At 38.1% G+C, this 58,023-nt stretch overlaps 3 protein-coding genes across 6 annotated transcripts; all 3 read left to right on the top strand.

Annotated features, from left to right (window-relative positions):
• The first annotated feature begins 766 nt into the window (after window positions 1-766).
• Window positions 767-30,127, top strand: map4k6 (mitogen-activated protein kinase kinase kinase kinase 6). Its single transcript, XM_066645668.1, has 32 exons — window positions 767-1,166; window positions 5,784-5,841; window positions 8,389-8,479; window positions 8,598-8,662; window positions 10,768-10,823; window positions 11,920-11,967; window positions 12,246-12,288; window positions 12,395-12,467; window positions 12,728-12,859; window positions 15,045-15,107; window positions 15,201-15,282; window positions 16,175-16,285; window positions 16,494-16,572; window positions 18,677-18,738; window positions 19,391-19,437; window positions 19,555-19,593; window positions 19,819-19,852; window positions 20,177-20,483; window positions 21,072-21,187; window positions 22,187-22,225; window positions 22,344-22,428; window positions 22,515-22,594; window positions 22,801-22,861; window positions 22,964-23,087; window positions 23,194-23,252; window positions 24,564-24,667; window positions 24,814-24,979; window positions 25,376-25,444; window positions 25,690-25,776; window positions 27,507-27,577; window positions 27,657-27,712; window positions 28,652-30,127. The coding sequence occupies exons 1-32, from the start codon at window positions 1,074-1,076 to the stop codon at window positions 28,737-28,739; spliced, it is 2,688 nt and encodes an 895-aa protein (XP_066501765.1). The 5' UTR covers window positions 767-1,073; the 3' UTR covers window positions 28,740-30,127.
• A 579-nt stretch (window positions 30,128-30,706) lies between these two features.
• On the top strand, window positions 30,707-31,929 carry zgc:110222 (uncharacterized protein LOC550336 homolog). Its single transcript, XM_066646591.1, has 2 exons — window positions 30,707-31,230; window positions 31,518-31,929. The coding sequence occupies exons 1-2, from the start codon at window positions 30,972-30,974 to the stop codon at window positions 31,739-31,741; spliced, it is 483 nt and encodes a 160-aa protein (XP_066502688.1). The 5' UTR covers window positions 30,707-30,971; the 3' UTR covers window positions 31,742-31,929.
• A 2,917-nt stretch (window positions 31,930-34,846) lies between these two features.
• On the top strand, window positions 34,847-57,453 carry mtmr1b (myotubularin related protein 1b). Of its 4 annotated transcripts, XM_066645890.1 has the most exons (16): window positions 34,847-35,068; window positions 37,689-37,794; window positions 41,490-41,555; window positions 44,743-44,818; window positions 48,042-48,136; window positions 49,113-49,220; window positions 49,371-49,472; window positions 49,726-49,809; window positions 50,525-50,674; window positions 51,697-51,885; window positions 53,078-53,263; window positions 53,519-53,725; window positions 54,534-54,626; window positions 54,775-54,888; window positions 55,223-55,399; window positions 56,239-57,453. In XM_066645890.1, exons 1-16 carry the CDS (start codon window positions 34,944-34,946, stop codon window positions 56,386-56,388), a joined length of 2,028 nt encoding a protein of 675 aa, XP_066501987.1. In that variant the 5' UTR covers window positions 34,847-34,943; the 3' UTR covers window positions 56,389-57,453. The 4 variants fall into 4 exon arrangements, with proteins under 4 accessions (XP_066501987.1, XP_066501988.1, XP_066501989.1 ...); XM_066645891.1 differs by lacking the exon at window positions 41,490-41,555; XM_066645892.1 differs by lacking the exons at window positions 34,847-35,068; window positions 37,689-37,794; window positions 41,490-41,555 and adding an exon at window positions 41,566-44,010.
• Window positions 57,454-58,023: the final 570 nt, after the last annotated feature.

The raw sequence follows: 58,023 nt of genomic DNA, 5'->3' as shown, positions 1-58,023 counted from the left end.
GCACAGGCTTAGTTCTGTTGGAAATACAGCAGTATCCTCATTTTGGTTTGTGCTTTTAAATGTTTGGAGTTCTCTCTGCTTTAAAAAAAATCCAGATTAATCTGCCATAAGCAGAGAGAGAGAGAGAGAGAGAGAGAGAGAGACTACCATATCAGACAGAGACAATAGTTTTCTTCTGAATTTATTCTTCTGAAGTTTATTACTTTCGTGAGCATTGCCTTTAAAAGAACACTATGTCAATTTTTTACCTTAAAGTTACAGCTTCAAATTCACTGCAATGCTCCACTGGCCTGTAATACACGAAGAACATCTGTGATTTCTACTCTGGGCTCAGCACTGCAGGAACTGCACTATGTATCTTTTGGAGGGAGTACAGTTCTGTACAAAAGAATTACAGTAAAGGGTGCCCCAAGAGCAAACAAACTTTTTAAGCTAATTTACAGAAAACTATTGCTGAAATGCTGAAATGAAAAAGGCAGATGTCACTAAAAGTGACTCACTTTTTTTATAGTAACTATAGATTTTTACATGTACATATTAATATACATGGCAGATATGCAGGATGATGTAAGGCAAAATGGTAGCAACATAGTACAAAAATAGATCCATATAAAATCATAGGGGTGGTTTTGAATGCAAAAATAAGACCATATTTGTGATTTAAACCTCACAACTGTCACTGTCACCACAAGGGGATCTCAGCAGGTTTCTCTGTCATTTTCTAGTGCAAGTCTTTGTTTACAAACCAGCCACTCTACAGTGTAGGTCTAGTGAACTGTTAGCAGACTTGCTCTTTAAGTAATAATAATGTATTGCTACATTTCACAGGGCTTTTCATACTTGGTGAAATAGTGGTTTGTAGAGCTTGAGCTGAGGACACAGCGGACAGGAGAGAGCGCTCAGAGCTCACTTCATTTTCTTACTGCTGCAGTTCACAGACACTGAGGAAGTGGCGATAACAGCCGCAACAAACGACATCGGCTTCCGAGCCGAGAGCATCCGCGTGTGGTGTGTGTGACAGAACAGTGAGTGTGTGAGTGTGAGAGTGAATGTGGGTGTGAGGAGTAGCTGCTATGGATGCCATCGGGGTTTTACATACGAATCCTCTGGACGACTACGAGCTCCTACACCGCATCGGGAGCGGCACATACGGGGACGTGTTCAAGGTGAGCATATGGTTCCAGACACGAGGGCTTGTCTGCATCCAGACTCTGAAAAGTGCTACCTGTTTCACATTTCAAAACCCATCGCCGTGTCATATCGAAAACCGGGTCCTTTCTGGGGGCTGTCCGACTCATTTCATGTGCACAGACCGTTGTGCTGTGAGCTGCAGACTTCAAGGTGACAGTTTTTTGGCGCTATGGTTAATTGTTTACAAGTTGGGCATTCAAAATGGACGGGCCGTTCCGAGCCTCTTCAGCGGGTGGCGGCTGGTGCTTAAACCGTGGAAAGGTTTTGGGAATTAGCTCCACTATGGTCACCAGATTTATTTCAGAGCTAGTGTGCATACTAACTGCTAGACCACAGGAAAACCCGATTGCGACACATTGTGCCTGAAGTCGTTCACCCCCTGTGATGTGGTGGTCTCTGCGAATGGCTGTTCACAAGGCACAGATTCATACAATCTGTTATTTCGGCGATATTAAAGTTTACATGTGTCAGCAACGTACACATCTCTATTTTAAACAGAAATATAAAGGTTCTGCTTAATGGAGGGGAATGGTGAGGGGGGGCACAGGTGAGGGTCGGTACAACAGACTGAAGGGTTAGTCACAGTCACAAGTAAAATTGTGCAGAATCTTTTATTATATATAAAATAACTGATTTTGGAGGGTTCTAAACTAAATACATGTGTTGTTTACAAACACATACTGTATGCAATAATTAAATTGTGTGTGTATTTAAAATTCAGTTAAAAAATACCCCTATACTTGAATTTGTTTTCAAAAATACAATTTAAACATCTGCTCATTTGATTAGGTGTTAGGTTTCAGAGTAGGCCCTGTTATATTACATCAACTGTTGTTCAAAATGAATTCTCTTTCCACTGCTTATCGTTTTTAAGCAGTTATCTTTACCATGACTGGTATGTCATCACACTCATTTATATAGTTACTTTTTTGTTACCATGGCATTTGAACAGTTCCCATGTAGAAACAATACTGTATCACACCATTGCAGTTTAATTATGAAAACTTAAAAGAGTGATTTTTTAAGGCAGTTTTCTCAATACCACTATGTCTCTGTTGTCCTAATGCATGTCTGGTTATAACAGTATCTGCTAAATTACTGTAAAACAGAAACATATACTACTATAAATCATTGTCTAGTACAGAGATAAAGAAGAAACTGTCTGTTTTGATGTTATACAGTGTATGATATGCTGTATGATTTAAGTCATGTGCAACAGGAAAACCAAACGAGACCAGATAGGGTGCTGACAGGGGAAATGTGAGACCCACAGCAATTTGGCAAAGACAAACACACACATTCCCATCTACATTTCAGTGACCTCCAGCTTTTTCACAGCTTACATATTTCGTACATGTTTGACAGTCCATACAAGCTTACTGCGCTGTTGCTTTTCAGAATATTCAGATGTTTTCAGGAAGACTTGGGTTCTGTGCTCGCTGATGTTGCCAAACATGGTATCTCACCATGTTTTGATTTCACACAGAGAAAGATGTCACAGGATGCGATTTCATCGAGCAGGAAAGAAAACAGGAAATGAGTAGTGCTGCTATGTTTTTTTTTCTCTCTATTTCACCTTTCCAGCGCTTCACCATTTAGTGAGTGCTATCACCATGGTTACTAGCTGGCAGCTTCTACACCCCCCCCCCCCCCTTCCCAAAAAAAACACACACGCGCGCGCTTAATGACCAGTAGATGAGGCAGGAGCTGATGTATGTGCTGAAGCAATATCTGCATTCTCATCATCTGTAGTTTGAGATGTATTAGTCCTTTATGAAGTGCTGAAGGAAAAATAATTTGATTCCCACAAAGCAGGTATGATTTTGGTGGTGGATCATTCTCAGCACTGTCTACAGAACCAACATGACATGGACGGTACATGGGCACAGAGTTTAAAAACTCCAGCATTTGATTCTTCCCAGTATATCAGCCCACACTAATCTGTTCATCAGTATAAAGGGACCACCAAATAACCACTGTTCCCATATAAGAACAAACATATATATGCATAATGTGTTGTTATTTACAGTTAATACATTTAATGTTTTAATAACACAATATAGTATAGTGTTATTAAATTATATATATATTTTTAAATATATCTAGCTCAGGTTTTTGTATACAATAATGGCTTTTTAGCTGGTGGCCTATTATACACAGAACTGGGATCCAGAGGCTGTCTAATTCAAACTGTAAAAACATGAGCTGTAACGGTTTGTATAGACAGTTAACAGTTAGTGCCTGGTACAGTTGTACCGATGCAACACAATACCATGCTACTACTGTGTGACTGCTCTACTGAGAATTCAGAGATAAAATCTAGTGAGTGGCAAGCCCCTGCTTGCTTTTTTTTCTTTTTTATCACAGCACATGATAGAGGAGGGTTGATATATTTTGCAGCAATAGATCAATCTACAAAGTGCACCTATATTGTAGGTATATAGAATCTGATAGAACCTGATAGGCATTGCCAGTACAGTGCAAGTATTCCTAATGTATGGTAATTCCCAAGTTAAAGCTTTAACAATTTTAAACGTGACTGCATCATCACTAAACCTATTTTTTTAGAACGTCCAAAATTTTTACCACACAGATGGTAATGAATAAAAAAAATAAAAAAATATATTTTTTCTGTCATCTATTTTGAGAAATTTCCAGCATCATCTGTTTGACCATAACAGTTTTGATCTGATCATTCACATTCCCTGATTGCTTTTCTCTAAGCCACTATAACCACGATGGCTTACAATGATACTTTTCATTCATTCATGCATTCATTCATTCATTGTCTGTAACCGCTTATCAAGTTCAGGGTCACGGTGAGTCAGGAGCCTACCTGAGTGACACACATTCACTCACACACTCACCCCTGTGGACACTTTTGAGTCGCCAATCCACCTACCAACGTGTGTTTATGGACCGTGGGAGGAAATCCGAGCACCCGGAGGAAACCCACGTGGACAAGGGGAGAACACACCAAACTCCTCACAGACTGTCACCCAAAGTGGGCCTCAAACCCCCAATTCCAGATCCCTGGAGCTGTGTGAAAGTGACACTACCAGCTGCACCACCGTACTTTTCAATAAAGTTTAAAAAAGAAAAAAAATCCTGCAAACTAATTAGCATTTTAAGACTTGAACTTGATCTATTCATAGTCTGTAACCACTTATCCAGTTCAGGGTCGCGTTGGGTCTGGAGCCTACCCAGAATTACTGGGCACTTGGAGGGGACACACCTTGGAAGGGGTGCCAGTCCTTCACAGGGCAACACACAGATACATCTTTGGATGCTTTTTGAGTCGCCAATCCACCTATCAACAGAGCACCCGGAGGAAACCCATGCGGACACAGGGAGAACACACCCGGAGCAGGACTCAAACCCACAACCTCCAGGTCCCTAGAGCTGTGTGACAGCGACACTACCTGCTGCACCACCGTGCCACCCATGAACTTGAATTTGTTTTAGAAATAGAAAATAAAATGGTGATACCCTTATTTTTATTAGCATAGAGTGGTTTCAATATGTTTTCCTCTATATGACCTGGAATACATGCCTGAATTTTAAACTTTTTAACAAATTTTGTGGGTCATAGCTGTAGTTTGTTAATTTGCTATGAAGTAAATCTCACGATTTTTGCCAGCTATAGTAACCTCTTTGTCAATAACATTAACAACCAGTTACAAATTGATTTCATTGTGTTTAGCAGGGGTAGATGAAGAATGTGCCAAGCATGTGATGCGCTTGTTGTGTTAAGCATTATGATGCAAACATGCATAGTCATTCATCATCAAGGACGGGTTTAGTCTGTATACCCACAGCGTACAGCAGTAATCTACATTTACAACAATTTGTTTGACACAAAGGTAATATTAAGGTGGCAAAACGTTTCTTCCTCTTCATGTGCACATGTCTACTTCATTCCGCTTTTACACATCAGTGAAGTTCTCAGTTCTGCTGTCACCAACCACAGACACTGAGCTGAAAAAATAAAAAAAAGAATTATTGTTTGGTAGCACTGACTGAGCCATGCCCTTATGTGTATGACACTGTGTGTGTGTGTATATAAATTACAGGCTGCAGTTCGTCAGTTACCTTTTCACCCTCTTCAATGGTCAGCACCCCCACTGGTGGTGGATTATTCTCCATGCTGCAGCGACACTTATGTGGTGGTGATGTGTTAGTGTGTGTTGCACAGCTATGAGTGGATCAGACACAGCAGTGCTGCTGGGGTTTTGTGGCTGTTTAATAGTATTAAGCTGCAAGAACATAAGTGAGGTCAGGTACTGAAGTTGGATGATTAGTTTTGGATTGCAAACCATTCAATCTCATCCTAAATGTGTTGGGATCCTGAGAACACACGCGCACTGCTTCATGGATCAAGGTTAAGGGGGTTTTTAACCCTCTAATCAACACTCGGCATTGATCATGACTTCAATTTCTAGAGTAGGGAACACAATAAAATGTCTGTGCTAAATTCACTCAATTTAACTTGTCATAGTGCAGTGGTGTTTCATTTAGAATGATTGAAAGCATAAGTCCATGTTAGCATTATTTGCCTGAATCACAATTTCTTTGTTTTGTTTTGTTTGTAGGCACGTAACATCAAGACATCAGTCATCTCAGCCATCAAAGTGGTGAAACTGGACCCTGGTAGGTCATAATCATGTCTAGCTGGTAATACCTATTGTCTGGAGTTGAATCTGTGTAATGGGTCTGTCACCTTTTAATGTGTTGACTCAGTTCAGATTTGAAAGGAAATGATTCGTCATCATGAAATCCTCATTGCCCAAACAATTTAAACTGTCATATTAGTTGAATCCTCATCTTTTAAATAAGTGGTCACAGGGATTTGACAAATCTTTTAACCATATTATGACAAAACAATTAATTTATTCTCTTCTTTGGCTTGATGAGCTTTTGTTCATTAGTTATATGTCAGCTAGATCACAATGTTTATATATATATATATATATATAGGGTTCGAGTCCCGCTCCGGGTGACTGTCTGTGAGGAGTTGGTGTGTTCTCCCCATGTCCGTGTGTGTAGGTTTCCTCCGGGTGCTCCGGTTTCCTCCCACAGTCCAAAAACACACATTGGTAGGGGGATTGGCGACTCAAAAGTGTCCACAGTTGTGAGTGTGTGTCACCCTGTGAAGTACTGGCACCCCATCCAGGGTGTGTTCCTGCCTTGCGCCCAGTAATTCCGGGTGGGCTCCGGACCCGACGTGACCCTGAATTGGATAAGCGGTTACAAACAATGAATGAATGAATGAAAACATCTATCATAAAACAAGTTCGATGCATAAAATATTGTGCATGCATATAAGTAGCAAATGTAAACAATTACACAAAAAATACCCTTAAAGTTTCAAAGCAAATAAAGAATCAAAATCAACATAGATAGCTGTGCTTAGTCAGTGTAGTCTGTCTGCTTGGGTTAGAGCTCATCCGAGTTCTCCTCGTGACATTTTTAATGTTTCTCGTACTCAACTAGATGCTTCTGCTTGAGGTGGTGAATCAGACTAGGCGAGTTGTGTTTCCCTCTTTTGTTGTTATAGGATTCTTGAATATCCTACATATTAGTCTGGTTTGTTGTATCAGCTATTTTGCAACCAAACCACCTCTACAGTACTATTTTGTTGGAGGTTGTACAATGACAAATAATTACACATTAAATTGTTAATATATGGATTAAAAAAAAAATTAATATGATCAGGAATGATAAGATATGTGCACAATCCTAATGTCGACATTTATATTTTTAATATTTTCCCAGTTGCACACCACACAGATTCACTGATGAAGGGTTGGTTTCGCTCTCTGCATTTTTCTCCTTTGCTCTTAAACTGTTCAACCCCATATCATCAGGCCACAAAGCTTTTGGCAGTTTTTTGACTTTACACAAACTGGAATTGCTATAACGCAGATAATTACGTGATATTTGATACAGAGAAGAAAACCAACCAGACGTTGTTACTTCGCAAATTCAGAACACCACACTTCTGTTGCATGGGAACTGTTTAAAAACCTAAACATGCATTTAGTTGTCATTTTACAGTGCACAACAAAATGTGGCTTCTGCATTTAACCCATCCGTGACTGTGAAAACCATAATCACACACACCCACACCCACACCCAAGTACATTTGGAGCAGTGACCACACACACAGAGCAGTGGGCAGTAATCCCCAGTACCCGGGGAGCTGTTGGGGGTTGGAGGAGTGCTTTTCTTTCACTCCCCCTGCCCTCAATTTTTCTGCTGGTGGTGGGGCACCTTCCTGCCCACTTCTTTAAACATTAGGCCATGGCTGCCCAATTCTACATTAATTTCTATCTAGTGGTGCTACAGGAGAGAAACCCCAATAAAAAGCCTGGCTTAGGGTGGGGGTTATAGCCAAAACACATCAAGAAACTTTGTGTTACAGCATTTTCAATGCATACTGTATTTTATTAAATTGATGAAGTTGTACTATACCTCAATCTGATAATAGAAGAAAAGCTTTTTTAAACTTTAATCTTGAAGTCATTTTAAACGATTACTTTGCTGTATATTTGTTGCCATTTTGTGTTAATTGGTATTGGATTAATACGTTTAAACTGATTGATTTATTCAAGAATATAACTTTTTATTAAATAAGTAAAGAAAATCCGACCTAAAATATTTTAGTGCCGGCACCTTTATTTGTGCACTACATAGGGTGGAAGGAGACATTTGAGCCTCAGCTTCCTGTCTTCATTCCAAAGGTGAAGGTTCTGCAAGCATTTCTTCATTTCAAATGTACACGTCTTCATTCCGCATCTGCATGTTCTGCAAGCATAGCTACTTTCCAAAAGAGCGTGTCAATAGACAGGAATGATAGCCCTAGTTAATACAACTATCATTAGGAAATGCATATAATAATTATTTATGTATAATGGTAAGGAAAATATTGGTAGCCTGTGACAACCTGAAAATGTATTCATAAATGGCATGCTCTCCTGCTTTTGCCATTTTGCCATTTGTTGTGATAATGTCAGATATGTTTTGATGCTGAATCATTTATGCCTGCATCTGGTCCTCAGATCAAGCTGCTAATCCTAGTTGAGCTAAATCAGTGTTTGCAGGCCTGTGTCTGAAACAAAACATTACAAAGCCATAAGCAGCCCTCCAGAGGTCAGATTACAGATTTGGCTGACTCTCCGCCTGTCTGCTTTGCAGGGGACGACATTTCAAGCATTCAGCAGGAGATAACAATGATGAAGGATTGTACACATAAAAACATTGTGGCCTATTTCGGCAGCTACCTCAGGTTTGTTCGTCAGCCATCTATAGTCTTTAAAGACAAATCAAAGCGTTGCATGATCTTCCAGTCATTGTTTAAAGTAATGCTCATGATGATGTTATGATCATACCTCCAATTTCTGCAGAAACAACAAGTTATGGATTTGCATGGAGTTCTGTGGAGGAGGGTCATTGCAAGACATCTACCATGGTAAAGATCACTGTTCCCTGTTGTTTTGCAGACAAGTTTTATTTGATAGAATGCACCATTTTATAATTCAAAATATTGTTAAAACATACTAAAATAAAGAAGCATCAGTCTTGCATCTATTCAGCCATCAGCTACTTAAGTTTAGGCTTAAGTACTTCTACTATTGTTTATGCATGTAAATAATAAAGTTATAGTTTATTAGAAGCACTAATCAGAAAAGTAATTTGTAATGTAGTATCTAACAGTAAAGGGGCAGTTGAGCCAAACTGTAGCATTCCATGTGTTACTTTTCATGTTATGCCATGTTCTGTAGCACAGCATTTTCGTCAGCTGCTTTGCATTGCCAGAATTTACACATTTATACATTTATTTAATGGGTTGTTATCCTAGGCACTGATCTTATAAATACCACAGAGCTCAGATGAGTGTATCTCCTCCCTCAGTTGTTGAATAAAGTCTTTTCTCTGTAAAAACACAATTTTACTGAGGAAAAAAAAGTACAGTATCAATGCCAAAGGCTAAGGTGAACCTGGTTTTAATTTCATGTCCAGTGTTTTATCCTTCAGTTAGAATTTCTAATACATATCATTGTTTTTGTTCATTTTTATTTATTACATGATTTGAACACAGCAGCACTGTGAAAAATTCATGATGAATGCACCAATAGAAATGATCCTACTTACTTTTAAAAGACTTACTTTTTAACATTGACTTCCACTGAAAGTTAAGATTTGTTTTTGTTCTTTTCCTATAAAGCAATTTTAGATGTGGGCGATATTGCCCTAAAATTATATTACAATATTTCAGGGTATTTCTGTGATAACAGTATTGTTGGTGATATGACAAAATACTGAAAAATGAATTTCAAGAACAATTTTTTGCAACAAAATAAGGGTTACATTTTTGTTTTAGTATAAATCCAACTACTCAGTAGAAAAAATTTGTAAAACATTTGGTTATTTTGTACACAATAGTCTGATTTTGTATTAAAATAATGTAACAAATAAATCTACCACAAAACTAAAGTGCAGAAAATAATAATGAATGCAAATGAATAGCAAACGTAAACTGTTTGCTATTCATAAATAACTACAAATCAGAATATTTTTATTATCACAATATTCATTTATACTTATAGTTTTATGAATTCTATTAATATTATTGTGACAAATACGTGGTCCAATGTAGCACAAGATACATGTTTTTGCAATGTATCATGCAAGCTATTCACAGTTTGATTGAAAAAACGTTTGACCTTTGACAAAAAAAAACAATATACTAGCTTAAACCTGAGGACTACTTTGGGCATTAGAAAGTTGTTTTCCTAGTACTAGGAACTGGCAGCTGACATATACAGCCAACTCCCTAAATATCACACCCCAAGCAGTTTCTCTCAAAAGCTCCTCCTATCTTCTATATGATAACATTACCTTTCTCTATACCAGTGCAGCTGTCATCTTTTTCTGTATCAACAGTACCTTTTTAAGGGTCTCATAGACTGCTCAGGTGCAGATAAAATAATTATCTGTCTAGTTAAAAGAGAGGAGGCAACAGGATGGGAGTGTCCATCACACTGGATACCACCCATCCGGTTGTGACCTTAAACAGTTGACAAAGGGTACAATTTTTTTAAAAATGTCATCCAAACTATTAATCTTCAAAAAAATAAAAAAAACAATTCCTGTAATAGGTGTGTGTTCTTCAAAGTTTATATGTAGGTGGCCAAGTTTAAAGTCCTCCATATTTGTGTTCAGCTCATTCACCAAACATAAATTAGGTCCAGTCTTATCACTGAAGATTTGATGCTCACCAGTCTATATCACGCAGAAGGAAACATTGCTTTCGTTCATTCCTTCATTGTCTTTAACCACTTATTGCTTTTATTCCTTGTTAAATAAAAGGTGTTTTTTATTCATATATTCATAATTTTTAAATTTACATATATATAAAGGGCCTGTTATATCTAAAATATTTTGTTACCATTACAATTCCTTGTGTTAATAACATTGGTTTGTGCATCGTCTGGACATTTGCTCATTTTTAAGAAGATTAAAATTGTGTGCGTTTATCTGTGGCTCTAAATGAGGCCATTATTGTGTTCACAGTGACTGGCCCCTTGAAAGAGAAACAGATAGCATATGTAAGCAGGGAAACACTTCAGGTAAGGACATCTTACATCTGTTAAAACACACAAACAGAATACTTTGTTAAATGTAACTTTGATGCACAAAGTAACAGGCCACAGCAGAAGGTAAAGGTTCAGTGACGCATTCTTTTTAATCTTTATTTGTAGCTTAACTGGCTTACATATCTTTCACCCTATTATGGGAATGCAAGTTCAGATGTTACTGATACAGTAGACTTTTTTTTGGCGTGGAAAAAAAAAGCACAAGTTATAGACACAGGACTGGACAGGGTCATTTCCTGTAGAAATGTTCAGCTGTTTGTGTGAGCAGCAGATAGAAAAAAATGTTATGACACTTCTCTGAGAAGAAGAGCGTGCTTACTTTCACACTTTGGGTGATTTAGAGAACGGCAGCAAGGACTACATTTTGAAAAATAGTTGGACAAATATGAATTATGTCTGCTGTCAGTATCTGGCATTTGTATTAAACAGACTTTTTGGCGGTTTAAATACTTGAAATATTTACAATTAAAGGCTGAGGTAATGATTTGAGTTCAAATGATGTGGGCTGTTATTAAGGTATGTATATATAGGTATGTATTAAAGCACATGAAATTTTATATATTTTTATATGTTTATGTAGTCACCTTTAACTACAGCAAATAGCTTTTTAATTGCATGAAAGAAACCATTCTTCTTTACTGGAAAAGTGATCATTTAATCCTCTCACATCAAAATTGCACCGTGACCCTGAATTGGAAAAGCGGTTGCAGATAATGAATGAATGAATGAACATCAAATTTGGGAGAAGGTAAAATCCCACAAGGCTGGATCTGGGCTGTAGGGTGGTGGATTATGTCTTGGAATCCACAGTCTGTGTTACTCAGGAAGGTTTAGTTTTCGTATTGATTGCAATAGAAATATAAAAACAAACTCAACAGATATCTTCTTTATTTACCCTCAGAAAGTGTCACTTCCTAGAGCCATTATAAAAAGACCTACAGGATTAGTAGATAATATCCATACTGAGAACTTACATAATGCCCCTCATAGAGTGATGTATAATAGTAATGCGATTTTTCAGCAGTAGGTATATGATAGGATTATTATATGCCTATTCCTTCTTTTACAGGGGCTGCATCATCTACACGAGACTGGCAAAATGCACAGAGACATAAAAGTAAGCAAATATAAAAGAAAAACATACCAGTTATTGAAATTATTATAAAGTATTGTGTCTACTCTGAATGTCAGCATAAAAATTAGTCCATTATTGCTAGTCCTTAGTGCTATCTATGTCCCAGCTGCAAGTATTTTCTGAGGGGCAATTTCACAAATGACCGAACCCCTTTAGACTGCAATTTTGTGTGTGTGTCTGTGTATGTATGATTGAATGAGTAAGCATCAGCCTCATCTGATAGCGTGTCTGCACTCATTGTGTCATTTTGGTGTTCACAGGGCGCCAACATTCTTCTGACAGAGCGGGGAGATGTCAAACTAGGTCAGTTGGGGCTTACCTCTGTCTCAGACAACTCCCCCCATTACAGACACCAACTCATACCCTTCTTAAATCTCACTCCTCCTTTTCTCTGCCTTCTGTCCCTCAGCTGATTTTGGAGTGGCAGCTGAGATAAATGCATCAGTTGCTAAGAGAAAGTCTTTCATTGGGACGCCGTACTGGTGAGTGGTCAGAAAGACAGAGCCACAAGTTGAAAACTGCTTCCTAAAAGAGTGGTTTGATCTATGAAGTCCACTCTGGAGAAAAGCCAAAGACAAATAAGTTTTGGTTATTTTAAATATCAATAGTCTAGAATTAAAATTGTTTGTTTATTCTACATATTTACCTTCCTTATCACATGGGTTTAAATACTATATATATATTTATTCACTGAAAGTGAACGTGTGTCCCTGTTCCATGTTTGGTCTTTTCTGTGCCTCAGGATGGCTCCAGAGGTGGCAGCTGTGGAGAGGAAGGGGGGCTATAACCAGCTGTGTGACATTTGGGCTGTGGGTATTACAGCCATAGAGCTAGCAGAACTCCAGCCACCAATGTTTGATCTGCACCCCATGAGGTAGATTACGTTATGAATACACCATGAATACATTAAGGGTTTATTGACTTAAAATAATATTTCATGCTGTTACATTTTAACTGCACTGAAAGACGTGCTTTGTATATAAGGGCTGTCAAACAACTACAATAATTAATCACAATTTATTTTAATTAATTAGTTACATTTATCTTTGGCCTAAATTTATCGGGTTTATTTTCAATTTAGTCAGATCAGATGACCATTAAATCCCTGTGTTGCTCTGCATACTTTGCTAGCCCCATTTCTTTCTGTTCTTCAATGGTCAGGGACCACACAGTACCCCACAGAGCTGGTATGCTTTGTGTGGTGGATCATTCTCAGCACTGCATTCTCCTGTGGAGAGCATCGCATTTTGTTTAATATTTTTCTATGAATACTATACAGTCTGTGTTTACTCAACCTAACATTTTTAATAGCAGTTGGTGCAAATTAGGATTGCTGAATTCATTAACCATAAGAGGTTATTTAATAATTTTTTTTAAATATATAATGGATACAATTATACACAACTAGGCAGACCATCCATCACATGCACCTCCAACCTTATACATTATAATATATTATACTAGTATAAAATAAGGTTAGAAGTTCTGTTTCTGATTCTAATGTCTGGCATCTGAATTTTGCTGCATTAGCCAAGCAAAGTTGCTAAACGCTAATGTTTCTAACAAACACTGGATGTCAATATTCGGCCAAATAGCCCAAACAATTTCTGTAAAAATACACCTCCAAAAACACCAAAATGAAATACATTTAAATTTAGATTACCTCCCACTGTAGCTGCTAAGCGCATCATTCTTATGGCGCTTTTACACTGCATGATACGTAGTTGGCTCGGCACGGCTCGACATGCTTTTCAACTGTAATCTCTGAACCCTTTTTCTTTCGTACAGCAGCAGTTACTTTAAGTGCCATTTACTCTTCTTTGTTTATGTTTTTAAATTTTTTTTTTTTTTTTTTGTGGTGGTTGGGGGTGATGAGACTTTTCATCAGCCACTAATCCAAGGAGTATTTGAACCTCTTCAAAAGACCACAGTGTAATTTTAGAAGGCGCTGAAGATTTGTTTTTTCTTTCATTCTACCAGAGTATTAACCCACAGCTCTGTATTAACCAAGCTTTGCCACACGGTTTGTCTATCAGAGTAACGCAGTCAAATCAGCGATAGTTTTGTAGAGTCCCACCTCTTTTTTGGGCATTTTCAACATGGTGGATCATCACCCCTGACTACTCTTATAGAATCACACATTAAGGCTCTTTTTTTCGAGCTGCAGAGCCTTCAGCTCATTCTCAGTGAATTCCAGGATGTCTCACACCAATGTGCTTTCATCATACACAATGTGAGGTGTGTTCCAAATGGCCCCCTACTCCCTATTTCCTACATTGCTCAATATTTAATAAAATATATAGTGAATGGGGCACTGATTTATTTCAGGCACATCTCTGTACAGATAATAGGAGCAGCTAGAGCTGTGTAGAGAGAGCAGCTTGTGATGTGGTCAGTATGGCTACAATAAAAAAGACCTTTATAATGAACTCATGGATATAGCTATCAATAAATACCACACAATACACAGAAAAAGAGAAAGCTTTATTTAAACTGTATGCATCTAGTGGTTACTGGTGGTATTTCTACATGAGGTAACCACAGAAAAAAACTCTTCTATGTTAGATGACAGTATCAAGTTAGTTTCCTGATAAATTTGTATGCAGTGTGCCTGTTCCCTAGTGGGCTAACTGCTCATTTACCCAATGACAGACTGTCATAGTAATCACTGCCCCCTGGAAGATTTGGCAGGAGCCACTTCTGGATTTAGAAGTCTCTCTGGCCAGTCAGTGCTCTGCAAGGTATACATGTGATGTTTAGCCCCTAAAATCGGTTCCATGTAACGTGTACTAGACCTGCCTAGTGGAAAAGCAAAAAAAATTAGCCGAACCGAGTAACCTCTATTTGCCAATGCAAATTGATCTTCATCAACCATTTTAGAGCTTAGTGCTACAGGCAGCCTCTTACACAAAGATTGTATTGTGTAACACAACACATTGATTGCTTCAAAGAAAATAATCCAGAGATGAATAAATTGGAAAAAGTTGCCAAGTATTCAGTGAAAATTGAACTTTTTTGAGCTGATGTGTGTAGTTCTACTGTTGTGTTCTGTCTTCCAGAGCTTTAATGCTGATGTCGAAAAGCAGCTTCCAGCCTCCCAAACTGAAGGACAAGGCCAAATGGTGAACAAGAACACATGGTTCAGATATTTTATTTAGTCTAAATCATTAGAGTATGAGCACTGTATGAATGGATGTTATGCTTGCGTTGTGTAGGTCCACAGAATTCCACAACTTTATCAAGCTTGCGCTCACCAAGAGTTCTCGTAAGAGGCCGACAGCTGAGAAACTTCTGCAGGTGTAGTATCTGTTTATAACGATTTTAGTGTTTTACCACGAGGACCACATTTAATTATAGATCATACTATACACAATACATACTATACATACACCAACCAGCCATAACATTATGACAATGTACATCTTTGTTTCTACACTCAATGTCCATTCTCTCTGTTTAGCCTAAGCCTAGGCTTAAAGGGTTTTCATTGCTGAATCACAATGCGTTGTTTCATTGTTGTTTGTGGAGACTAATCCTATTAATTTTAGGAAGTGTCAGTGAAGTTCTATTTTGACCAGTAAGGTGTGTGCACCTCAAAAATAATATTTTACACCTTTTTATTTTTTTGCCTTTCAGTTTTAGCCTTTTAATGGCTTGTATGATTTAAGAGCAGAAAATGTAATGCTTCTCGAGCAACTTTATTCCATGTCACAATTAAAAAGGAGATGTTAGAAATTGCAGCACTGCAGTAGTTTTTGTGCAATACCTTTGGCAATCCGTTGATGCAGAACTTCAGAATTCAAAGCAGTAATCCTCCAGTATCCTATTTAATTTTTTGTTCTTTCCACCAGAGGCAGTGTTTATTCCTCTCACCACAGAATTCTATACAATTCTAATGTTTTGACCAGGGATATTACAACAATTACACAACAGTCATAAGACATTAATGAAAGAGATTAGATGGTTGAAAAGTGGATATATTTTGAGCAAGATAGAAATTTGCACTGTAGAACTCATCAAGGTGGAAACAATGCTAAGTAATAATACATTTTTACAACAATGTGAATTTAACTGAACTTAAAAATAATGGAAATTATTGTAATGAAATTATTACAAAAGTTTTGTGAAAGAAAGATCTGCTGGTATCGGTCTGATCTCCCCTTCTCCGTCTTTCTCTCTGTCTCTCTAGCATGGATTTGTTACTCAACTATTAACTCGTAATCTTGTCATTGAGTTGTTGGACTCTGCCAATAACCCTGACATACATCACTCTCAGACTATGGACGACAGTGATCTTGAGGTGAATATATCTTACACAACTGTTTAGTGATGATCTAGGCAAAGTGAGTTTCTGCACCATTAATGTTATAACACAACTTATTTTTTCAGAAATCTAATACTAACAGCAGTTTAGATTTAGGATTAGATTAGTCAGAGCAGATGACCGTTGTGTGCTGTTTGGTCTGTTGGAATAAGTTCTATTGTTGTGTGTGTATATGTATTTACAGACATGCAGCGCCTTTCCTGACAAGATCACATCTTTGGGGAAACACTTGTCTGTCCACAAAACACTTTCTGAAGAGCAGTGTAAGCATTTAATCAAGTTGAATATCTGTATGTATCCGAATGTCATTACGTATTGAAATGAAGTATTGTTGGTGACATGTTGATATGGGCCGATGCCGAATACACTTGTCATGTTCATATCTAGCCAGTTACAACACATAATGGTGGAGGAACATTTATAAAATGTAGAAATTGGGACTAGATCCGCATGTCTGAGAAATTAGAAATGTTTTGTAGAGTTATACAGATAATGATTATTGAATATAATGCAGACATTTTAGCACTCTATACCCAACATTATTTAAACTGCCTGCACTTCTTTACATTTATATGTGTGATTTCAAACATAACATTTGTCTAATGGCAATAATTAATTTTAAGCTAACACCATCTTCTTTGTAACATTTAGAAATGTTTTATAATGATTGAACTAAAAAAGGAGTGTTTATTATTATTAAATTAAGATTTAATTTAAGCTTACCATGTCAGAGATACATGGCTTTGTTATGAAGGACACAGTATATGTTTAAAATACCAAAGGATGGTTTCTTTCTTATGTAACTATTTTGTCTCATATTATTTTTAGCAAAACAGCATTAATCATAATTACATGGGACTGACAAGTGCTCTGAATGTCTGTTTATAGTTTGCATATTTTACATCTGAATTACACTCTCCAATTAAACAAGCCTGAACTCATCTGTTTCAGTCAGGATTTCAGCCCGCTGAATGATATTATAGAGGTAAAGAGTAATAGATTAGAAGTGCTAGTGTGAGTGCCTCTCTTTGTTTGGCAGCTGAAAAGCTGGAATGTGGCATTAGCTACTGGGAGGTGACTGTTGTGGTTGTGGGGGAATACAGCATGCCACCACAGCCTGCCAAGGCCAGTGGGACACTGATCTCTATTGTGTCTTGAGTGCCCACTCAAGTGCCATGAATAGAAGCATTGTTCGGTTAGGGCCTGATGTTTGTGTATGTTAGTTTACATGTGACATTATTCATACCTCTTTGTGTGTGTGTGTGTGTGTGTTCATTTTAAATTTGCATCAAGGGAAACCTACGTTTACATACAAACTTTCACATAGAATGAAACTATTGTTTCAACATATATCGTTCACTTATGAATCTATTTATGAATATCACAGCAAAAATAATCTGGAATCCAATGATTATGTGATGTCATAAAATGTTTTGTCCGTTTTTAAATGTACTACACCTTTTGATCACAGCAGCTGTCCTTCACAATGTATAAAGATTTCATGATTAATGGACCAATAGAAATGCTATAAAAATTACTTTTTATATTAATATCCATTGAAAATGATGAAGGTTTTTTTCCTTCTCCTGTAATAAAACTATACCTGGAGATGCATGTTTTTAATTGGACAGTGGCAATATGTCCACCTATGCCTCTTGGCTGTTCACGCTCAAAAATGTAACTGTGACTGTAATGTGAATGAATCTCTCACTGTAATGATATCTAAACAGTATCTATACACAAGCGCTGCGCAATATGTTTAACACAAAACAATGTGTTAAATTTTCAGTTTGCAAAAGCTTCCATATTAAGTCTAACCTACATTTTCAGCTGTCACCTTCGGGGCTTCTTTTCTGACATTCAGTGACATTATTTTTGTGCGGAAGTCATAGTTTCATCACCCGCAATGTGCACTATGTAGGAAGCACAGAGCTGTTAGAAACACAGCCTTCAGTTGCTGTCAGTGCATACATGCAAAAAGATGCATGAAATCCAGTACATATGAACGCAATGAGTCTTATAAGTATCTGATCTATGACTACATATGGAAGTGACTCTTAAAGTGACTTTAAAAAAAAAATGATGGGATTTGACAGCCTAAGAGTTTGAAAAGCAGTCATGTAAAAATGAATTTCCTGCTTTGTTAACACACATACAATATAAATACACAGGAAAAATGCACAGGATTCTTAAACTGAGGTAAATAAAACTGTTAATTAGTAAAAAATGTAATTCCACTTGTAAAAGTGAATGAAGATCATGTTAGAACGTGGAGTATGTAGTGGGCTGAGTGCTAGTGTCTCTCAGTTACATTAATAGAAGGACAGTATAATGGCTCTCAATGTCCATGTTGGTTTCTGCCTTCAGTTGATCACGTGAAATTTGGACCACCCATGCGGAAAGAGACGGACCCTTGCCCTGATTCATTGGTAAGAATGTCAGGTCTGCTGCCAAAAAGTAAAATGATCCAAACCTGTTTCCTTTTAAATGTCTGTATCCCTTTAATGACTTAGTTCAGTGTTTTTTTCTATCACGACACCCTTTAAAATTATGCAATACATGACATCCAATCCAAAAGAAACTCCCCTGTGTGTATCTAAAAGCCAAAATCAACACAAACAGGGATTGGTAGTTGTAATCAGTCATTTTTTTTTAAATCTTGGTTAGAACACAGATCAGTTGAATTTTTTTATTGAATAATTTGTTTGAAAAAGAAATGTGTTTTTGGCTGTGTGCACTAGTGTCCACACACAACACAAACCCACCGTCCTGCTCCAATAGTGGGCAAAAGACTATGAAAAATACTAACTAAATCTGTTATCAAAAATATGTAGATCCTGAGAGGGAAAGAAGGTCAGAATATTCTCTTTTCCTCCTCTAAATATTCTGACTTTATTCTTGTACATTTCTGAAGTTTCATGGCAATAGGTCCAAACAGGAACACAGCCCAACCTGTCAGCCACTGGCTTAGTTTATTCCTTTAATCGGTTGTAGTATTCCTGGACGTCATGTGGCTGTTTCTTTGCTTATTAACACTTATTAACACTTTGATTTATATATCATGTTTATGCTGCTTTCCAGGGATCCTATGACGACTGGAACGCTGTTAGTGATGAGAAGGACTCTCCGTAAGTTAAGCTTTTTCATTGTCAGTTCAGAAATGTCTGCTGGTGGCCAAAGTTTTGACCAAAATATCTATCCTAAGGAATATTGTTGAGCTGGTTTACATTTGTGGTTTGTGGCAGGAGTCTGTTGGAATGTGTGGAGGAAGCGTTGCTTGAGAGGTAAGAGAGTAATGACTTTTCAGTTGTTATAAATTTATTTACAGGAATGTGCCTAAACGAAACTGGAACATAATTTCCTAAACAGAAATTGTACACCTTGCTGCATTTATACACACTTTTAAACCAAAGTTGGTCAGTGGGTTATGTGCTTAACATTAGATTCTGGTGGTACTGCAATTATTGAAAGCCAGTTTTATCTCATCTTTCTTTTTCTTTTGATTTCAGGAGCTTAACTATGAAAAGAGCACCCTCTGCAGAGGTCAGTGTTTTTGCTTTTGTTATTTGCAGTTATATCTTAAAGCAAATTTAGGTCGTATTTTTGCCTTACAATTACATTTTGATGCCTTACTCACCTGTAATAGGGAGAATAGAGCCACTGCCTTTGCTAATCTGGGCTTAGCACTGCAGAAACTGCACTATGTAACTTTTGGAGGAGGGTAGGAATTCACCCCCTCTCCCTCCATCTGGATTTCATGACAGTGCTGTAAAAGTGAATTACACACTGGAGTCCAGGATCAGAAATACCAAATCTAGCCTAGCGTTGCTTTAATGCCTGTAGCTTATTTACCTTTTTTATGTTTAGCACTCACCAGCTGAAGAGGACAGATATGGCACAGTGAAGAGGCTCGTCTCAACACCGCAGCCAGCAAATGTTCACTGTTCCACCAATCAAGACAAAAAAGCCTCCACTCCATCTTCAGATTCCTCCCCTCGCATTGGCTCTACACCCCACACAGACAATACCGCAAGTCTGCATAATGAATCAGCGCTGCTAATTGGCTCAACACTCTCTGACCTTTCCCTCCTCCCAAACTCCACATTCTTCACAGACTCCTCTCTATTCAGTGACTCCAGCAGTCTCAGCTCCCTCTGCACGACTCCCACTGATGGTAAAATGCAACACATTATTTAGTGTAAAAATAAGTTACGATTTTTGTGTAATATATATTTGTAATTAAACATTCAAATATTCTCCTGCTCTTTTGTCATTTTATGGTAAATTGTGCGTAGTATAAGTGACATTTTTATATTATTCACCCAAATATAACGAAAGTAAGTCATCTGAAAAAGGCAAACAAGAAGAATTCATTAGTCACTGCATTCATTATGAGTTCTATCAAGTGTAGACAAAAGTGCAGTAAAAAGATGTTCATACATTTTTTTTCTGTTCTTAGGTATAATATTATAAGTACATGTGAGTTTTGGTTTAGACATTTGGTGATTTTGATGTTGGCAGTGGTGAATGTAGCATATATAAGATGACAATTGTCATCCTTAGTACTACGCAGGTTACAACAAAATGAAAAAAGAGCAGAAGAATATTTGAAATTTGAATGACCATTAGATGTTACACAAAACAACATGTTCAAACCTATTTGTACATCTAATACATAATTATTCAAACATAAGAACCCAAAGATAATAGATAAGATGCCATGGAACTGAAACATAAACCTTAATGCAGCTGACGTTAACAGGTTTAATATCACGAGGCACAGTTGGGGTTGTGACAGGAGAAAACAGGGGAGACTCTCTGCCCCGCCAGCCGCTCTCACCTGAATGGAGCACGCTTAGAAGGAAGACAGAAGACTCAGTAAGTAGTGACCATTTATTCACACTTTACATAGCTACTAAGAAGAGTAGTACTACTGAGTTGATAAGAGATATTTTATTATCAGAACCTAATAATCCTGACAAAACAGAAATGCAATGACAATATCAAGGGGTTTTCACACCTAGTATTGGATGCAATTTTCTACAACTGTCTACAGTTGTGGGGAAACTCTGTTCTCTGGTTTGTGTACGTTAAAAAGTTCTGCAATTTTTAATGTGGAATGCTATATTTGAGGGAAAAAATAACTGTACATGGCTGAAGTTTAACTTGTTTAGGTTTTTATTCACTGTTGGAATTACTACTAATTTGTAACTCAAGTTGTTTAATTTTGTAGCAGTTTTGCTCAGTGTTTACTTTCATGCACTTGGTGCTCTACCGAATTTAGGGAGTCAGTTAAATCTTCAGCAAAGATAAGGTACGGAGCAGGAATAGATCAAAATTCTCATCTCAGTTAATGTTTTTTAAAGTTTGGAGGTCTGTCTGTTTCAAAAAATGTCATGAGCATAGAGAGAAAGCCTAGTATACCAGTCTGAGACACTTCATGGAGCTTAATAAACACATTAGAACAGTTTCGAGCAAGCAGACAGACTGGAGAGCTATCAAATGATGTGGAAACATCCTCTGAATTTTATAAAAAGTGTTTTTATTTCAATCATGAACGTGGCCTTTAATGCACAGGAACATAAAAGAAAACCATGCGAAAACCATGTTTTGAACTTGTGCTGCTGTACACATTTTACACAATTGTAAACATGCTGTACGCAATTTTTGATGTTTGCTCCTTTACTACAGATTTTACTACAGCTCCTTTAATGTAGTTCACCCTTCACATTAAGTTCAACAGTTGTTTTTCATGGTTCTTCCAAGGCATGAATATACCAGTATAGACAGAAATTGTTATAATCACTGACATTTACTGAAGAACTCACTGATTCTTCAACATTTGTTTTATTTTCCTGTATTTCTTATGAATTTCAGAAAGGAGTTCATGGACTGCCACCTACACCTCAAGTACATGTATGTTATATCTTCTTATATTCATTACTACTAAATTAATTTGCCTTTATTTTAAAAGTGAGGCATTATTCCTTGTATTATTGTGTACCATTACACCTGACTGTATTCTGTCTTTCAGATGGGAGCATGTTTCTCCAAGATATTTAATGGCTGTCCTTTGAAAATTCATTGTGCTGTTACATGGGTTCTACCCAAGACCAGAGGTACACGTCAGTCCCTCTCTAACCTCTAATGTATGTTAATGAGTTTTCTTGGGTTAGAGCGGATGTTTTGGTTCTCTACCTCACAGATCAACACCTGATCCTGGGTACAGAAGAAGGCATTTATACCCTCAACCTCAATGAGCTCCATGAGGACACTATAGAAAAGGTACCATGTGTCTATATTCCTCACATTCTTCTTTAATATAATCACAGACGTGTTTGAATAATTGGTATGAATTAAGCAGAAAATTAGGGTTCTTTTGTTTGACAGTCTGACTGGAATTATGTTACAGTACAGTTTTCTAGTATATGCATAATGCAAGTTAAGATAAAGTATCATTTTATAATATTTATTCATTTATTTTTATTTAGTTGCTTCCACAGAGATGCAGCTGGTTATACGTTATGAACAATGTGTTGATGTCTGTCTCAGGTATGTTAAAGCGAGGTTACTCTTACCCTGGCTATACTGTAGCACAGAGAAGAGAAGTATGTCTTTGTTTATCATCTCTGTCCTGTGATTTTACGGACACAGGAAAGTCCTCCCAGCTGACTTCACATAGTTTGCCTGCACTTTTTGAGCACCGCCGAAACATGCAGCGGCGCCAAGGTCACCTGTCAATCAACGCACACCGCCTGAGCACAAGAATCAACTCAAGGTCTGTAGTGTTTTACACAGACACGTTATTTTAAAAAAGCATGGGTGTTGTTTGTTAATTTAGAATGTACTGTTTTAGTAGAAACATTTTGAACTTCTTTCTGTAGAAAGTATGCCATGTCTGTGAAGATCCCTGACACCAAAGGCTGTAGAAGGTGTAGTGTAGGTAAGGAACACCACTGTACAGTGTTGTAACAACTCACAAACCCTTAAAGAACTGATGCTGTATTTGACTAAAGCTCTTAACTTGGAATGTCCATCCTCCAATTAAAAAAAAAAACTGAACTGGGATGTGTGTTGAAAGTGGTGGATAATTGATGAGCTGAATCAAAGTATAGAGACACACAAAAAACAAATCTAAAGTTTGATGCTTTCTATTGATAAATACATTAATGCAATGGTGGAAATAGAAATGATTTCCACCTCAGAACTGCAACATTATTTATACTTCTCAATTATCATGTTATATAATATATATTAGCCTTAGATTATAATTGATATAAATATTACAGTACTGAGCAAAGTACTGACAAAATGAGATTAAAACAGCTATTTATGAGGAGTAGTTTTATTTGCTCATAGAATATAAATAAAATAAATAAAATATTACAATTAAAAACAAATAACATAACTATTAATAATTTGTTTGTGAAGGTTGGTTTAACCCTTTCCAAATCTCTCCTAGTGGTGGTCCAGTATTGATGTTATCCAGTTAAACCAGTTAATAAACACTTAATATTATGTTAAATTAAATGTGCTATTGATTTAACAAATCCATACAATCAGGAAACAAACTTTGATCTTCCCATTTGCTCACAATACATAACAAAGTGTTTGGAATATTTGTGTAAACTTTATTGTAATTATAAATAATTTTACACAAGCACCAACTTATTAAGACTTATTATTTTAAATGAATACATTTTTCATTCATTGTTTGTAACCGCTTATCTAGTTCAGGGTAGCAGTGGGTCTGGATCCTACTCGTAATCACACCCTGGAGAGGGTGCCAGTCCTTCACAGTGCGACACACACTCACACATTGACACACAAACACTCAAACCTATGGACACTATTTGAGTCACAGATCCACCTACCAATGTGTGTTTTTGGACTGTTGGAGCACCTTGGAGCTGTGTAACAGCAGCACTACCTGCTGCAACACCGTGCCGCCCTAACTGATTAAAAAAAACAATTTTAGGTACCTACGCACAGTACTGTACATCAGATACTATATCTAGAAAAATATCCTTGCATGTCCTCTGTGTGTTGCCCTGTTCCTATACCATATTCAAATCCATAGAAACTTCTTGATCTCTTGAGATTTTACTGTGCTTTTGATGAGCAAGTGCTGTTGTATGTAGCTTTTTAAAAGGGAAACATATTCTCTAATGACGTTTGTGTTACTTGTACTTTTAGAGACTCAGCTCTGTACCATTGGTTCAAATTGTTACAGAGCCTTCTGTTTCTTTCGCAGTACGGAACCCATACACAGACAGCGTCTTCCTGTGTGCCGTTGTGCCAAGCGGCCTAGTTCTTCTTATGTGGTATGAACCGCTGCAGAAGTTCATGCAGCTCAAGGTAGGACTGAGATGTGAGACGGTAACGATTCATGTGTTCGTGTTGTCCGTGAAACTATCAAAGACATAGAGTAATGATTTGTGCACTTATGTATAATTTGGCCTTATATCTGTTAACCATAGCTTATTTTTCTATCCCTCTCTCAGCACATATCTTTAACACTTCCTGAGTCTCTACCCGTATTTGAACTACTAGTTCAGGAGAACGAGGATCTCCCACAAGTGTGTGTGGGGGTCTACAGCACACATCATTGCCCTGGAGACCTGAATTTTGATATCATCCATCTTGATGACACACCCCGAGAACAGCCAGGTACACGCACAGAAACAGAGACTGATGCCTCACTGTCACTTTCTCCTGATGTACCTCTGTCTAGTGACATTTTCATAATGTCCTTATTCACTATTGTAAATTCATTAGGCACTTCTTTATTCACATAGCTCTTGTTGTGTCATTTGTTTTATTATCCTTGGTCAAACAGTAGAGAATTGGTTCCCCTTCCCCTTCCCTGGTTTCTCTCACAGTTTTTGACCTTGCACTGAGGGAGTATTTTTCTTACCTCTGTTGCCCTTGGCTTGCTCACTTGGGGCCTGGCCCAGGCGTCTGTTAAGCTGTAAATATTAACTGAGCTAAAAACAATGCTATGTAACAAGATGCATTTTGTGAAAGGTAAGAATGTCTTGCTCAAAATGTAATTTGTCTTCACAGATGGTAAGTCTCTGGAGGCGAAACAAGTGACACAGCTTGACAGAGATACAGTCCTCATAGCTCTGGAAAGTATGTTGATTTAATGTCCTTTTATTTATTTACCAATATATTAATATTTTGAAATCAACCAGCTTATTGTAAAAGCCAGATTTCTAACAAAATCCCACATTGTGTTTAAATTACGTTTAACCTTTGATTATTTTATTGTTTACTACATTACTTCATTGCTTACACTGTTAATAACAATAAAACATGCTGTTAATGAAAGAAGTGTGTGGGTAATAATTACATACACATTGGCCTGATCTGTGCAGAGACTGTGAGAGCTGTAAACCTACAGGGCTGTCCCAGCAAAAACATGATCTCAGAACTGACTTTCAACTTCTCCATTGAGACTTTAGGTGAGTGCTGGTGCTGCACACATATATTTTTCCTGGAATGAAAAAAGTGTATTCTTTGAAAAATAGACAAAGAGTTTAACCAAAATCTCAGGTGGATGCTAACAGTAAATTAAAGCTTATCATCTTTAACTGGCATGGACTATCCAGGATGGATCTTTAACAAATACATTTTAAATTATGTTTGGCTTTCAATTCTTTGCTTATATTATCTCTGTATATAGTGTTATATACTATAGGTATTTAATATTTTAATGTATATTTACTACTTAGTTATATATAAGTACCCCTCTGATGTTTGGACACCCACCTCAGGAAGGGTTTGCTTTGTTTTGTGCCATTTTCCACATATTGTGAACGTACAGTGCCAGCCCAGTTTGGACATCTTCTCATTCAATGGTTTTTCTTTGTTTTTTTTATTCTTTTCTAATTTGTATATGAATATCGAAGACATTAAAACTATGAAGAAGCACATATGGAATTATGTAGTAAACACAAAAGTGTTAAACAAACCAGAATATGTTGTATACTTTAGATTCTTCAAAGTAGCCACCTTTTGCTTTGAGGACAGCTTTGCACACTCTCGCCATTCTCTGTCAGCTTTGTGAGGTCATCACTTGAAATGGTTTTCAGTGCACAACTATGGCCTTGTCATGAGTTAATTTGCAGAACTGCTCGCCGCCTTAATGTGTACAGAGGTAGGGTCTGGTACACAGTTCTATACAGTGAAAAGCCCTTTTTAGTCATTCCACCAATGACTAATAAGAAGATGTGTCCAAACGTTTGACTGGTACTGTGTTTGTGTTTGTGCAAAATTGTCAAGAACACATTTTATGTACAATGTCTGTGTACCTAGCAGCAGATGCCACTTTAGGGAAAATGGGGGGAAAAACTGGGAAGGAAAATAAACAAACAATGTCACTGCTAGTTGTACCATGTGTGTCTATGTATGTGACTAATAAACTGATTTGATTTGTAGTAACTAGATAAGTGTTTACAGACAATAAATTAATGAATGATTACATATTAGTATTTTAAGATCTGAGCAAGAAATTGTTTATACTTTTATGATGTAAACAATGGAAATGAATTTTTAACATTCATTTATTACAGGCAGCTAGCATGACCTGGTTCATACCAAACTGATTTTGTGTTGTTAGTTTATGTAGTGGTTCTCACTCCTGGTCCACCTCACTACAGCACATACAGTTAGTTGGATCAGGTGGGTTTGCAGGAGAGGCAGTGGAACACCAGGAACATTGAGAAGCACTGCTCTACAGGATAACTCAGAAAAACAATGCCGTACTTGAACACCCACTAATAATAATAATCATAATAATAATCTTTTAAAATTATTTTAGCACTTTAATAAGTGACTTCAATAAATAGATGTGCCTAAGTTAAAACAGAATGAGCGAAAAGGAAATAAAATATTTTAAAAAGAGAAAGAAAAAGGAAGCATATAAATATCAGCAGTATCTTAATTAAGAAATTGGATAAACATATGTTTTTAAATGTTTCTTAAAACTGCTTACTGAACTTGACTGCCTTATTTTAAATGGTAATGTGTTCCGAAATAAGGGAAAGAGTATTAACAAGTGTTTGGATATGCCTTCATAGCAGTAACTATGATTTTTCCAGCAACCTAATTTGTACCGACTAGTGTTTTTGGTGTGCAGTCTTTTTTTTGTTTTGTTGTTCTTACACTTGAACCATTGATGTTTTTCCTGCAGTGTGTTTACAGGATAGCGTTCTCGCTTTTTGGAAACATGGGCTCATGGGGAGGAGCATACAGAGCAATGAGGTACAGCAAATGTCAATCAAAAAGGTTCTCAAGCTGGGGGAAGTGAGCAAGACAATAAATGTTATGTTGTTTTCTGCAGGTTACCCAGGAGATAACAGATGAGAGCCGGGTCTTCCAGGTTCTGGGGACAAACAGGTATGTTCTTCCTCTGTAATCAACTTTAGACAACTTGGTGTGTGTGTGAAGGGAAAGTTAGGGCACTGTAACAATTGTTTAGAGTTGTAAATAACCTGTATCACAGTTTTTATGAAGTCCTTTTAACTACCTACTTGTTTCTACACTCACTGTTCATTCTCCAACTGCAATAATCATACAGGTCACACTGTGTTTCTACAATTAGACTGTAGTCCCATCTGTTGCTCTGCATAATTATTTTAACCCCCTTTCACCCAGTTCTTCAACGGTCAGTCAGGACCACCACAGAGCAGGTATGATTTGGGTGGTGGATCAGACTCAGCAGTGCTGCGGGAGTTTTTAAACCCTGTGTCCGCTCACTCTCCATAATATTATACACACCTACCTCATTGGTCCACCTTGCAGATGTAAAATCAGAGTAGCTCATTTGTTGCAGCACAGTTAGTGTTTGTCATCCTCTAGTCCTTCACAAAAGGACAAAGGATGCCACCCACAGGACGCTGTTGGCCGGATATTCTTGGCTGGGGAACTATTTTCAGTCCAGCAGTGACACTGAGGTTTAAAACACCACCACCATGTCAGTGTCACTGCAACACTGAGAATGACCCACCAATCAGATCATACCTGCTCTGTGGGGGACCTATGGGGGTCCTGACCACTGAGGAACAGGGTGAAAGGAGGATAACCATGTATGCAGAACAACAGATGGACAACAGGCTGTAATTGTAGAGCTACAAAATGCTCCTGTGTGGTCACTGGAGCCGAGAGAATGGACAGTGAATGTAGATACAAGGAGGTGGTCAATTCAGACTTGGTGGTAAAAGTGAATTACACTATTACACTGTTGCAATTTCTATTAAGCATTGCTTTTAGTTGTCAGTAACCATCGGTTACACTTCCCGCACATGTCTAAATGATGTGAACTGCTTTATCCTACAGGGACATAATCTTGCAGAGCACTCCCACAGACAACCCATCTGCCCTGAGCAACCTCTATATCCTCACAGGCCACGAAAGCAGCTACTGAATAACTCAGATGTGTGGGAAATGCCCCACAGCCGTGGAAGTACCTCTCTCTCTCTTCTAGACGGTGGCTGGAGAAGAATCTTAAGGCCCCCATGGGTGGGAGATGCGGGATAATGGCCCCCCTTTCTGTCCTGTGAGCTGCTCAGCAGAGGCAAGGACCACATGGAGGTCCGGTGAGGAGCTGCCAGAAACTCTCACCAGTCTTTACAGCAATGGCAGAGGGACAAGCAGAGTCTGGGGACCTACATCTCAAGACAGAACAGTCACAGTTAACAGATCAGAGGTTCTCAGATTAGCAGCTGAAGAGAAAGTTTATGGACTTGAAGAATGAACGGGTTCTGTTCAGTTTAGCTGAACGCTGTGCTAGTGTCTCTTGACACTGATCGGCTGTATTTGGTGCTGTTGTTATGTTGTAGGCAACTGAGCTGGAGTGGACTCATCTGACCTGGTCAGAGAAGCAGTGTTGACCAATACAAATGCTGCCCATTATACTGTGAAACCTAAGAATGTGGAAATGTAAATATTTTAGAACCAATGATTATTAAAAACACAAGTCTAACCCTAATATTACTTTGACATTTTGGCAGATCTTTATAAAAGGTACATCATTCTGTTCTAACAGTAAATGAATGTGGATATTCAGTAAGATTTAATTCATTAGGATTTTTACTAATGTTATTTTATGTACTGGAACGAATTCTGAGCGTGTTCTATTCTAGAACCTCTGGCAGGAATTGGAACCACAGAAAGTAAAGAACTGGTACTCGGTTTTTCTACAATGCAGAAAAACAATTTAAATATTTTTAATTATCCACAAACTGTGTGTAAATGTTGAATATTGGGAGTACACAAAGAACAGCTATTATATTCATTCATTCATTCATTTTCTGTAACCACTTTATGCTGTTCAGTGCCGTGGGTCCGGAACCGACCCAGAATCACTGGGACAAAGCAGGAACACACCCTGGACAGGGCCCTAGTCCATCACAACTTTTCCTTCAGGTCATAATGGGAAACCAGTGTAGTGCAGGTGTGTGCTTCAGTAAACTGAAGTCTTACAATCCTTACAGAGTCTTGCTTGTTTACTGTAATGTCTGCAGTACATTAATGATAGCTCCATTACACCAGCTAGTATGTCACATACCATAAAACAACCGTTGTAGTAAGGGGGCACCAACAATATATTACAGAGCAAAACCACACAAAGCTGTTGGTTACTACCGCCTGTACCCGACTAACATTAAAGGCATAGGCCACCCAATAATCAAAATCTGTCAGCTGTTTTCTTGCCTGAAACCTGTGTCTCGCCACTGCAGCTTTTAAGATGGAGCGGTAAAATTGAACAATCTCACATCTTCATGTGAGTGATTTACTGAAGGCATAATTTGTTTTTAAACGCAATCCACGAGACCAATAACATGAGGCCGGCAGAGGAGAGGTGTAGGAGTTTCGCGTCTTATTTCAAGATTCTCCTGGATATTGTTTATTGTAATTAATAGATAAATAAAATCATTAATACCCTTCTTAATTGAGTCATTGGCTGTAACAGTGCACTGTGAGGAACAGTGAATAGGAAGCCATTCTGGACTGGTGCCAGTGGCTCACACTCGCGCATTAGGAAACGGGAGCGAAAAAGGGAACCCACGCAGACACAGGGAGAACACACCACACTCCTTACAGGCAGTGACTCAAAAGAAGAGGTCAGTAATTTGATGAAAGTAAAAGAAACGCAAAATGAAGCAATTAAAAATGCAGTTGAATCAACAGCCAAGTGGAATATACATTAGAACCACCTTGCTGCTTCTTGGTGGTAAAGGTGTATCTGTTGTGAGGGATGTATGGCACAAAGACCCGAAAGATTTGGCCATGAATAAAGCGTCATTGGTCTCTTACAGTTTGTCCGTTAGATGGCGCTATTTTCTGTTTATTGGACGTATGGTGGCAGTACTGTGATTCCGGGAGAGACTTTCAGGAGGAAGAGCTCGAAGAAGTAGAAACAAAAGGGACGTGTGTGTTATTCTCCGTTATTTGAATCTAGAAGGTTGCTTTTTTTATTTTTAAACCCAAAGCCACTTTGTAAATACTTGTCTCAGTGTTTAACATTTTGAAGATGCAAGTCATTTAACTGACAATGTGTCTTAAAAATGAAATCTTTTGATATAAGTGGCTGGTCTGTTTAGTTAAGTTCGTGTGTGAATAAACGAACGAGTACGCGAATGATTTCGGCTTTTTAATGGCGTTAGAAGTGGCTTGTTTATCGTTCAGACAGCCGTACGCTGGTCTCCTGTTGAATGGGGTAAAATCTATAGAGACGCGTTGGCGCCCTCTGTTGGCCGAGCTCATGAACTGCACATTGGCGGTGCACATCGCGCAGAAGGATTGGGAAGGTGATGAATGGAGAGACATCCTCACCCAGAGGTTTGGAATGGAGCACTGGCAAATAGAGGAGCTCCTGGAGTCCGGAGAGAGATTTGGGAGAGGTGTCGTCGCAGGTGAGAATGTATCTGCTGCTCAGATGATGTACTTGTCCAGTTCCAGCAGCACCCCTGAGTAAATTAGACTAAACAAAAGCTGGTTTTATCTTGACATCTGAGTCGACTTACCTCTGCATGCCATTTCTAGAGCTGTAGGTTCCAGAAGAGCTGATATAAAAGGTTCATCATAGCAAATGAATCAACAGTCTTAAAGCTATATGGCCTTCTGTAATAACCCTCAAGATATTATAGTTTTTAATACAGAGAACCTCTGTACTGATGCTCAGTTATGATTGGAACTGCAGGTCTCGTGGACGTTGGGGAAACCTGGTACTGTGCTGAGGATCTGCCCTTAGACGAGGTGAAAGATCTGGAAAAAGCAGCTTGTCTGACAGGGCTTCAGCAGAAATATCTCACCAGAGTGTCAAACCCACGCTGGTTCACAGAGCCGCTGTTTTTGAGGGGACATAAAAATGTGTGGACAGTAACGATCCCAGAACATCTGCTGCCCTTTAAAGAGCTCAAATAATGAAACCAAGGAGTCGATTTCTTTGTAGATACAGCAGTGACTTGTCTTGATTCGAGGTATTTTCTGTTGAATTTAACACACAAATAATCATGAAACGTGGTGGGGTCTGACAATAATTCAATATCAATAATATATCACTATATTAAACATTAATTGATTTTGGTTTCTAAAATGTATATACTCTGTTAATAAAGAGATGGAAAATACTAGACTATGTCTTCAGTGATGTCTTGTTTAGCTCTGTTTTTTTCCTTACATTTTTCCCACCGCTCCCTGCCTCAAAGGCAAGAATAGTTGGATCCTCTAGTGCACTGCGTCTCAACCAGGTCCAGCAGGCTCCCTGCCCTGAACATATACTGCTTTCTCTTTTCCCAACACCTGGTCCAATAATCAGCTCATAAACAAGTCCTTTCAGAGTTGCAGTGGGAGTGTTAAAGCAGGGACACCACTAAAATTGGCAGGGGTGAGAAACACTGCTTACAGATCTATTGTGTAATTTCTGTGTTGTTTACTAGAGAGCAGTTAGCAATTCACACCTTGATAAAACGAAACCCAAATCTCGGGGGTGTTACAGAAAGTAGATTAAGCAACTAACACCACGTTCACAAAAACCTGAGATTTTCAGTTCCAGAATTGAAGATCAGAGAAGGGGTTTGTGTCAGTTAAACTGGTAGCTAATGCTCTGAAGCTAGCCTGCATTTTGACTGGTTTATTTAACTAACCTGGACTTAAGCCACAATACTCATGTCCTTTATTCCTGGCTCCAGTGGACATCGAAGTTTAAATTTTACACAAATCTCTGCATCTGGAATGTGGGATTACTAATCCTCCAATATCATTCCCTGATAAATTTCTATGTTAATGTAACAACAAATCACAGTCTGTTATCTATAAATGTACGGTGAGAAACCGCCAGCTGTAAATTTCACCGTAAATATGCTGTGAAAATGTATATGACATTACAGCATTTTTAGGCAATCATAAATTTTACATTCAAGAAGTGTTTTGTTTACAGTAGTTTTCTGTTAAAAAAAACAATATACACCGTTAAAAAACAAAACATATTTTTACATAAAAAAAACTAATTGTTTTGCCATAAAATTAACAGTTAAATAGTGTCACAAATGAGAGAACAGACACTGAGATATAGCCATACTGCATGCTATATTCAGCTTTTAAAAAGAGGTATTGCCGAAAGTAACAGAAATGTGCGCAGTATCTGGGGGCCACACTCCAGCTCTCAGAACACAGGCTGATGGTGAACTTTCCTGACGAGAGCACATCTATCTCGTCGTAACACGCACAAAAACACACACACACAAAATCAAAAAATCTCAAAGACACAAAAAAAACAAAGAAACTCAGACTATCACAGACAATATGGAGCAGCAAGGCATGCTGGGAGCTCTCTAATGCGTCTCAGCTCCCCCCATTCAATTGGCCACTTGTACCACTCATAATGGCTATGTACATATTCACAACCACTGAAGCCAGAAGGCCAGACTCTATTCACAATTCATAGATTCTTCAGGAATCTACACTGTACAAACTTGGTCATAGTAATCCTGTGGCATTTTTGATAGGAGTATTAACTCACACTGAGGTGGAGTTACAACAAATCTTTACTTTAGAACAACAGCAACACCACCATCAGTGACTGTGGGGAGATGGTATTACATACAAAATTGTGCAGTTTATATTAATAGAGGAACTCTTCCTCAAATGACAGAACTGGGTAAACGACAATATTCATTAAATATAATGAACCAGCTTTGAACCTGTGTCTTGGAGGTGGGTTGGCTCTTATGAGCTTCCCCCTGGGATTCTATCATTTATAGCCCAGACACTTCAAAGTTTCACAGATCCTCTGCCTGTGTGAGAGGTGGTGTCTGGTTTTACAGGCCTCAGCCTTTTTCCTATTAGCTAAATAGCCAGAAACAACTCATAAGCCATGCCTAGTTAGGCTACAATTAAAGATTTTAAGTAGTAAATTGCAAAAATTCATAGTCAGTTCTGGAAATGAGGGGTGGCATGGTGGCGCAGCAGGTAGTGTCGCAGTCACACAGCTCCAGGGGCCTTGAGGTTGTGGGTTCAATTCCTGCTCCAGGTGACTGTATGTGAGGAGTTGGTGTGTTCTCCCTGTGTCCGCGTGGGTTTCCTCCGGGTGCTCTGGTTTCCTCCCACAGTCCAAAAGCACACGTTGGTAGGTGGATTGGCGACTCAAAAGTGTGTGTGTGAATGTGTGTTGCTCTGTGAAGGACTGGCGCCCCCTTCAGGGTGTATTCCTGCCTTGTGCCCAATGATTCCAGGTAGGCTCTGGATCCACCGTGACCCTGAACTGGATAAGCGGTTACAGATAATGAATGAATGAAAGTTCTGGAAATGGAATGCTGTTCTAGTCTAAACCAGATGTGTGGAACACACTCCATGTCTCCAGTCCTATAGTTCAGCTATGACATATTGAATTAGAATGTGCATTAAGGAATTACTGTTTTTTAGCCTGTTTGGTGGTTTGCCGTTTTAAGTCTTTGTGTGTAAATATGTGTGCCAAATTAACATAAAGAATGGAGGCAACATTTCACCAATTTCTTTTAGAAAACAGGTCAGCCTGAAGTGTGCCAAACAATTTGTGTTTTGGAATACGGTAAGCTAATTTGCAATTAGCTATCGCTACATATGTAATCATTCATAAAGATGATTGACTGAGCACTCTACTGAAAAACAATAAGAAAAAAATCAGACTTCAGTGTTCATTAATAATAACAGTGGGCTTTATCCAGAAAAACATGTAGCATGATAAATACAGATAGCATGTAAAAGCTGTATTAAAGATGTGGCAAAATTTGAAAAGAAAGCTGTTGTACAATTCTCATTAAACCATGCCAGACACATTTTGATGGATAAAGAAGCTGCAGTTGAAATGAGCATTAAACACAAGTAAACACTTACAAATAGTGTGAGAAACCAAAAGATGTTAATTTACAGTTTATTACATCCGGACGGGCTCTTTTTGAAGTTAAAGGGCTTAACTGTGCATTCTGGGTAACGTAGTCTTCTAGTTAGAATCCGTGACGTCGGCAAAGAGGCAGTGTCATATTTGCCAACGTTAGGAAACCCAGGCGAATGTGGAGCAGAGCAGAAGAGTGTGTGACACTAACAAGACTCTATTCACACACTCTCACACACACACTGCAGTAGTGAAATGGACAAACGCTCGAGTTGCAGCAGTTCAGAGAGCGCAGCGCCTCACACTAATTCAAACAGAAAACACTCTCGCAGTCCTGCGAGTTCTGACTCTTGCACTTCGAGCATGGAAACTCTCGACAGGTGAGTGCGGATTTCACTTGGTCGTTACGGAACGATAGTGTTTGAGGTGGTTTAGTTTTAGGCGGCCGCTAGAAGAGGTTTCTGCAATTCCAGCCTGTTGCTCCTTGATCTGAACTGCGCATGCGCAAAACATCATGCGTGCGTATACGTTGCCGAGATCCGATGTTTAATAAATTTCTTCTACTTTAAACAGATACAGCCTTTTTATTTTGAGCAGCAGGTGCATCCTGTAGACACGATTCCAGTTTTCTCACGAACTGTAATGACGACAGTGTACTTTGCTTATTTTATTATACATATTTTAGATTTTTTTGGTCTATGGTATTTTCTAGCTGTGGGAAAAGACTTGTGTCCTTTTTTTTAGGAATGGTCAGATTAGTTATTCCATGAAACATAATAGAAAAGGTAATACATTTTGTTGCGTGGCCGGTGATCTTTGAGAGCCTGCATGTGTACTGATCCTTATAAAAGGGTGGAATATTTTAACTTATTTACATATGATGGTAAATAAGACCTTAATATGAGTGGAATAATCCAGTGGTGTAATGTATTTTGATAGTAACAAAATAGACTTTTCTGTTAGTGCTTAGCAGAAAAAGTTTTATAAAAGGATTTATTACAAATATCCTGCAAATGTAAATGGTTAAAAAGAAACTAATCAAATGAGTTTATATGTAATGCTCCATTGAAGAGTAACTTTTTGAGGCAGAATTGTTCACAGTAGTTATAGGAACCAGTTGTCTGAAGAGCTAGATTATTTTAAAAGCTACTTCACAGAAAGCTACTCTATAGACATTAACATTGTTAGCCAGAAACATTGTTTTATAATTGAAGATTTTAACTAAAACATCTTTTTAAAAATACATGAAAATATGTACAATTGTACAATTAAAAACTCTGAATTAAAAATCTCCCAAAATAGTAATTTTGCACGAAAAAGGAATTACAAATTTTTAACTTTCAATGACAGTGAATGTAAATTTGGAGCATTTCTATTTGTCCATTCATCATTAAAATTTCACACAGTGTTAAGGACAGCTGCTGTGTTCAAATGATGTCATAAAATAAATAAATTAAAAAAAAGGGTATTTTTAAATGATTGAAATATTTCCTTTGGCTGGCCAGTAAACATAAACGATTTTGAGCCAGAAGCACACTCCACACAAAGTTAGGGGCAGTGGTAAAATTAGAGTGAAAAAATGTGTAGAATTTTCAGGTTACAGCTAACAGTCCACTATAAGAAGGTGAATATGGTAGATATAAAGGAACATACACCAAAGGCTCTGTCTTTTCAAGGAAAGATGGTTCATGGCTTAATACTTTGGGCCAAACCTCATGAGAGAATTTTCATACAGTTTATAAGGAACATTTTCTTTGTGAATGGTTGCAGAAAATTTAGGTCTTTCACAATCCACCGTACATAATATTGTGAAAGATGCAGGGAATCTGGAGGATTCTTAGTTTATGTATGGCAAGGCTGGAAACCATTATTGAATGTGCATAGTCTGTGAGCTTCAGATGGTGTTGTATGAAAAATGATCATGCTGTTGCGATAAATATAACCACACAATCTCAGGAATACTTCAGAAAACTGTTGTCACTCCTGCCTCTGCATCAAGAAACGCAACTTGAATCTCTGTTTCACAGGGGGAAAGAAATTCATCAATTATATGCAGAAATGCTGCAGAGTTCACTGGACCTGAGCTAATCTCAGATGGTTCAAAAGACAATAGGGATGTGTGCAGTGGTGAGAGGAGTCAACATTTCAACTTGTTTTTGGAAAAATGGAATGCAGAGTTGTGCCTAAGGGACAGTTATCAAAATGTCCAAAGCCAACATCTCTCATGGTATAGAGGTGCCTCAGTGTCCATGGCATGGGTTGCATGCAGATGTGAGGGGTATCCATTGGTGTGGTGGCATATATTGGGATTTTTGAGATACATACTCTGCCGTGAAGGTGATGTCTTTTCCTGGAAAGTCGGTTGTTAGTTCATCAAGACAGTGCCATTCATCATTCTGTTCTTGGTACAGCAGCGTGGCTCAGTAGAAACATGTGCATGTGATTGACTGACTTGACTGCAGTTCAAATTAATGTGGCACATCATGAAGAAGAATCTCAAACAATGGTGACAACAGACCATTGAAAAGCAAAAAACTAAATTTTTTCCCCAACAATTTGTATCCTCGGTTCCCAAATGATTAAAGAGTGTAATTGGAAAGATGATGTAACACAGTGATGTGATTAAATGTGATTAAATATTTTTGAGTATGTTGCAGGCATCAATTTCAGAATGTGTTTATATTTACAAAATGCAATTAATTTGGTTAGTGAAATCATTCAACATCTTTTCTGTGCATATTTGTTATTTAAATAATGGTTCAAAAGAATTTTACAAGCAATCCAAACTTTAACAAGTTTTATAAATAAAATAGCTGGGTTTAGATTGTAGATAATCCAGTCTTTGTTTCCTAGACTAGAGTGCAAAGAAACCGTAGATAGTAAGTTTCTCTATAATGTACTGTATTGTATTAGATCAAAACACTGAATGATTTTATTTACACATCAACCATTGACTTCTGCAGAAATTGGACTTGTTCTTTAAGATGTATTTTTCTTCAGTCCCACAGGTGCCCATGTTGAATGGTGCAAACAGTTAATTGCAGCCACAATCTCAAGCCAAACCTCAGGACCTATTGCATCAGAAACCATCACTCGTGACTTCAAGGTATATAATATATGTGTGATGGAGAAAAGACAGACAGAAACATTACTCTGTTGCCTTGTGTCTGCTTAGGAAATTCATTACAGATGCTTCGAGGGCTTAAGTGTACAAGAAGATTAATAGTAATCACTTTAATATCCATGTTATGCACTTAAACATGATTTGAATCTTCACTAAAGCAAGTAAAGTATAATTGTACTGAAATAGGGAAGTAACATGCAAAGTCTGCAGTGAGCAGAAATGCATTGCACTGCGATGTTTTTGGCTTTTTGCACCTCACCAGTCTTTGAGTTGAATTTCTATCCTCTTATGCAAGACAGAGCTTACTGCAGACTGAGCGGGAGTTGTTTGGTCTTTTTAAGACCTGTTCATCGAATGTCTCCTATGTGAACTCATTCACTCAGTGAAGTACAAAAATGCAGATTTATGACCAAAATCTCTTCCCTGGGCCTCCCCTGCAGCTGAGAAAGTACTCCTCTAAAACAGCTCTGCCTGGTATCTAATAACTTTCCCATTGAAATAAGTTTTTAAGCTCTCTGAAAGCTATATGTAATCTAGGTTTAATGGTATTATAAAGATGATTTTAAGGACTAAGTAGGAATCATGGTCAAAAATCACTAGTATAAACTTAATCCCTTTGCAGTTTCTGCTTTTATCTAAGTGGTTGAAACAATTGACTACTAAAATGACATTTGGAGTATAGTTGCATATAAGCTGTATTACTGATTATAGAGCCCTCTATTGTTGCATCTCTGGGCTCAGCATTGCAGAAACATCTTTATGTAATATTGAAGGTAGGAAAGAAATGCTCCTCCCCCTACCTCTTCATTTTAAAAGTGAATTACACTCTGCGGGAGCAAAATTACAAAACCTCACTTAGTGTTCCTTTAATCATGAAAGATTCTTGAGAAAGACTTTTTATACTACCCTATACTATTATATGGGGTGACCATATTTTGGTTTTCAGAAAAGAGGATATTTGGGGCAGGATCATGGAAAAGGAAACACCTTGGAATGTTGGGTTGGGGAAGGGTTGAGGTGTAATTTCAAGTAATTGCTGTCACTATAGCAATGTGTTTAGGGTAGGGGTGTAAATATTTTCATGGTTATGGACGAATTTGTCAACTATTTTATTGAACTTAAATCCATGAACAGATATTAATTTAACAAGACAACTAACAAATGTCATTATTACCATATAATCGTATTCCTTTCCATTCAACATTTGGCCCTAAACAGTAATAACAACAAATAAAAATTAGTTTAGCTTGTCAATCCCTGACATTTTATGACCACGGAAAGCCTGTTATTTCCTGTTCATACCAAACTACAAAACTGAATCTGTCAGGATCACGGGGCAGACTGATGGAGGCGGAGGCACATGCTAAAACAAGTAAACTCTTTATTTATAGAAAGGAAATAGAACAAAACAAAGATTTAGGCAAAAACAAAACGAGGAACAGACGAGAGACAGACTTGAGCAAAATCGAAACAAAACGGAATGAGGAAAGAGAACGAGCGACAGACAAGACAGACAGACTGGAAGGAGCAAAACAACAACGGAGGAAATGACAACGGTGAAACAGCTGAGAACTGTGGAGACAGACAGACTAGACTGAGTAACAAGGCAGAGGAAACGAAATGACCAATAACCAGGAAGTGACACATGAGGGCTTAAATACCTGACACAGACACCGGACACCTGTAACAGATAACGAAGGGGCAGGATAACAAATAACACTGAAGAGGAGGAGGAACAAGGGCGGAGACATGGACAATAACAAACAGAGCCATGTGCTAAGTGAGCACATGGCGGGGAAAACAGACACGACAGGTCAAGGGCATGACAGAATCACTGGGTTAAAATGACATTCAGGCGACTCGTTCACACCAGAAATCTCATGATCATGACAGAAACTAGATGTCATCAGGTAATCCAAAGTGACTCACATTGATTTATGGAGAAACATTTTGAAGTGTGATAAAGGACATTATTAAAAATAAGTAACATCCGCTTTATCAGTATAAACTGCAGACATAGGACACAAAATACACCCATTATGACATGGTAAATAGTCTTTTTTTTTTCATTATATTTTATATTTCAGCTGCACTCCTGCCCCCTGAAAGACTGAGAAACAATGAGTTACAAAGGTTGAGGACCCCTGGTCTTGTTTTTTGGTGTGGGTTATGTGGACAGACTAGATGACTTTCAGATTTGTAAACTATTATGTGAAAGTCACAGAAATTTCTCCAAATATGGATGAGTTTATAATATATTATCTTAAACACTTTCAACACATTTGTTTTCAAGACTCTAGTAAACTACTGTAATTTTGAGTCCACATCTATAGGGAGTCAAAACGAATTGTATCCCAGTTCCTATCTCAGATCTCGGGCCCCTTGAAAGATTGAGCTCACATGCCCCTTTTGCTCTCTTCAACATCATCAAATGTCATCAAAGTGTACACTTCAAGGATGTTCTTAGCGTTTAGGGCAAGAATTAGGACAGGGCAAAGACTGCAGACAGCAAAAGACAAATCCTGGACATTTTTGGTGATTTAGAAGTCCTGATAGACATGTCCAGGAGAAAGAGGATGTATGGTCACCCTTATGGTGTTTTCACACCTGCACTTTTTAGTCCGGTTAAATTGAAATCTGGTTCATTTAAACCCTTGGTGTAGGTCGCTTGGGCAGGTGTGAAAGGAATAATTTCACTCGGGTTCGGGCCAAAACAAACTGCACCACAGTTTGTTTGGGACCGGACCAGTCCCAAATGAACCCTGGTGCAGTTTGTTTCTGGTGGGAATGTGATCTGACCTCAATCCGACCCAACAATATGGTATGCGCTACAAGTCGGTGCTAAATGGCATTTGTAGCCAGGGGTTGCTTTGCATATTGGACGCAATATGCTTAAACTTTAGCTGCTTAATGGATTAATGGATCAGAAACGGACTAGAACACAGGACTTTCTTCCTGTGTCTATATTCTTGCTTCAGTCTCAGTCAGGTCTGACCAATCAGCAGTGAGAACATTCTCACATGGTTTGCAGTGTCAAGTTTTGATGCACTTGGATTTTTCAATGTGAAAACAAACCAAACCAAGGGGAAAACGCTCCAAGATTACAAGCTTCTTAACTGATTCGGACCAGAACAAACAAACTACAGATGTGAAACCACCGTATGTTATATAACTGTTATATAACTCTAACATGATTTTTACATATTGTAAGCATTTCTTCATAAGTGTCTGCAAAATAATACATGTGAATAATTTAATAAATATCAGCAACTCTGCTATGCCCAAAAGGCTTGAACAAACAATAAATGATAAGCCATCTCCATGAATTAGTGTATATCACTATGTAATATGTTTTGGGTTCACAAAAAGTGTCTAAAAATTCTTTTAAGGATAAGAAAAGGCTTATTGTGGCTTTTATCTCTTTTTGAAACTCTGCTTCTCAGTCTGTATGAAACTCCACAAACTTGACATTTCATGTCTTGTTCCTCATTATTTACTTTCAAAAACAACACCTCTACCAAAGCCGCCTTAATGCTTCTCACTGTTCTCCAAAAGCCCTGGAGCGGCCACTGGATGGTACAATGGCTGGAAAAATGTCTGTAATCTCCCCTTTTGTTCCTTCTCTTCTCCCGTCCATCTCTCTTGTTTTCTTGTTGTTTTGCCATTTTTCACTGTAGGACTATGATGTTGCTGCTAAAGGATTTGCCTTGGACAGCGATCCTCAGCATACACCCTCTTCCTTGGCAAGTCTATGTGTGTGTTTGTCATTGTGTGATTCAGTACACCCAGAAGAAAAGACTACACAAAGACATGATGTTCTAAAAGCTTCACCAAGGAATACATGATAGCGCAAGGAACAATGAATGTTCTGCTGCAGTGTTTTGGGACCTGTGGATTAGCAAGTGAACTAGCAGGTGTAATGTTAAATAGACAGTAATCCATAGGTAGCAGTGTATTCATGGGTTGCAGTGACATAAAGTTTTCGGTGTGGAAACCTCTTCCCCCTGTGTTTAAAATGATCTTATCCTGCTGTCCCTGCGCCTTGAAAGTGAAACAGATTCTTGGAGGGGGAAAAACTTTAATTGTGACTGTCTGCCTATATTATTCCTCTGGTTTGGTTTAATAAAGTAGTTATCCTTCTGTAAATGTGTGTGATCCTTTAGAACAGGGGTTTTCAAACTATGGCCCGCAGGCCATACAATGGTGATTTAGGGTAATTTTTTAAAGCTGTTTTTTTTCTCTGGCTGCAGTCGGATGCCCTGAAAGATGTAAAAACTGTGAGCTGGCACTTTGATTAAAAAGTTTGGGGACCCCTCTATTAGATCCATTGGATCCTATGAATGTTAATGTGGCTAATAGGATATAACATATTTTTTCTCCTCATTGTGCAACACAGTGGGATTCTTTACCCTCCTGAGGAAAAATGGCAGTGGGCTTCTCTCCAGCACAGGGAGAAGAGCTGTGTATGAGTTAAATATATCCATCGTTCCCATCTGTATACATTAGGGTGGCACTCTGAAACCACACAATTTGTACCCAATATGGTCCCAATGCCAGAATGTATCACGTGACTGCAACCCATGGATACACAAGTAAGCAAGTAAATGTAATTGACGACCACAAAAACATGAGTAAGAACTAGTTTATAGAATACAGTAGAGGAAGCAAAACAGCAATCCATGACAATAAGTGAAAACTGCCACTGTACATGAACACATTCTTAAATTCTAATCAGCCTACACTGCAAAATACAATTATGCAACACTTTTTAAGCCAATTTAATGGTGAACAAAGGCTGGTGAGGACATTGAACCGATTAACTGAATTCGAATTGACCCTTACTTAGCTGTCATTAATTATCGACAATATGGCATTTTGTAGTTTATTGTGCCTTCAAGAAAAACAAGTCTCACATCTAAAGCTTTATTAGAAATGCATTAAACCCTCATCTAACATCTGTCATTGTCCTGCCAAACTCTGACACCCAGCCTCTTTGTTTCCATGACAATGATCATCGGGGCTGCAAGGAGCCATTGTGTGCTGGGTAGCAACGGCGTCCTGCACTGCTTTTCCCCTAGTTTGTCCCCTCTGCCCACAGCTGGACAGCCAACAGAAAGACTGCATTCTCCTCAGCATGTTCTATTCTGAGAGACTTGCCAGACAGCCTGGCCATTGTTAGAAAAGCTGTCCTCTGGGTCTCTCAGTCATCTGCTGAATCTCCACTAGGGCTCCATTGCGTGGGAAGTCTGTTCCATTTGGATCAAGTGTAATAAGAAGTCTTAATAGTAAGTGTGCTGTTCCGTGACAAAAGGTGTCACCTTTTGGGAGGAGCACTTTTACTTTGGGAAATTTAAACCGAGCAAGCATGGATTTTTAGGGCCAAACTCTGGGTTGTGTGAGGAATGAATGCTCTATTCGTTTTATTAGTACTGAATGTATTTTCTGGCCTTCAAAGTTGCATTGACATCATAGTTAGTTTAGATATTTTTAAAAATAAACTGCTTTGCCTAAATTTGTTCCTTCAAACTACTGTGGCTTTGGGCAGTGCTCTAAGTGCAAGAGTAAAACCAGTGTTTATCTTGTTTATTTTTAAGCCCTGGACAATGGAGAGGGTATTTTCCTTCAGGTTGTAATGAAATGCAGCAATGAATCGGAGTGCTTGCATAGGCTAAATGTGGCCTTTTTCTCCCATTAAAGTCTTATGACAGTGGTTCTCAAAGTGGGATATGCATTGGTATTGCAGTGGGGGTGTGCAGCAAGGTTGATGAATGAGATGCGTAATGCATGTCACTTGTATTAATTCCACTCTAAAGGTGTGTGGTAATTTCATTTTGATTTGTTCAATAAGAAGTTGCAGTTTTGTTAAAATGTCATTGTTTAAAATAAATGACAGTGGAGTCTGTAAGCAATAATGTGTGTATGTGTATTGGAGTGGGGGCGGAGCTCAAAAATATTCTCATCTACAAAAAGGGAGCACTGCAGAAAAAAGTTGACTTTCAGAAAGTGGGAACCACTGCCTTAGAGCACAACTGTCAACTGTATAAGACTGAAAGTGACGTAGATGTTTTGTGAATAGACAGTCAGATAGTTGCCAGGCAGGCAGCTTGACAGCAGGCAGATTATATGCTTTAGACAACAAGGGAATGCAGCAGGGAATGCTGAGTGGTTGCAAAGGAAAACCTCATGCCGTATATTCTTGTATGTAACCATTAATTATGTAACCCAGTCTTATTTTTTGCAAGCTTGAGATTTCACTAAAAGCTGTTTCTAGAAACATTATTGGCTGCAGCCTCTGTGTTGTGTTGTTGCTGTAATTACATTGTAAATGCTTCCTCTTTTCTCGCAGTCACTTTGAGATCTCAGTAATTGCTCTTGTCCTTTTGCATGCACTGACTTGCCTGAGTTGCTGCTTTGTGTTTTTTGTTTGATGTTTGAACTCTTGGTCCAAAAACAGGGAAAAAAAAGTCTGACTTTATATTGTCTTTAATAACCATGTAAATACACATTAGCAATGCATGTAACAACTGCTGATATATCCACTCTTACTAAAGTCGTGGAAAATGCTCATATGAACCAACTTCAGGTTTTACTAATTTACTTACATGTAATTACATTTTAACTATCAAAATACATTCACGTACTTGCATGAGAAAAAAAAAAGTGTATATATACATATGTGCATTCTATTGTAATCCATCTGTAACAGAAGATAAATCAGCAGTTGTTCCAAAGTTATTTTATGTATATTATATATATATATATTGTATGTTTGTATATTTAATTTTAGTAAAACTGGTCTTGACACCTAATATAGTGGGACCAGAAACTGACTCGGATTACTCTAGTTGGCTTTATATCTAAGGGTGTTCATGTGTTAAAAAATAATGCTGAGTGTTTTGTATTTTATTATTATTATTATTATTTTGTAAGGCGCTGAGGGAAGGCAATAAGCAAGCCCAGATGGAGGAGGCTCCACGTGTGCCAGGGGAGACCATCAAAGCTATAGGTAAGGTAAGGTAAATAAAAAAATACCTGTTTGAGATTCAGGAATTCCACATGTAAATGCAATACCTTTAAATGTTGTTGTTAATCTATTATTCGGTAATTACAAAACATCATTAAAAAACACTACATAAAGTTTTTACTTTAGCTTCAAAACCATTGTGACGCTTCACTGTCCTGTAATAAGCAGAATAGAACCTCTGTCATTGCTACTCCGCACTGCAGAAACTGCACTTTGTATTTTTTGGAGGAGGGTAGGGGGTGGTGTGGCTTGGTCAAGAGCACCTCAGCTGTGGATTAATTTTTTTTTTTTTTTTTGCCTGTTCTGGAAACTGAACCGGGGTCCCTCTGGCCTCAGGCCCCCCCTAAGGCCATGGCATATTAATTACACTTTTAAATAGTTTCAGAACAGAGGATACTAATTGTTGTAATTTTGCAGGTGGATTTTGTTCCCCAAAAACAAACTCAAACATGGACTCACCTGACCACAGGACATAGATCCACTGTCTTTCTGTCCATCTCAGATAATATTGGGCCCTAAGAACTTGTTAGCAGTTGTGCACAAAATTAATATTTGGCTTCCACTTTGCAGTTTCAGTTTTAGGTTGCATTTCTTGATGCAGCGGCGGATTGTACTAAGTGACAGTGATTTTCCAAGAACTCCCAAGCCCATGTGTTTATGTTCATCATGGTAGCATGCTGGCTTCTCAAACAGTATTTTCGCAGATTAAACAATGTGGGCAGCCCTAGACTTATGGTTAGAGAAGTAAATTTGATGTCAGAAGCTTGCTGGTTCAATTCCTGGGATTGGCAGTGGAAAAAAATTAATCCACAACTGAAGTGCCCTTGAGCAATGCACCTAACCTCCAAACTGCTCCCCAGGCACCGAGGAGATTGGCAGCTCGCTGCTCCGGTCGTGTGTGTGTTCACTGCCCCTAGTGTGTGTGAACAATTGTTCACGAGTGTGTGTTCACTACCACAGATAGGTTAAATGCCAAGAAGAAATTCCCTAATGGCAACAATTTTTATCCTTCTTCATCTTCTATATCGCCAGAGGGCTCGGTGGTCTGATGCACTCAGCAGACATTTCCACCCTTGGCCTTTACACACTAAAATTTCCCCTGACTCCCTCGATCTTTTCATGATATTATAAAATGTATGTGATGAAAGACAGACATTCTTTGCAGTTTTGCATTGAAAAACGTTCTGTTTGAACTGGTTGACAATTTTTTAAATTATTTTTCTCACAAATAATGCAAGCCAACTTAATCATGTCACATCGAATAAGTATGTTGTTAGATGAGACGTCCCTAATGGGCTTGACTTCTTAGTCACTTATGTAGCAGGCTTTAGATTCTCAACATGTGGTTGCTATTAGCACCAACGTAGCTTTAACACTTCATATCAGCAAACTTCATGTACTTGGTATTATATCACAAGGAATACCATGCTCGAAAATGTATTGTCTCTTTTACAGGCTTTAAAATGTTATTATATATATCACATCTAAATACTCATCCCCAAAAAGTTAGGATTTCTTGTAAAACCGATAAAGAAAAACCTGTGATTTGTTCACTCTCCTGAACCTCTATTTAACTGAAAAAAACCCATTTTCACTACCTCCCAGTAGTTTCAGTTATTCTGGATATCTATAAAAATGTTTAAATAACAAAACACTTTTTCTATATACTATGTAAAAAAACACAAAAAAATAAATTAACCTCATAACTAAAACTAATAATTTATTTATTATGAATGAATAAACTGATGAAATACAGACACATTACCGATCTTATTAATTACAAACAATTAATACATTAATTCTTTTGGATTCTGAGAATTCAAAATTGCTGGAGTTTTGCAAGTCGAGCCTTTGCCCATAAAGGATTTCCACATCCCAAGAATTTGTGGTTGATGTTTTCTGATTATTCTCTTCATGTGGCATCATAGGAGACAATCAAGCACATGCACTTTGTCTACAAAGCCACCGTGTAGTAAAACGTACAGAATGATGCCTGCTGTGCACCTCCCAGAAAAGGCCTAACCCTAGATTTGATTGCAGCATATGTCTCTCTAACATCCCAGTATATGCCTCCATATCAATGGCACTTATGCACCCCATGCCACGAGGGATGTGTGGCTTTTTCCTCTTTCACTGATAACAAGTATGGACCATTTTGTATTTGGCACTGAAAACTCAAAGTCTGTTTTTCCTGAAAACAAGCTGAAACCTAGACTCATCTGACCATAATAAATATCCACTGTCTTTCAGACCATCTGAAATGAGCTTGGGCCCAGAGAACTTGGAAGAGTTTCTGAATGAATTTTTATCATTCACCTTACAAATGTGGCCATGTATCACAGCAGCATGACGGTATCACATGCAGTGCCATCTGAGGGCTCAAAGGTCACAAAATACCTGCTCTATGCTGACTGAGATTTCTCTATATCTCACATTCTTATTATTATTAATATTATTATTATTATTATTATTATTATTATTATTTTCAGTTTTATTTTGAGTGATGTCCAATTTAAGTTGTTTTTTTAAATTTAAATTTGTTTTTCCTCACAAATTGTCACGGCTGAAGGGAGGAGGGAGGTGGATGCACATGGAAGGAATCTTTTATTTACAAGACAAAAGCATAAACAGTAAACAAACACGTGTAGGGAGGCACGAATACAAACTAGAAATCAACTAAACAGACCTAAGACAGGAACAAACAGGAAACAACAGTGAACTGGTGGTGACACAGAAACAGAAATAAACATCCACACACACAAGACCAGACAAGGGAGTGCTGAGAACAAGGGACTGTATACAATGAGCACAGACTAGGAACACCTGAGAGAGAGAACGAGAGTGCAGAGCAACAAAGGAGACACGGGAGGAGATACTAATTACAATGCGGGCTAGGGCGGATCTAAGGAAGGAGACAGGAACAAAACAAAATCTGAGCCATGTGCTCCTTAGTACATGGCAAACAAGGAACCTCATAAACAGAGAGAGCAGAAACACAAAAAACTGGGCAACAGCCTGACACAAATTTTGGTACAAAGTGCTGAGCCATGACCCATCTTTGTATGCAAAGACTAAGCCTTTGGTTGATGCTCCTTGTATAGGTTTTTTTTTTATTTACCTACTTATAGCAGAATACTTCAACATAGTGTAACTTGTATATTCAATAAACCTTTTATGTAATACAGACATTGATTTTTCCTTACAGCCAAAGATGTTATGTACATTTGTCCTTTTTCTGGAGCTGTGAGTGGCACCCTGACCATCACTGACTACAAGCTTTACTTCAAAAGTCTTGCTCGGGTAAGCCAATTTGTCTTTATTTATGATATTAACATTACATTAATTATTGATTGCACGTTGTAATAGTTTGAAATAGTGACAGTGTTCCAAACCTGTACAGCCCTATTTTATATAAGGAATAATCACACTAAGTTGAAATATATTGCTCAGTAATAATAAGATATAACAACCATGCTTTACATTCAAATCCATCTTCCCGATTGTCAAAATAACATTATTATTATTGTGGTCAGTTCTGCCTCTGCAGCACCCCCTCTGGTTCAACACTGCTATAAGCGCAGATGACATCATCCCAAAATATAATGACGATCACATTCTGAATATCAGGCAAACAAGTAGTGCTTTTCCACTGCATGAGTCCTGCACTACTCGACTCGACTCGACTTGACTCAGCTCGCTTAAAGTTTGTCACTTTTTTACTAGCACAGCTCCCCCATGAAATTGAGCCAGTGATGTCACAAAACCCTGTAACAGGAGTCACTGGCTTTGAAAACCACAACAACGGCGATGGTGTTTTTGTTTTTCTGATTAAAACGGCTCCGGGCCACAGTTCTCACAGATCTGTTTTCCTCGTGGCACGTTCGGCTTTCGCTGGAAATTGTCATCAGCCATTGGTCCGAGGAGAATTTTAAACTCTTCAAAACACCTCGAGGTAAAGTTATGAGCTGCGAAGTCCGATAAAAACAAATGTGAAAGCTGCTGTAACTTATAAGATTTTACGAGCTGCGATTTGTGCTGGATTCGAATAAACTCTGCATTTCCTGATTAATCTGGCCAATCAGTGTCCTGTTGGGTTTACACGTCATGATTTAGTACCTGCCCGACTCGGTTGTGGAGTTAGCTATGATCAGTGGAGTGCAGTCACGCTAAGTTCTTTTGAACAAGCGTGAAGTAAGAAAAAAAATTATTTATTTATGTGCATTATTATAATTGTATTGTTATCTTCCTTGCTTATTTTTTCTACACTTTCTTGTAGGATCCGCCATTTGTTTTGGATGTGAACCTGGGAGCTGTTAGCAGATTAGAGACTATAGGGGTACAAAGTCATGGAGAGAACACTCGAGGCCTAGAGATAGTCTGCAAAGTAAGATAAAGTCACTTTTTTGTTTGTTTCTTTCTTTGTTTATTTTTGTTAATGTATATTGTTATTTTTATTTTTTTATTTATTTATTTATTCATTATATATTTTTGGAAATGTCTTACACAAACACTTATTGTTATCATTCACTCAAAGGATATGAGGAATCCAAGGTTTGCCTATAAAAAGCAAGAACAAAGCAAGCTGGAGATCTATGAGATGTTGTCCAAGTACGCCTTCCCCCTCTCTAATGACATGGTATGATCTAAAGCAAGCACCAGTATAGTATGATATCCTATGATAAGCTAAAATTCAGTCTAAAACGAAATAAATAAACAGATAAGCGTATCATGGATAACCTACTGTAAAACAGATTTTAAAAACATGTAATATTTTAAATAGTGAACATTGCATTCTGCTGTTTAATGATTGTGCCACTTGAGTCTACTGTCTTTTAATAATGACAGTCAGCTGGACTCTTCATTCTGACATCTGCTCTTTTGGTGTGCAGCCACTCTTTGCCTTCAGGTACCAAGAGAAATTCCCAGAAGATGGCTGGAAGGTCTATGATCCTATAACTGAATATAAGAGACAGGTATTTCCTGCACCAACATACGGACAGTTTACATAGCAATATGAATTTATTCATTTTCGATATTTCCTGCCAGGAAAGAAGTCACTTGCAACAGACCACAGTGTACTTGTATACTCTTTCATTACTAACAGATGGAGATCTGATCAGAAGTTTTATTAGATTGCTGTTACTGCAGTTTTCACCAGTGTGACACACATTGCTGACTCCAACTGAAAATTGCAGCAGGCAGCTCAGCCAATAAAACATCTCCATATTCCGCTTCAACAACTTTAAAAGAGATAAATGTGTGGATTAATTGGGACAAACTTCTTGCAGCTGCTGTGTGTGTGTGTGTGTGTGTGTGTGTGTGTGTGTGTGAGAGAGCGCATGAGAGTTCTGGGATTTAATATGTATTTCAGCATTAAAAATAAGTGATTTATGGAAGTTGTGACCAACTTTAGGAAAACTATTAATTTGTGTTTTTAAAAAAATAGCTCATTAAAGTTTCCAGACATTTACAGTCATTTTCAAATTATTTCAAGTCGTTTTCAGAGCTGGATTAACTAGCACTGCTTTGTCATGGGGTGTTTAGATAGATGAAGTCCTGCAGATTGTTGTGAATCATGTCTGCAAGTTCAGGCATTCCTGAATTATGATGTCACACCACTAATTGTGGGCTTGGTTTTTAAACTGAGGCTAATACAGGGTGTGTGTATTGTGTATGTGTGTTACGCAGGGTCTGCCCAACGAGAGCTGGATCATCAGTAAGATTAACAGTAGTTATGAAGTGTGTGAGACATACCCAGCATTGCTTGTTCTGCCTGCCAGCATCAGCGAGGACGACCTGAGAAGGGTAGCCAACTTCAGAGCAAAGCGTCGCTTTCCCGTTCGTACCATTTTGAAATGTATAAAATACAGAATTCCTGATTTAGGATATATACCCAAAACAGCCATAACATTTAAAACTATCTCCTTGTTTCTATACATATTGTCAATTTTTGGAGTCCCCATTACCATATAGAAGCACTGTATAATTTGTCAGGGCCCTTTGATTCCTGTTCAGTCAGTGGCAAGGACCCACCCTTGGTATGATTTGGGTGGTGGATCGTTCTCAGCGCTGCAGTGACACAGACATGGTAGTGGTGTTTCAGTGTCTGTTGCTGTACAGTTTGTGTTGGTGGAACTCTAGTCCTACATCACTGGATTTTCTTTGTTTGGTGGACTAGTGTCAGTCCAGCAGTGACACTGCTGAGTTTTTAAATTCCAGGAGCACTGCTGTGTCTCATCCATTTTTACCAGCACAACACACACACACTAACACACCACCCATTTCCTGACACTGGGGCTTAGTAAACACATTTGCCCAGTCTCAAGAATGCAAACAGAGTGGAGAGTATCAAATGTTGAGGAAACATCATAAGAATAATATGAAATGTATTTTTTTTTATTAAAATCACAAACATTGCCTTTAAATGCAATGTACTTAATTCTGGAGACTACTGTTCTCACAGCAAAACAAACTCCCCCTCATGTTTGTATTCATCCATTAATTTAATTCATTGAGCCAGGGCTGTGTATAAACACAGGAAATTTTTCCAGTGTGCAAACAGACCAGAGAGCTAGCAAATGATGAAGTGCATTAGATTAAAATTACAAACATCATCTTTAAAACATCCATCGCCAACATCTAGTTCACAGATAAAACAGAGGTTTTGTGGCACGTGAAGACCTTCACCATATTTAGCAGGTGGTTTTAATGTTACGCTGTTACCTGTATACTTTTAACAAATGTTGATGGTGTTGTTTTAGCAGTAATGTAGTTCTGTAACATTATTAAATAACAGAAAAAAAGTAGTGACTGCAGAACATACTTCTTTGAAATTGAATACATTTACCTTTTATTTTCAGGTGCTATCATGGATTCATCCTGAGAGTCAGGCTTCTATAGTGCGTTGCGGTCAGCCTCAGGTTGGCCCCTCGGACCGCCGCTGCAGAGAAGATGAGCAGTACCTCCAGGCCATCTTGGATGCCAATGCACAGTCACATAAACTCTGTATCTATGATGCCAGGCAAAGCAGTGTGGCAGAAACAAACAAAGTGAGTAACAGGATATCTGAAAATGAGTCTGTTGATTAAGTTTCAGAGGTTAAATGGTGCTAGCTCTAAGTGTCGAGATAAATGTGTATATGTGTCCAAAGCATTTGTAAGCACCCAAAAATGTGTTTGGAATGATTTGGGTCAGTCTTCATCTTCAGACTGCAGTGATTTTAGTCATGAAAATGGTTCTTAATTTTGCAAGTCAGTTAATCTTCCACATAAAGGAGTTATTTTAATTTTTAGTAATTTAATGTAACTTGAACCAGCTTAATATATGGAAAAAAAACAGAATTCTGTTGCAGGTCACTTAAAGCTGGAGTAGTTTAATTTGTGGAAATCAGTAGTTTTAAAATTTCTCCCACCTTCTAAAGCCACTTCTCTAAACTGTAGGAACGACACAATGTGCATGCATTGCTCTGCAATCAGCCAAAACACTAGAGCTGAATCTAAAATATCTCTCCACCCTATGTAGTGCACAGTGTAGATAATAAAGTAACACTTTTATAGCGAAACCATTTGTATCCTTGTCTAACATTTAGTGAACTGTAATATTAGGTTCATAAATTGTAAAGTGCGCTATGGTGATAAGAGTACGTCTACATAGGCAGGTAAGCCTTCCATTAATATTGTTTGGTTTAAATGAAATGATTGGATTGAGTATTTACAGTCCTGTTGCGTGGGTAAAACACAAATGCAAAGTTGTGTTTATTTTACTATCAGGATGGAAAGAGTATTTAAAGAATTTTTTTAGAAAAATCACCTACTCCATATTTAAATTCAGCATGTTGTTTACGGGCGGCACGGTGGTGCAACAGGTAGTGTCTCAGTACCACAATCTCCAAGTCCCTGGAGCTGTGTCCATGTGGGTTTCCTCTGGGTGCTCCGGTGTCTTCACATGGTCCAAAAACCATGTTGGTAGGTGGATTGGCAGGTGGGAGTGTGTGTGTGTGTGTCACCCTGTGAAGGGCTGGTGCCCCCACCAGGGTGTGCTCCTGCCTTGTGCCCAGTGATTCCGGGTAGGCTCCGGACCCTCCGTGACCCTGAACTGGACAAGCGCTTACAGACAGTGAATGAATGAATGAATGTTACTTTAGGGACTTTAAAAAAATTCAAGTGTGTTGTGCTGTAAATATAATAATACTAAAGCCTTTAAGACAAGTATACGTTTGTTATGTTTGTTTTTATGTTTTAGACCAAAGATGGTGGCTATGAGAATGAGAGTTTCTATCCCAGTGTAGAGCTGAACTTTCTGGAGATTCCTAACATTCATGTTATGAGGGAATCCTTGCGCAAGTTGAAGGAGGTGGTGTATCCAGCTATTGATGAGCAGCGTTGGTTTTCCTCTATAGCTGCCACACACTGGCTGGAGTACATTAGGGTGAGAAGATTGTTTCCAGGCAAATGAACAAAATGAATGTATTGTGCTTTGTGCAACATTTTTGCAAGCCCTCCAGATCAAACTTTTATACTTATTTAAATATTCATACAAACATTTGTTTTTAATGTATATTTAGCATGCTAGTTTCTACACTGCTGTCACAGATATAGTAGATGCAATGTGAGGGAAGTTCTTTTCTTAGTTTTTTAGACTTAAGAAAATTATAAACAGCCCAATAATACACTCTTTCTGTAGCTGTTATTGGCTGGTGCTGTGCGGATTGCTGACAGAATTGAGTCTGGGAAGACCTCGGTGGTTGTTCACTGTAGTGATGGATGGGACCGCACAGCACAGCTCACCTCCCTGGCCATGCTGATGCTGGATTCATACTACCGTTCACTGAGGGGTTTCCAGGTGCTGCTGGAGAAAGAGTGGCTCAGCTTTGGACACCGCTTTGCCTCAGTAAGAGGGAGAACTTGGTTCTGTCAGAATTTTTAGCAAATTATCACGTTCCATTTCCATGTGACTTTTTTTTTTTGAATGTCATTGCCTTTTATTTAACCAAAGGCTTTGTCCAAGCATTCTAATTTGTGGTAGTCAACATTAAAATCTAGACCTATATAAAAGAAAAGATGGCATTTAGATAGATAGATAGAAGAACTACTTTTGATTTCATAAAGAACCATACTTAAGGTTAAGGTTCTTTACCCATTTAAAAGTATTAGCAAAAATGGTTCTTTATGGAACCAAAAGAGGTTCTTCTATGACATTACACAAAGAACCCTTTTTAGCACCTTTATTTTTAAGAGTGCTGTCTATCGGTACCAACTGTGCAGGTTGGTCAGTAGCGCCTCATTAAAAAATGTGAACCAGCCTGTTCCCACATGAAAATAATTAAGTTCAAATATCGGTACATATTCACTGATGATTATGTTAAAGTCAGACTGAGAATTGGTACAATAAAACAAAATTATAAAGGCTCTTGCTGATATGAAATGAAAAAGGCTGCGTCTGGTGTGCAGTTTACTTAAATAGGCTACAGAGGAAAAAAACTCAGTCGACTGAAGTAGTTGAAAAACTCTGTAACACTGGCATGTGGTACTTTGTAAGTGACTTTTAGCACGATAAAATCAATCATGACGATCATTCAGGAAACTATTATGGTTTGTTTAAATTTAAAATATCACCCAACCCTACTAACCACTTGGATCTCTGTCATTTATTTACATGATATGGTTGCATACTCTAACTGATGTCTCTTACCCCTTAGCGTGTAGGACATGGAGATGAGAACCATGCTAACTCTGAGCGCTCTCCTCTGTTTGTGCAGTTCATTGATTGTGTTTGGCAAATGACCAGACAGGTGGGTAGTATTTTCTATTTAGTATTTTCTTTTAAAAAAAAAACTGAAAATTTGTGAACTTATGTTCAGTGAATCAGAATGAAAGTGAACACACTCTGCTAGACATTGAAATCAGGGCCATTTCATTTTCTTTTCTCTGACTCCTCAGTTCCCTACGGGGTTCGAGTTCAACGAGCTGTTTCTCATTACTGTGTTGGATCATCTCTACAGCTGCCTGTTTGGGACATTCCTCTACAACAGTGAGCAGGAACGTGTTTCACAGGCAAGAGAACAGATAATCCAGGGCATCTATTGGGTAGATAGATAGACCAATTTGTATGGAACGCGGTTATTTTCAAAAAACACATTCTGTTGCGTAACACAACTGAAAATATTAACTCTAGGTCCTCTGCTTAGTTTTTTCATTAACTAAAGTTTACAGATTTGTAACTTTGTCCCAGGTGTTGCTCTATTGAAGATGACGTTTTGTAGTAATTACGGCATGGTTCATTTGAATGTACTCTAAAGTGAAACGGAAATGAAACTTGCATTTGCCGTGTAAAAAGGGTCTATTGTGATATCAGGATGAACTTCATATCCTTTGTCTCTCTCCTCAGGATGTGTATAGTAAGACTGTTTCACTGTGGTCCTACATAAACAGCCAGGCTGAGGACTTCACCAACCCATTTTACGTGAACTATAAGCATCATGTTTTGTTTCCAGTGGCCAGCCATAGGCATCTAGAGCTGTGGGTGAGCTACTATGTGCGATGGAACCCCCGCATGAGGCTACAAGTGAGTACTGTATAGCACTGCTTTCAAAAGATTAATCTGAATAATTTTCATTTACATTTAATCACAATTCAGGGGACATTTTACACACACAAGTGTATGTATCAATATGTCAAACAAATAGAATTCTATCCAACAATGTAGCCTCAAACTGTACAAAAGATTACAAAATTAACTTCTGTTGATTTAGTGTTTTTTTTTCTATTATATTCTTTTTTTCTATTACATTGTTCTTGGGTGGAGATGCCATTTGCAACAGTTAATCATGCAACACAGATGTCTACTTTTATCTATGAACATGTTCATTCTTCCAGGTTAAGCATGAATATAGTGCATTTTCTTAGCCCAATAAGAGCCATTTATTCACTTTCATTTTTTTCATTTTGAAGTTTATTGATTTAGACATTTTAATAAAAAAATATTTAACTGTTGAAATGTTCTTTGCCCCACAAATGAATTTAGCCATGTTCACTGTTTGACAAGTTTATTAATATTATTAATATGCAACTTGTTATACATGCATTTATTTGCCAATGTACAATGTATTTAGAAATGTACATGACAGTGAAAACACACACACACAGAGAAGTGCACCTGGTGCAGTGAGCATACCCACGGTAGTGTGCTGCGACAGGTTACCATCAAAAGCACCAGCTGTGGATGTTGAAGGAGGAAACATTGCAGTTCTTTTACTTCCTTTACAGCTTTATCAAAAGGGAATAAAAAGTCTAGTTCTGACTAAATGTGTGGGAAATTCCTGAAATATTAATTTGCCTTAAATAAATCTCTCATGACACCTCTGTCCTTACACCTCCTTCTGTATCTCTTTTTATTTTGATTAGATGCCTGTTCATCAGCATATGAAGGAACTGTTAGTCATGAGAGCAGAGTTGCAGAGAAGAGTCGAGGAGCTGCAGAGAGAAGCCTCTTCAACTCGCTCCCGCTCCTCTTCCTCAGACCTCGGCTGTGCAGCTATGCACACCACTGTGTGATGAGTGAAACTATTCGAGAAAACATTGCGCAACTGTAGAAATGGCTACACCTGATACAGTAAACAATGATTCAGCAGCAGATCAAGTTGTATACCACACCTTATTCAGGTTTTATCCCATAAATAACATGGCCGTAATATTCATAATCTGTATAATCTGTACAATATTCATTCACATTCACATTGCACTATCCCTGTGTAACATATTATTTGTGAGGTTTTAGGGATACACCACTGCAAACTCTAACTGTCTGTTTAACATAATACATGTGTGGTTATGTTTGTTTTTTGTTTTTTTTGTGTGCAGTATTCACCGTGATTTGTGGTAAGTGTGCCACCTGGTGGGAGAACAGTGGTGGTAACATGATTGCAGGGTGCCCAGTATGTGTTTTAAGCACACAACGTATAAAATAGATTGGCATAATAGAATAGTGATAGGAAGAAACTTTAGCCTTTTGCAGTGTTAATAATAATAATAATAATAAAACATTCCCAGCAAGAGAACCTCCATTAAATTACCAAGTACAATGCATGTACTTCTACTGTTCCACACCTATCTCTATAATTTTATTATCATTCGTTATCATTACCATTATGCAAGGCAGGAACACACCTTGGAGGGGGCACCAGATGTGAGAAGCACTCACACCTACGGACAATTTTTGAGTCACCAATCCACCTACCAACGTGTGTTATTGGACTGTGGGAGGAAACCGGAGCACCCGGATCAAACCCGAGCGGACACAGAGAGAACACACCAAACAGTCACCTGGAGCGGGGCTTGAACCCCCAACCCCAGGACCCTGGAGCTGTGTGACTGCGCTACTACCTGCTCCGCCAGTGTGTCTCCCTATAGGGTCCCATGTCAAGTGCAAAACATAAGGATAAACTCCTGGGTATCTGATCTATACGTAGTTGCATTTTTGGTCTCTTTATTATGAAAAAGCATGTGATATAGTTTATAAATATTACTTGTACATTATTCTCATAAATGTACTTTTTAAATTCCATTTTTGATGTAAAATATTTGTGCCTTACAACAGTGTTTTCCAAAACTGTATTTATTAAAAAGTCAAACTCAAACTCAAGAGGTCTTCCTTTTTGCCATTTACAAGGTCTTTATTCAGCCTTATACAAATTCATAGGTTGTATTTATCATTTATACTAGGTGAGTGTGTGGTGACCTGCACTGGACTGGCACCCTGCCCAGGTTGTGTTCCTGTTGTGTGCTCAATATTTCTAAAGACTTCAGTTGGATGTACCTGGAGGACATGATGTTATATGTAGCAGACACCAGTTGTATCAAATTTTGTAGATAATGTGGTGACTGACCAATGAGGGTTTTGTAAATGACTGTGAACCAGTGTATACTGCGACGAGAGTGTAAGGTGGACCACTTAATCAGAGTAAAGTGAGCAGTGATGAGTTCTAAAGGGGGCATTTGTTACAAACCTGAGAGCAGAATGGCACAGAGCATCAAGCTTCTGAAGAGTATTTACAACATATATATATGAACTATAAAGTAGTTCAATGTTGATCTCTTTCATAGCTTTTAAGAAAGTTGTAAAATGTCTCTACAGTGGTGGTGAAAGGGGATGTAATATTTAAAAAACTATTTTATTTTCTATTTAAAGTA

This window comes from Hoplias malabaricus, chromosome 15 (genome assembly GCF_029633855.1).
Source record: "Hoplias malabaricus isolate fHopMal1 chromosome 15, fHopMal1.hap1, whole genome shotgun sequence".
Taxonomy (NCBI): domain Eukaryota; kingdom Metazoa; phylum Chordata; class Actinopteri; order Characiformes; family Erythrinidae; genus Hoplias; species Hoplias malabaricus.
Note: the sequence above shows the minus strand (reverse complement) of the source record. Positions and strands in the feature narration are given on the sequence as shown.

Coding starts and splice junctions, on each gene's coding strand:
- zgc:110222 (XM_066646591.1), top strand. CDS start 30,972: ATGGCGTTAGAAGTGGCTTGTTTATCGTTCAGACAGCCGTACGCTGGT. Junction 31,231..31,517: donor TGGGAGAGGTGTCGTCGCAG/GTGAGAATGTAT, acceptor TTGGAACTGCAG/GTCTCGTGGACGTTGGGGAA.
- mtmr1b (XM_066645890.1), top strand. CDS start 34,944: ATGGACAAACGCTCGAGTTGCAGCAGTTCAGAGAGCGCAGCGCCTCAC. Junction 44,819..48,041: donor GGAGACCATCAAAGCTATAG/GTAAGGTAAGGT, acceptor TTTTCCTTACAG/CCAAAGATGTTATGTACATT. Junction 55,400..56,238: donor ACCCCCGCATGAGGCTACAA/GTGAGTACTGTA, acceptor TATTTTGATTAG/ATGCCTGTTCATCAGCATAT.
- map4k6 (XM_066645668.1), top strand. CDS start 1,074: ATGGATGCCATCGGGGTTTTACATACGAATCCTCTGGACGACTACGAG. Junction 8,480..8,597: donor TATTTCGGCAGCTACCTCAG/GTTTGTTCGTCA, acceptor CAATTTCTGCAG/AAACAACAAGTTATGGATTT. Junction 24,668..24,813: donor AGAAGTTCATGCAGCTCAAG/GTAGGACTGAGA, acceptor TCCCTCTCTCAG/CACATATCTTTAACACTTCC.